The 72089-nt window shown below is 36.9% G+C and overlaps 3 protein-coding genes and 1 pseudogene across 3 annotated transcripts; 3 read left to right on the forward strand and 1 right to left on the reverse strand.

Annotated features, from left to right (window-relative positions):
- Window positions 1–11083: 11083 nt before the first annotated feature.
- LOC145158999 (putative aquaporin TIP-type) lies at window positions 11084–12533 on the forward strand. The gene is made up of 2 exons (XM_079077889.1): window positions 11084–11543; window positions 11960–12533. The coding sequence occupies exons 1-2, from the start codon at window positions 11160–11162 to the stop codon at window positions 12332–12334; spliced, it is 759 nt and encodes a 252-aa protein (XP_078934015.1). The 5' UTR covers window positions 11084–11159; the 3' UTR covers window positions 12335–12533.
- A 9732-nt stretch (window positions 12534–22265) lies between these two features.
- LOC145121446 (uncharacterized) lies at window positions 22266–24584 on the forward strand. Its single transcript, XM_079057196.1, has 5 exons — window positions 22266–22521; window positions 22648–22896; window positions 23014–23078; window positions 23267–23740; window positions 23826–24584. The coding sequence occupies exons 1-5, from the start codon at window positions 22266–22268 to the stop codon at window positions 24582–24584; spliced, it is 1803 nt and encodes a 600-aa protein (XP_078913322.1).
- Window positions 24585–26799: 2215 nt separating this feature from the next.
- On the forward strand, window positions 26800–28212 carry LOC145159007 (putative aquaporin TIP-type). Its single transcript, XM_079077898.1, has 2 exons — window positions 26800–27247; window positions 27643–28212. The coding sequence occupies exons 1-2, from the start codon at window positions 26864–26866 to the stop codon at window positions 28015–28017; spliced, it is 759 nt and encodes a 252-aa protein (XP_078934024.1). The 5' UTR covers window positions 26800–26863; the 3' UTR covers window positions 28018–28212.
- A 23430-nt stretch (window positions 28213–51642) lies between these two features.
- Window positions 51643–53462, reverse strand: LOC145121455 (vacuolar sorting protein 3-like; annotated as a pseudogene).
- Between the last annotated feature and the right edge of the window lie 18627 nt (window positions 53463–72089).

A 72089-nucleotide genomic window follows, 5' to 3' on the forward strand; every position in this document is an offset into this window, starting at 1 on the left:
TGATAACATATATTATATTAATTACATAAGGTTCCTAGATAAAGTCCAATTTCATCCTAAACCCTTTTCTCTTGTGTATAGCATTTGGTTAGGTTTTATTTCATTTATAATCAATGATAATATAAGTTAGATTAATTTAAGAAGGTTCCTATATGAAGTCAAATTTCATCATAAACTCCACAAAACCAAATGTAACAATGGCAGTTAAAAGAAAATCACTTCAATTTCGCCTGAACTCAAAATTAAATTTAGCAAAACCAAAGAAAAAAAACCGCTCTTAAAAAATCACATGACAAATCGTATAACAAAAAACATGCAATTCTTTCTTTTATACATAGAAGATATCTAATTGCTTTTACATTGTTTGTATATGACATTTTTTTTTAAATTAGGGGTTTATGTATTGTTACAAAGATATTGCCAAGATAACAAATTAGATATACATAATGACAATTCCATACCTGATAGGGGTTTCAGCAGTGTAGTTGTAGAGGATGATGAAGCTGAGGCTGCATCCTTTATAGATTTAAAGACATTCCAGAGAAAATGGTAAACGTATGGTTTTTGGTAGTGTATGCAAATTTGGGTTTATTGAAGGAATGAGAAGGTTTGTAGAACTTTCCTAAAGTAGTTGGCGAATCCAATATTAACACAAAAACTAGTTACAACATAAAGAAAGGAGGGGGCGGGGGAGGGGGTCAGGGTTTTAGAGATTTGATACTAGTTGCATCGTATCTTCCTAGAAAGATTCCATTTTATTTACATACATTTATTCTCAAACACACAGTGGCATAACATTAACAAACTCATAGCTTTTAGGCTTAAAATCAACATGTGAACCTTATTCTTTACTATAGAGACTAGATAATGGTGATAATCAATAGATAATCTATACAACAAGAACAAAATAATACTATATAATTATATAATATTTAACATACCCACAGTTGGATTAGGAGGCTCATAAATGCTCAAATTGTCCCTAAAATATAGAAATAACTATATAGGTAATCATTTGTAAGCATATATACAAACTGATGAGCCGATGGAGCGTGTAACATATGAACTTGACCAATAACATTTTGTTCCTTGAAAATGTGTAACATCCTATTTTCAAGACGTTTTCATTTCGGAATCATGATCAAGGATTTGGTATCAGCAGGGTTAGAATCCTTGAAGAAGTTAGTCTTGGGCTCATTCAGAGTTGGATTCTATATTGCATGATTCGGGTATTCAGTTGTGATTTGGAGCAAAAAGGGGTATTTCGGTAATTTGTCAGTTTGGGATTTTATGGGAAATTGATTTTAGTTCGGGATGTCTTATGGCGAGTATGAATTGATGATAGTGTTGAGCGTCTCGATGCCTTTCTATGGATATATATATGGTCAAAATCGGAGTTGTATCGAGTGAGTTATGACCTTCGGAAGATTTAGGGTTTGGGAGAAAACCCTAGTACGCAGGGCGTACCAGGCAGGTACGCGGGGCGTACTGATGCGAAGCCGGTTACGTGATGCGAAGCGTAGTGTTAATGATGAGTCAGGGTGCGAGACCTCGTACGCGGGGCATACAAGAAGGTATGTTGGGTGTACGAGGGACAGGTTAAAAACCCTAATTTTTAGGGTTGTACCCTATATAAGCATAATGTTGGTCCTTTTTCTTCATTTCCAATCGAGCCTCCATGCCCTAGAAACCCTAAATCGACCTTGTTGCCTCTTGAGGGTGCTCTTGAGCTCTTGGAAGGAATTGGTGCTCTTTTATGCTTTTGGGAAGGAAAGAAGAGGAGTTTGAAGTTTCTTGGCTTGGTGGAGTGACCTTAGATCCAGAGACATCATATTGTGGAGAAGCCATTTGAGGTATCAAGTTTCAATCTTGTCTTGTATATGATTAGATCTCCTTATGGCTAGATTATTGTGATTTTGGCCTTCTCTTTGAGATAATAGATAAGTTAAGTTGTTTAAAGGTTCATTCTTTCAGATCTGAGGTTGTCTTAGTACCTTTGAGCATAAAGGTGCAAGCTTTATGTGTATTGTGAGGTCATGCATGTATTAAGTCATTCATTAAGTCCCTTTCTAGCCTAAGAGTTTCATTTAGCCATTTGTGGACGTAAAGTTGGCAACTTTACGTGGTATTCCAGCTCAAGGAGGTTAGATCTATGGTTTGGGAAGTTTTGTCTTAATGGATTAAGTGGTAATAAGGTTTGGGCTGGATAAGGTAAGTACGCTGGGCGTACAAGCAGGTACGCACATCGTACAAGCCTCCAAGCGAGTATGTCGCACGTACATGCTTGTACGCCCTGCGTACTATGTCTGAGTGGGTTTGCGTAATTGGGCTTCAATTTGGGCTATCTTCTTGGGCTTAGTTGCTTAGTGCTTTTTGGGCTATCTTCTTTGGCTTAGTTGCTTAGTGCTTTGTTAGGCCATCTGAGAAAATGTGTTTTGGATTAGGGTTAAGTTGTGGGTTTTAGGGTAAGGCCCAAGTAAGGGTTTGGGCCCAATTTGGAAAATTGGGCCATTGGTGGACCTTTGTGGACCTTTTTGGTCTTGGGCCTTGGTGGGGCTAATAAGTTGGGTCAGTGGTGGGCCTGTTTAGTTGGGCCTAGTGTTGGGGTTTAGACTTGATTGGTTATTGATTATGGTGTTGGGTTGTTTGGCTCAGTTCGGGAACGAGTTCGCGGCAGCAGCGATAGTGTAGGATTACTCGCGTAGCGGTTGAGGTGAGTCTTATCACTATACTTACCTGTGTGATAATGCATGCGTGACCGGAGGGTATTATTTGTGTTATTGACCGGAGGGTCTTATGTATGTTGTTGACCGGAGGGTCTTATTCATATTATTAACCGAAGGGTCTTATTTGTATTACTGATCGGAGGGTCTTATCAGCTCTATGTGTTATTATGCATTCTGTCTGTGTGACTTATGCTGTTATATTATTCTGTATATATGTTGAGCTATGACCGGAGGGTCTGTACCGAGACGTAGGGCCGAAGGGTCTTCACCGAGACACATGACCAGAGGGTCCTTATCGAGATATAGCCATGAGAGGCTTATTATTTATGTATGTGGTATTTTGGGGAAGTCACTAAGCTTCGTGCTTACTGTGTCAATTTAAATGTGTTCCAGGTACTTCTGTGGATTCCGGGAAGGCAAAGGCATGATTGTACACATCCGTCGGCTTATGAAGATTTAAGGAATTTGGGATACTCTGATATTGTTTTGAATAATAACTTACAATTTATGTGATGACTTGAATTTATAAGTAATATTTTGAGAATTAAAAATGAAAATTTTGTCTTGAAATTTTAGGTGTTACAATTTGGTATCAGAGCCTTGGTTTGAGGAATTCGGGCACACCCTCGGGTATCTCTAGACTCAAACTAAGGAGTTGATAACTTTTTAAAAATGAATGATTTTTCATCACACAATTTTCCAAGGAGATTAAAGAGTTTTGAAAGCAGATCCGAAGCGGTGTGTACAATCAGCCAGAGCCCTAGCGGTGATTTCCCAAAATACCCTTATTTGATTATGTGTTGTTATTATGAGTTGATAGAACGGAATGCTAGTTTAGGGCTAGGAATCTGCTCAGAATTGCATGCTAGTGTGCCTTCTTAGGAGAGATGTTTTTCTGCCTGTTATGTGAGCTGGTAGTGTTGCATATGTATTATTAGAGATATCCGAGGAGTTGAGAGGTAGGATTGTCTGAGTTCGGTGATTCCTTTTGTGCTGTGGATAGAGCTATTGGAGTTGTATGCTAGAGTGGTTTTATGTGTTGATGGAGGTTGCTTGATACCCGAATGCTGCTTGCTTTGTGCTTTGTGGAACTCATGAGTGATGCGAGTTAGCTATTAAGTGAATATGTAAAGTCACATGTGAAAAAGGTTGGATAATCTCAGAGTTACAGATTTGACCCTGCTGCGCAGATCTCGTTGAGTCCAACCGTTGTAGGGATGAGTGTGTTTCTCGAAGGATTATATGAGCTTTGTTGCGTGTGATTATACTCATGAAATAGCTAATTGACATCGTGAGGAGTTCTTCAGCAGCTGATGGTAGAGAAGTGTGGGAACCTAGGAGAGCCTAGGGAGTAATTTCAGTCCGATGAGTGCGCTGTTTAGCGGTGAGTATTCACTGGGGAGTGAGCATGTGGAATGGGGTTGGTCGATAGGGAAAGTTGAGCATCTACTTAGGAAATCCGGGACGATCCTTGAGGAAAGTATGGGTAGATGTGGAAGGTAGTATTGGGCCTGTACTACTGAAAGCAGAGGATCCATACTCAAAACGAGGAGAATTCCACAGGTTCTAAGTAGCGGGTTGAGGGGAGATAACATGGTTTGGGTACCATGATTCGTAGCAGAGTGTGTTTCTGTCTTTACCGGTTATCTGGCTGTGGTTGTTCAGACTGAGAGTGGATATGGTAAATTGTGGGGACAGAGGGCCATGTCGGTCGAGCTAAAATGGAGTATACCTTGCGAGGAAAATTGAGTTTAGGTCTCGAGGGATTTGACTGGTGAGGTGCCAGTAGGAGTCGCAGGACTCAAAAAGGAAGTGGAGATGATGCGTTGTGGAGGATTGTAGTATGAGTTGAGTGATCGACCGATTGATTGTGATGGCAATTTATATGGCGAGGATTATATTATTTCCGATTTCCATTTTGGAAGGAAGGGTGAGTGAACTTCTAATTTCTAAATTTGGAGGTAGACCCTGTGGGGTACCAGATAGTTGTGGTATTAGCACCAAAGGGATTTTTTTGGTATGAGTGCCTTGAGTTATTTCTTATGACGGAAATGAGTCATCGGTGGGGACTATGATAGACTAGAACAAGGATGCGCCTCAATTAAGTATGGTAAGGTGTATTCTAGCAACAGTTCTAGGTAACCAGGGGGATTATCTCGGGACAACGACCTTCGTTGTCTATGTTGTGAATTGACTGTGAAGGTGACGTCTCCTATTTATATGTTGATTTTTTTTGCGATGGGGGTGATGGTTGTGTATCCCAAGATGAAGTGTGTGATAGTCCATTATTCCCAGATAAAGAGTTGGTACTATTTCAGGACACTCAAAATATCTGGTTGTGCAGCTGTATGAGATTCTTGGTGATTGGAGGCAGTCACATTGGGAAGTTTTCCAAGGTCTCCATCTGAGATTCGGAATACTTGGAGTTGATTGATATTTACCTGGAAGATCATCGAGTGTTGCGTAGTGCGTCCCAAGAGGCGGGTATAATATATCTGGTGACCCAGTTCATAGTGTGGTCTGTTTGGTATGCTAATTGGCGATGGTTCGAACCCTAAGTGGGGGACTACTGGGTATTCTGTTGGGAGGATCATCAAACTGTTTAAGTTGCGGTTCAGAAGATTGGGTTATGGGGATCTGCGGTCCGGGTATATGAGACTTGGGTCTAGTGGTAGTCAAGGCAAGGTTCAGAGCGAGATGATGCATGTTGTATGTGCTCAGGAATGAATGAGTGTATTCACGGCAGGTAGCCATTAGTCAAAGATCTTATCGTGGTCAGTGTTTCTTTCGAGTTTGCCAATGTTCGAGTTTCGAGGCGGTTGGGTCGTTGAGGTAGTTTAAATTGTTGAGAAATTCGCTAGCTCGGTGTATAGATTGCTTTCTGTACTCCGAGAAGGGCAGCAGTTGAACGGATGTGGAATTGTTTTGCCGAATGTGCTAGGTTAGCCTTTGGCGGTTCAACTTGTGGTCGGGAGTCGATATTGTTTTCGGATTTGGTGTTAAGCATTGGAATATAACTGGGGCTTAAGTTTTTGGATATCTGTGTATAGTGTCAGTCAGGCATGGTCATTCAGTTTAGGGTTGGAGCTGAATCGTCCTAGGTTTGGTAAAGGAATTTTTAAGAAGAGTTTGAGCTTCCATGCAGAATGGCAGGCTATTCTTTTAATGTCTGAGGGCAGAGTATTAAGGTCTATTCTTCAAATGGTTTTAATAGCAGTATCGGTGGTTGGTCTTCGGTGCGAGGAGGCCCCTCCGTTTCTTTTGGGTTTCGGTCAGGATCGACGGGTATGTCAGGCATAAGTGTCCTACAGCCGATTATGGTCACCAACTTGTTTCCAACAGTCGCATCAAGATAATTAGGGTTGGAAGTGTTTTGTTTGGTCTATTAGTCAATGAGGGATTGGCATGGTGATGTTTCTGCATGGGCGGTCTGTCGGGGAGTCAGACCAATATAGATTTCAGGTTTTGGTGAGGCGGAAGTGGTTTTGCAGTAGCGAAAGGTTCATTCATCTTCGGGTTGGAGGTTTTTGTTGGGTTCAGTTGTCTTGGGAAGATCGTGTTACGTTCTGATTTTTCTGTTGCACTTCTCGGGTTGTTTGGGATGATCTGAGTGTTAGCAAGGGTCGATTTCGAGGGCGAAATCTAATTTAAGTGGGGGAGAGTTGCAACATCCTGTTTTCAGGACGTTTTCATTTCGGAATGGTGATCTAGGATTTGGTATCAACATGGTTAGAATCCTTGAAGAAGTTAGTCGTGGACTCATTCGGAGGTGGATGCTATATTGGATGATTCGAGTATTCGGTTGTGATTTGGAGCAAAAAAGGGTATTTCGGTAATTTTTCAGTTTGGGCTTTTATGGGAAATGGATTTTAGTTCGGGATATCTTATGGCGATTATGAATTGATGATAGTGTTGGGCGTCTCGATGCCTTTCTATGGATATAAGTATGGTCAAAATCGGAGTTGTATCGAGTGACTTATGGCCTTCAGAAGATTTAGGGTTTGGGAGAAAACCCTAGTATGCGGTGCATACCAGGGAGGTACATGGGGCGTACGTACCAGGGAGGTACGCGGGGCGTAGCTAAGAGAACGCGTAGCGTAGTGTTAATGATGAGTCAGGGTGCGAGACCTCGTACGCGGGGCATACAAGAAGGTATGTTGGGTGTACGAGGGACAGGTTAAAAACCCTAATTTTTAGGGTTGTACCCTATATAAGCATAATGTTGGTCCTTTTTCTTCATTTCCAATCGAGCCTCCATGCCCTAGAAACCCTAAATCGACCTTGTTGCCTCTTGAGGGTGCTCTTGAGCTCTTGGAAGGAATTGGTGCTCTTTTATGCTTTTGGGAAGGAAAGAAGAGGAGTTTGAAGTTTCTTGGCTTGGTGGAGTGACCTTAGATCCAGAGACATCATATTGTGGAGAAGCCATTTGAGGTATCAAGTTTCAATCTTGTCTTGTATATGATTAAATCTCTTTATGGCTAGATTATTTTGATTTTGGCCTTCTCTTTGAGATAATAGATAAGTTAAGTTGTTTAAAGGTTCATCCTTTCAAATCTGAGGTTGTCTTAGTACCTTTGAGCATAAAGGTGCAAGCTTTATGTGTATTGTGAGGTCATGCATGTATTAAGTCATTCATTAAGTCCCTTTCTAGCCTAAGAGTTTCATTTAGCCATTTGTGGACGTAAAGTTGGCAACTTTACATGGTATTCCAGCTCAAGGAGGTCAGATCTGTGGTTTGGGAAGTTTTGTCTTAATGGATTAAGTGGTAATGAGGTTTGGGTTGGATAAGGTGAGTATGTTGGGCGTACAAGCAGGTATGCGCAGTGTACAAGCCTCCTAGCGAGTACACCGTGCGTACGTGCTTGTACGACCCGCATACTATGTCTGAGTAGGTTTGCGTAATTGGGCTTCAGTTTGGGCTATCTTCTTGTGCTTAGTTGCTTGGTGCTTTGTTGGGCCATCTGAGAAAATATGTTTTGGATTAGGATTAAGTTGTGGGCTTTAGGGTAAGGCCCAAGTAAGGGTTTGGACCCAATTTGGAAAATTGGGCAATTTGTGGACCTTTGTGGACCTCTTTAGTCGTGGGCCTTGGTGGGCCCAATGAGTTGTGTCAGTGGTGGGCCATCTTTGGGCTTAGTGATGGGGTTTAGCCTTGATTAGTTATTGATTATGGTGTTGGGTTGTTTGGCTCAGTTCGGGAACCAGTTCACGACAACAGCGACATTATAGGATTACTCGTGTAGCGGTTAAGGTGAGTCTTTTCACTATACTTACCTGTGTGGTAATGCATGTGTGACCGGAGGGTCTATTTGTGTTATTGACCGGAGGGTCTTATGTATGTTGTTGACTGGAGGGTCTTATTTATATTATTAACCGGAGGGTCTCATTTGTATTACTGACAGGAGAGTCTTATCTGCTCTATGTGTTATTATGCATTATGTCTTTGTGACTTATGCTGTTATATTATTCTCTATATATGTTGAGCTATGACCAAAGGGTGTATACCGAGACGTGGGGGCGGAGGGTCTTCACTGAGACACATGACCAGAGGGTCCTTATCGAGATATAGCCATAAGAGGCTTATTATTTGCGTATGTGGTATTTTTGCGAACTCACTAAGCTTCGTGCTTACCGTGTCGATTTAAATGTGTTTCAGGTACTTCTGTGGATTCCGAGAAGGCGGAGACATGATTGTACACATCCATTGGCTTATGAATATTTAAGGATTTTGGGATACTCTGATATTGTTTTGAATAATAACTTAGAATTTATGTGATGACTTGAATTTATGAGTAATATTTTGAGAATTAAAAATGAAAAATTTGTCTTGAAATCTGAAGTGTTAGAAAATGTAAATAAATTTTCACATGTTTGGTAATTTAGTGTTGTAATGGTTAAATGTTATATACATCGCACTCACATTGTCACAAAGAAACAAGGGATATGGAGAAACATAACTCGAGAAAAAGGTTTTTGAAGCCAGACAACTCCAATCACAACAATAGTCAGCATTGGTACTGAACTTCGATGTTAGACATGGAGAGGAAATGTTGGAGTTTAAAGGAGCACGAGATAAGATTGTCACCAAAAAAGACAAAAAACCTAGAACTGGAGCGGTATGTCTAAGGACAACCAACCTAATCAACATCATAGTAAGAGATCAAATGATAAATATGAGATGAACGAATCTTAAGGCAGAGTGTCGTGAAGGTAGCATATGATATGTTTTTGGGAAAGGAAGTGTGGTTTCTTTGAGTCATGCATGTAGAGGCATACTTATTAAACTGTGTGCACATTATCAAGGCGGGTAAACGTGAGATATTGCAAGGATCCAACAAGAATGCGATAACGTTTTGAGTCTAAAATATGTTTGCCTTCGAAGGAGACCTTAGGCCTAAAGTCTATAGGGTGTTGTAAGGGTTGAATGTAACCATGTTGGCATGAAATGGATATCATGATCAAAATAAGATAGAGAAAAAAAACTAGAGGAGTTCCTTGTGACAACAACCCTAGTAAAGAAAGAGAGATATTCCAAGTCAGACGTGAGAAACTCATATTTGAGTCGACCAATGACACGAGTGAGTAAGTCAGTAGAGGCAACAATGAAAATGATATCATCGCAATAGAGAAGTAAGTAGATGGTACGAGACTAATGATCATATGTGTCAGGCTTGTTAAGGTCGTATAAGGACTTGCTAGAAAACATACATGGTTAGGCTTTTGGAGACTTCATATAAACTAACTCACTGAGATTACATTGGAGGAAGGACTTTATTATATTATTCTATATATTTAGTTAAGGATGTTATAATAGGTTTATATAATGAACATGTTTACGCATGTTGTTAGAAAGTGAGACAAATTTTGAAAATAGTACCAAACATGCATTATGATATCTATTATAGTATAAATTTAATTGAGATGTGTTATAATATCTATGAGAAATGAAATTATGCAGAAATAATAATAATAATAATAATAATAATAATAATAATAATAATAATAATAATAATTGGATACAAATCGAAAAACACAAATCAATTATTTTACCATTTTGTTTTGAAACAATAATATTTTTTTAAATTAAAAGCTCGTTAGAATAAGGAAAAGAATAATTGCTTACATAGCTTATTGGGAGTAAGCCACCATTATCAATTACCAACGAAGATAGATTACGATTTACAAGCTGTAAGGTGAAGTATGTTACCTTGGTTGAAGGTCACGTGAGAACTTGCTCTTGGTGGAGACCATAGCTATGAGGTATTTGTTGAAACTATCCATAGTGAGGATTGACATTGTTGTGTTGAGCCGTGTCATGATTACATACAACAAGGTCAGTAGGAGTAGAAACACTATAATTAACCTCTTCCTCTTTGGGAGCACTTCTACAATTATTTCGCATTTTATTTGACCTATTTTTCGACCTCCTAGTTGGGCAGAGTTGGAGTACAACGCATTAAATGAGGTTAGGGGAGTATCGAGAGATGTATGAGTTGTTTCTTCATGAGATTCATGTAGAAGTAGCATGTTCTTAGCCTCGAAGAAAGGATGAGAATGGCTTAGTGTTTGCTGTGACGTCTACGATGTTGTGGGAATACAATGGAAGTTGTAGAATTTGCATTAGAAGCTCAATTCTTGTTGAAAACCGGTTAGGGTTGGTATGATTAATACCGATTATATAGATGTAAAAGTTATAAAAATGACCCTACACTATGCAAGAAGAACAAATATAAAATACTATATAAATATACAAAATTTAACAGCGAGAACTCTCTTGGAAGAGCATTTTAGGGCTGCGTTGCGCCAACAGTTCACGAAGGAAAAGCAAACCAGGCATACATCTATTTTACTCAACTTGCCCCTCCTTTTTTTTCAACTTGTCTCCTCCTTATGTCATATATATGTATATCTTATTCCTCCCATATTATATTCTAAGACACATGGTCTAAAACTTTCTGTACTTACATCACAAAAAGTTGAGTTAAACCTATCTTGCCTTCAATCGAGTTCTTCAACAGAAGTAAATTGTTCCATGTTTATTTTCTTTTTAATTTTTATTTTCTTTTGTGGTTTATATTGGGCTTTGCCGTAATTAAATATTGGCAAAAACAAATCTAGCTAGTTTTGTCTAACATTAATACAATTATTACCACTAAGCATTTAAGTTTTTGTTTTAATGATTAAACATGAAAGTAGTCAAAACAAAACCAACGCCAAAAGTTGTCTATTTAATAAACTTTAACAAATCTGATCCAAATTTTAATATCAAAAGAATCGGGAAACCTTTGTGACCGATGGTTAACCGGCAGTAGCAGGTAAAACACTAAAACAAACTAGTATATAAACAGCCCATTCGCTTGCGATATATGCATACCAGCTTAAACCTCCCTCTACTCCTCCTATCTCCGCCGTCTTATCAATCAAAATTTAACTATGCCAATCCGTGCAATCGCTTTTGGCCGATATGATGAGTTTAAGCACCCGGGTACCATAAAGGCCGGTGTGGCGGAGTTCATCTCCACCTTCATCTTCGTCTTTGCAGGCACAGGTTCCGACTTGGCTTTCAGCAAGCTAACCAACGATGGTCCTGTCACCCCTACTGGTCTTGTGGTAGCTGCTATTGCTCATGCTTTTGCCCTGTTCGTGGCTGTCTCCATCAGTGCCAATATCTCCGGTGGACATGTGAACCCCGCCGTCACCCTCGGTGCCTTTGTTGGTGGTAATATCACTTTCCTCCGTGGTCTTGTTTACATAATTGGTCAGGTGCTGGGATCCATTGTCGCTTGCTTGCTACTCGAGTTTGTCACCAATGGCATGGTGAGAACCTAATTGATTTTTTTTTTTCTTTTCAATATATTCTAATCTAACTAATATGTTTGCATGATAATGAATGTATCATGGTTATACAATCTCTTAAATTTTTTTTTTATCATAACCTTTTACTTTATTTACATAATTAGACCACTAGTCCACTATAACAATAATACTTCCTTATAATATATATTAAATATAACAACTATTTTTAAAACTAACTAGTAGATAAAAACAATGATAATAAGCCATCTAGCTAGCATATCACCGTCGCTACTGTTTGAAATTTATATTTTTCAACTTTAAGATAACCTCCTACTCAAAATATTAAAATAAATACTTTAAAATGTCATTTAAAGGTATATATCAAGTTGCAAGTTTTTTTAATTGGACTTGAAACGGTAAATATCATTCTTTTGCAGTCTGTAAAAGAGTTTACGTTTGCAGAAGATGTCGGGTTTTGGAACGCTTTCGTATTTGAGATCGTGATGACATTCGGACTCGTTTACACAGTTTATGCAACTGCAATAGATCCCAAGAGGGGTAATTTGGGAACAACTGCACCAATTGCCATTGGGTTTATTGTTGGAGCAAATATACTGGCGGGCGGGGCATTCACCGGAGCATCCATGAACCCGGCTTTGTCAATTGGCCGGGTTTTGGTGAGCTGGAACATTACCTTGCCCAACCACTTGGTGTTTTGGACTGCGCCTTTGATTGGTGGTGCTATTGCTGGGTTTGTTTATGACTTCCTTTTCATGAACCAAACCCATGACCATTTGCCCGGAAGTGCCTAAACGTTTTACAAACCAACTTGTGTGAAAATTAAGATTTGTTTTTTTTTGTTTTTTTTTTTTTTTTTAAATGGTTTTCTTTCTTTCCTGTGAATTTCGGTCGTTTGTAATTTGTGGATATTGGATGGTGAATTATCCAATTTGTCCATGTTGTTTTGTAAAGATCCACGGATTGTGTTTAATATTATATGTTACTTTCAAATTCTTTTATGTAAACTTTGGGTAGTTTATCCATAATTTGAATGAATGAATGTTTCAATGTTATTCAAGTATTTGAAACTTGTTTACTATAGTTCAAAATTTACCAGTTTAGATTTTACACATATCAATTATGTAAAGATTAATCATTGTATTGGAATTTACGAATGCAAAATTGAACAAACGAAAGGTCTCCGATTGAATATTTATTATAAATATTTCTAAGGGTGTGTTTGGAAAAAAAATTAGCCGATAGATAGTAGCTGAAAGACATTGATGTAATCAGTGTATAAATGTCTGACAAATGTCACTAATAACTTTTAAAAGTGTAGAATTAGATAAAAAAAAATCAAAGGTTAAAAGATAAAAAAAATGAATTGAAACTATTTGAAATCTTTTGAATTATGATTTTTTGGTTATAATAAAGTCACCAGCTCCAACCAATTTTTTTTCTTAAAAGTTAAAAAACTAAAATCTTTCAAAAGTTCAACGCTAGATATCGAAATTCATTCTTAGTGCATGTTTATCACATGTTTGTCATTATTGTCACAAGAGTTGGGGTAAAAAGACATCATATTTACCATATAAACACCCTATTTAGTTTTTGAAGTACTTTTATTGGTTGAAATTATATTATTTTCCGAAAAAACTAGTTATAAGTAGCTAATTATATGTTAACTTTTGATAAATATATCAATAAGGTGTTTGTAACTTCCCAATAACAGCGATAAAATTTACATTTTTATTTTAATCGAAAACCATAAAGTATTCATAACAAACCAACCAAAGTATGTCAAATAAGAGTAATCATCAGAGTACAAATCCAAATCATAAAGAAAATGCATAACACGGGTAGATGTGCTGCGATCAAGAGGGTCATTCCATTTCGTACCAAAAATACTTGAAACCACAAACAAACTGTAAGCACAAAGCTTAGTGGGCTTCCCCAAAATACCGCATACATCATACACATAATATGACAACACCTGGCTATGTCAGGACCGTATCAACCTCTGAGTCCGTATCAACCCCAAATAACCGCGAAAAGCTGTGTCGGGTATGTATCAACCCCTGGGTCCATATCAACCCCGAGTCCATAATGACTCTTATCCCATATTAGCTCCATACATAAATCATGCAATCACATCACTCAAAATCATACACTAGCATACATTATACCACATCCGACTTTGAACATTGGCAAGCAAGACAATAGCACATGGCCCACTTTTTTGTGGGGCCCAAAATTTTTAATTTTTTATATATATTATATACAAGTTGGCCCAATTAGAAACTGGAAGGCTCAACAATCGTCGTTCGTCAATCACGCACCACCAAAAGAAAACAGAAGTGAAGTCGATATCCAGATTGATATCCAAAATCGCACAACCAGTCGACCACCTCTGTGATTTACAGCGATTCAGCAGCGTGCAACACAACAACAACGTGCAACGCTTTTCAGCAACGTGAAACCTCTATAACTTTTCAATTTCTTTCTAATAATTATTATAAATTGGTTAATAATGTTAAATTAATGTAAAAACTAAATTTTAATCATAAATTAACTAAACTACAATATTAAAATATCATATTTTACTTCTATTTATAAAATTATAAATTTAATTTTTTTAACATATTATACTTAACTTATTAGTTTAAATATGTTGTCGTATGTCAGCAATTTTAATTTTGAAGACACAGCTTGTCACACCCCCAAACCAGGATGGCGGAAACGTCCGGGGGTGGATGACTTTCATGTATTGTATCATAACATTTGAGTAATAGTAAAGAAAGCAAACATAACCATCATATATATAATTGAAAAAGTTACATCATTGTAAGTGTTACATGTTTCAAAAGTCAATTACAATATGATGACAAAAGATTTGTTTGACGCCTTAGCGCCCCATCCTCAAAAGCTGTTGGTTACCTGTTTTACTGATTCCCTGAGAATACAAGTTGTTTGAAAAAGTGTCAACAATTAAGTTGGTGAGTTCATAAGAATTTGTATGAAAAATAGTAAGCCTTTCCGTGAAAAGATATCGTGTTGTTTCCAGAAAATCTGATATTTCCTAATAATTGAGATGTAAGTCGTTCACTTGTAAAATGATAGTGTTTATTCCAGAAAATCCAATATTTTCCGTAGAAATTAGTTGTAGTCTTAAAGGTTCCAAGATCGAAACGTACTAGTGTTTTCCATACTTAAAGTAGTAATATGTAGTTTTATTCATGTATAAAAATGTTTGAAGAAATGTATTTTCGTGTAAAATGTACATATAGTCGTTTTCCCATGTGAGTCTTCATAACCGTGCTAACAATGAACTGTCTGCCTCTACGTTCTTCAGACGTCGAGGTAATTATGACATTTGTCACCCATAACCTGTCGGTCTGACTGTAGCTAATAGTCAGGGTGTGGGATCATCAGTCTCGTATAGATCTATACACAAGTATCACGCTCTCGTATCGGAGATTCCGGTTATAATACAGGACTTTCGTGTATACCTCAGTTAGGTACGATGAAGACAATGTCTCACAAATTTATTCAATGAGTGTACGTGTTTTTGAAATGAAAACGTTTGTATATGAAATTATCCCCTTTTTCCAGGATAATATCGAAAATGCCGTAAAACAATTATATATGCACTTTATATAATTTTACCCTTTTCTCAACGGGTTACAAAGGGAATAAAGTTTCGTACACTATATTTATAAAGTTTTAATGAAATGAACGTTTTGTATTCAAAATATATATATATATATATATATATATATATATATATATATATATATATATTTAAGAATAATGTAATGTATAATGTAACCGTTTTTCATATCTTTACGTTTTTATCAAAACATTGTATGTAAAAATATACTAGGTTGGTAGTAAAACCATTTCGCTTATTTAACACTTTTCGTAAAAATAGTAAAATAACGTAAACGTAAATTTTCTTGTGTGTTACTTGTATTCCCCCCCCCCCCCACCTAAAACATAGAAAAAGTCTTGAAAAATGTAGGGGTATGAACTCACCTCGACTGTGATCGTGGTTAGATAACGAGATAAAAATGGTGATCTTCGAGTTTAGAATACAGGGAGCTAGTCGTATCCTAATAGTTTAAACATATAATAATGTGTGAATATGTGAACTAATAGTTAAAGTGCTGAATCAACACTAGATAAAATGAAAAGAACTTACAATAATTCTTATAACTATCTTGGAAGTGCTTTCTAGGATTGTTGATCTTGGGTTATTTGAGAGAATATGGAGTTTGAGTTTGAGAGGATTTGTGAAGTGAATATGTTTACTGGAAATGAGTTTGGGAATGACTCCAAAATCGTGTATATATATGAGGAAATAAGATAAGATGAGGTGATGAGAAGTGACAGTGAGTTGATGTTTACATTGGTATATATGTGCATTTATCACCTTGGGAAGACATTTTCAACCAATCAAGTGGCACCACTTGGTCACTTTATGGTGATTTCGGCCATGCCATAATCGAAATCACCTTGATTTCGGTTTGGTGTGGTCCCAAGGCTTGAGTTTTCGGCCCTAGTGGTCCTTAGGTGTGAGTTTTCGGCCCTAGCGGTCCATAGTATTGAGATTTCGGCCAAAATTATGAGGTCTTGGTCCCCACAAAACCGAAAACTCCTTTGATCTAGATTCCTAAAACCGAAATCTCCATAGTGGGGTATAATTCATGCTTTTTGATTTATTTTTTTGACTTGTGTTGACTTAGGAAGTTTATTACGTCATGGATTTTAACACATATAAGCATATTAACTTATATAAACATGTCCTCTTGGTTTACAAAGTTCTATTGCATCAAGTTACATTTGTGAATTCACTTGTTCATGATTAAAGTTTAGGCCTTGTTTGATCTAGAAATTTCCCAGTTGTAACACAGCTTTTGTACAAATTATGATTTTATGCAAAATAGTTAATTTATTAATTTCAATATAATGTTAAATGGTTAACTAAAATCAAAATTTCAGTTAAACTTGAAAAACATCGAGAGACTCTATTATAAATACTTAAAATTTATAAATTATAGTGTTAGATAAAATTGTAATCCTAAATTAACAAAAAAAAAAAACCATGAAACTATTTTTTTAATCATTAAGAATTTTCAAATAAATAGCTTAAAAATAACTTATAATAAGAATAGTTAAAATAATATTATATAAAAATTATAATGTTATCTTTAAAAATAAAAACAATGTTTGTTGTTTTAAATAATTACAATAAAAGAAACAAACAATATTTATCAAATAAAATTTAAAAAGGTTAAATTTCTGAAATCAAATTAAAATAATTAAGAGTTTCCAAGTATGCTACTCTAAATAACTTACAATAATAATAGTTAAAAGTAACATTATATACATTAATTATATTGTTACCTTCAAAATGAAAAACAGTGTTTGATGTTTTAAATAATAATTACAATGATAGAAATTAAAATCTTAAGCAAATAAACTTTTTAAAATTATTTAATCATCACAACAACTATAAATATCATTAAACTATGCAGGTAGAGGCCATTGAGATAATTGTGATTATAAAATTCTAAAAGATGTTTACGTTATCATATAATTCAAAACAAACAATGTTTATACCAACTTATTATAAGATTTACTATATAAGAGCTAACAACAACGTTCATTGTGATATTTAAAAAAACATATATTTGCAAAGATTTCAAATATATTGTTGTATTCTACGCAACGCGCGAATATTCGTCTAGTATACTTGTAAAAGAAACATTTTTACTTGCACCACATGCATTTGAACCTCCATTACTTTTCAATTTCTTTCTAATAATTATTATAAATTGGTTAATAATGTTAAATTAATGCAAAAACTAAATTCTAATTATAAATTAACTAAACTACAATATTATAATATCATATTTTACTTCTATTTATAAAAATATAACTTTAACTTTTTAACATATTATACTTAACTTATTAGTTCAGATATGTTGTCGTATGTAGACAATTGTCGTTTTAAAGTCACAACTTTTATCTAATTTATGATTTTATGCAAAATAGTTAAATTATTAATTTCAATATAATGTTAAACAGTTAACTTAAATCAAAATTTTAGTTAAACTTGAAAAAAATTGAAAGACTATTTTATAAATAGTTAAAAGTTAAAAATTATAGTGTTAACCTAAATTGTAATCCTAAATTAACTAAAAAAAACCACGAAACTATTTTTTATAATCATTAAGAATTTTCAAATAAGTAGCTTAAAACTAACTTACAATAAGAAGAGTTAAAAGAAATATTATATAAAAAATTATAATGTTATTTTTAAAAAATAAAATAATGTTTGTTGTTTTAAATAATTACAATCAAAGACACTAACAATATTCATCAAATAAATTTTAAAAATTTTAAATTTCTGAAACCAATTTAAAATAAATAAGACTTTCCAAATACATTATTTTAAATAACTTACAACAGCAATAGTTGAAAGTAACATTATATATAAAAATTATATTGTTATTTTTAAAAACAAAAACAATGTTTGATGTTTTAAATAATTACAGTGATAGAAATTAAAATCTTAAGCAAATAAACTTTTTAAAATTAATTAATCATAACAACAACTATAAATATCATTAAACCATATATTATATTCAATTTTATTCATGAGTAACCCGCAAGTAAAGACCATTGAACAATTTGGATTATAGAATTTTAAAAGATGTCTACATTATCATACAATTCAAAACAAATAATGTTTATACCAACTTATTATAAGATTTGTTATATAAGAGCTAACAACAATGTCATTGATATATTTAAAAAACATATATTTGTAAAGACTCAAGTATGTGTTACAAGATGGGTTAAGTAACGAGTATAAAGAGAGTAGAGAAAGAGAGTAGGTATAGAAAAAAGATATGATGAGTTAAGTAATGAGTAAATGTAAACTTTAAGAGGTAAACGAGTTTCAAGAAACTATACATTGATGAATGGTTTATTTTTATATCATAAATAGGTTATAGCCCGTGGGAACCACAATTACAAAAATAATTAAATTTTTATACGAAAACCCATAATTATTAATCAATTACTTTCAATAAATTATTAATTAAACATGATTTTGTAGGATTTTCAATATAGAAATACAATTAATTATCGACAATCATAACCGAAACTTATTCAAGACGAATTTAAATTTATTCTAAAAATCAATAATTAAATAAATAATTGTCTAGCTTATTATTAATATCAATACTTTCAAAAATAAAAAATGATGAGAAAATGTCAAATGTCAATTTTATAGAGCATTTGAAAAGAAAATGTAAATTATGAGAAAATGACAAGTGACACTGATAACTATTTTTTTATTAGTATAGGAAGATTATTATGTGTATCATTGTTAAAGATTACTTAATAAGCTCTTTGTAACTTATCCTTTTTGTTGATATGTGTTTTGCAAGTAACTTTATTTAAGAAGTAATGATCGAAGAAGAGAGAGTGTGTGATACCCGACGTGGATCATTGTGTTATATTTTCTTTGAACCGATCGTGTTGATAACTACTTTTACTAGATTATTAATGTAAGCGTATACAAATGTGTTTTATTAAATAAACGTGGAATTATATGTGTATATATATATATATATATATATATATATATATATATATATATATATATATATATATATATATATATATATATATATATATATATATATAGAGGTTGGTTCAAAGGTTTCTCACATCTATTGTGTGCTAGAATGCACCAATAGGAATTTAGTATTAATTATATATATATATTAAATGTTATCCATACTTATAACTCATTTTTATGGAAACTAATTAAATTCGTTATTAATGTCAACAATAATATTCTTTCAGCATGAATTCATATCTAGAAGAATGGGAGTGTATTCCAGCAGAATGAGAGTATATTCTAGTAGAATACACTCTCGTTCTTCATATTCCATGCAACTTTATTGTATTTTAAGTGAGTGGGTTCTGAAACAAAATACTAACTCATATATAAAAACCTAGATGAGATTCATTCTGATAGAATGTTATTGCTGATTTTAATGACAGATTTAATTAGATTTCATAAAAAGAGAATTATAATTATGGATATCATTTAATATATATATATATATATATATATATATATATATATATATATATATATATAATTATGGAAATCATTTAATATCTATATTTATTTACTTAAATAATTATTTAATTTACTAAATTCCTGTTGGTGCATTCTAGCACACAATAAATGTAAGAAACAAAATAACTTAGCCCTATATATATATATATATATATATATATATATATATATATATATATATATATATATATATATATATATATATATATATATATATATAGAGAGAGAGAGAGAGAGAGAGAGAGAGAGTATAAATTACATGAATGGTCCCTATGGTTTGGGGTAATCTGTACGTTCGGTCCATAAATCTTTTTTGAACTCGGATAGCACTTTAGATGTATTTTCGTTGCGCGTTTGGTCTCTATCAACGCTAAAAAGACTAAATTGACCTTTTTATTTTATTTTTTATTTTTATTTATTTTTTATTTATTAATTAAAAGATACTTAAAGAAAGAAGATGGGTCCCACCCCCAAACACCCATGTCCAGGATTAACGTCACATCCCCAGTTGCCTTCTCCGGTGAAACCTCCGACAACCTACCACCCTTGTTCTTCAAAAAAAATGCAAACCACACCAATACATGATTCATGGATTCCAAACCATAATATGGCATAAGGCATAACTTAATACAATAAGATCAAGCCACAACTTGGATAAACCAAAAAAGAAACATGATGATATCAAGTTCAAAAGATCACAAAGTGAAACCTGATGAAACCTTTTTCTTACCTTCAATGAAGCCACAACTTGGATAAAGAAAAAAAGATATGGACAAATTTGATAAAACCTCCACATTCTACAACTTAGATAAAAAAAACTATGTTTACCTACCAGAAATCCCAAAACTCATAGCTTGGATAAACTATAAAATTTGTGATGGCTAACAACAATCTCCACGAGACTTACGACAACCTTCATTGTTGCAACCTCCTCTCTCTCTCTCTCTATCTCTCTCTCTCTCTCTCTCTTTTTTTCTCTCTCTCTCTCTATCTATCTATCTCTCTCTCTCTCTCTCTCTCTCTCTCAATTTTGATTTAAATTTCTCTTACTAAAATCGAAATTTGTGAAGACGTACTACAATCTCCATATGACATGGGTCGAAGTCGAAAATTGGGGATCTGTTTTCAGATTCAAAAACTAATTTCATTTTCTGCTGCTAATCACTTGGTCGGAGTAGAAGTCACGAAAAATAGTGTTGGTAGCAGGAGCGATGGTTGATCGTGGAGGCAGACATTAGTGGCACAGTGGATGCTAGTGGCGAAGACTTTGCATTCATTGAAGATGTTGGAGAGAGAAGGCACCGTCGGGTTGAAGGGGTGGCAGATACGACAAGGAGGATAGCCGGACGAGGGCAAGAAAAAATGGGAGATGAAGCATCAGTTACAGATGTCGTATGGTGGATATGTGTGTTTGGGCCTGGGGTGGGACCATCTAATTTATTAAGAATTTTTTAATTAATAAATAAAAAATAAACAATAAAAAATAAAAAGGGTAATATAGTCTTTATATGACTAATAGGGACCAAACACGCAACAAAAATACACTTGAGTGATCATCCGAGTTAAAAAAAAATTGCGACCAAACACACAGATTACTCCAAACTATAGGGACCATTAGTGTAATTATACAAAAATAAAACAAATGGCCCTAAACTATGCAAGGAGATCAAAAGAATAGTATAAATATAGGGAAAATGACGTATAGGCCCTATAATGTTTTTTGGGTTTACCTATTTAGCCACTTAACTTATTTTTGTGGCTTAATAAGGTAACGAATTACTATTTGTCGGGTCGATTAAGTCCTTATTTCAATTGTGAAGGGTTTAGCCAGTCATTTTAAGTCCACCTCCTTCAACTAACACCACATCGGATGCTGAATGTGACTTTCGTCTAATGCCATGTCATTAATTAGTCGCTTCCTTCTTACTGTCGGTATATGCTTTATAAAAGAACCCTTTTACCTCCACTGTTCAACACTTCATCGATAAACCCTTTTTTGTGAGCTGCTTCTGCATCCTCAAGCATGGAACCTGTATTCTTACAAGTAGATGTCCACTTCCAAGGAATGTTCGCCAGAAACCCCATACGCTACACCGATGGAATTACTCAGAGGTTTTCGGACATCGATTTCGCAGGAATGGACAAGGATGGGTGTGTTGCGTTCATCGAAAGGTTCACTGGGGAAAAGTGTGAGAAGCTCTATTACTGCCAACCTGATATTGATTTTCCAAAAGGTTTGACTCTAATTTGCAATAACCCCGATTATTACGACTTCGTAGCAATTGCATATGAATGTGGTGTTATACTCGCTATGTATGTAAACCATTTTGGGAATAGTAACATACATGAATGGTTGGATGAACACAAAGACGAGTTTGTTGGTAACGTACAGGAAGAAGTACTTGATGGTGCAGGACTGGTTAAGGAAGTTGCAACAGGGCATCTGGATGTGGGTGACACAAACGATGAGGAAGCGAATGGCGACGATGATGACGATGAAGATGAGGATGTCGATGAAGATGAGGATGACCATCAGAAGCCTCATTTTTTTTGTAAAGGGTAATGAGATTCAGGTAGACATGGGTGAGAAAGTAGGTGTAAGTGGGGCAGTAGAAGAAGACATGGGTGACAATGAAGATGTTTATCCCGAATTGCCAAACATTTTCAATGATAAGCTCAATTGGAAGGAGCAGGAACCTGTTTTAGGTATGAGGTTTGAGAGTCCTAAGAAATTGAAACACATGCTTTGTAACTATGCCGTCGCGAATGGTTATCAATTATGCTTTGTGAAGAATGATACTAGACGATTACTTGTCAAATGCTGTGATGGAAAATGTACTTTTAGGCTTTGGGGTTCTTGAATGAGTGATGATAAGTCTTTCCAGATAAAGTCTCTTATCGGTGAGCATAATTGTGCAAAAAATTTCAAATTCGGATCAATTGTGACTTACAAATGGATAGGGACCCACTTTAAGCACCAATTTTATAACAATCAAAAGATGAGCGTCCGATTACTTAGAGAGGAGGTAAAAACCGCTTTTGGGATTAATGTGAGTATGAGTCAGTGTAGGCGAGCCAAGAGTTATGCATTGAGTCTAGCTGAAGGCACAATAGCTGAAAATTATGCAAGAATATGGTCATATGGTGAGGAGATTAGAAGATCAAATCCTGGATCCACAGTTAAAATTTGTGTTGATTCAATGCCTGATGGTAAGAATTATTTCAGCAAAATATACATATGTTTTGCATCAGTAAAAGAGGGATGGAGGGGAGGATGTAGGAGGATCATTAACCTGGATAGTTGTTTTCTGAAAAGTTTTTGTCAAGGGGAGTTGCTTTGTGTTGTGGGTAGAGATGCTAACAATGGAATATTCCCGATTGCTTGGGCAGTTGTTAGTGTGGAAAACAAAGAGAATTGGAAATGGTTCATAGAAACTCTTTAAGAAGATTTGCAATGTTGGAATGATGGACATGGTATGGTTCTAATTTCGGATCAACACAAGGTATGGTTCAAAACTAGTGTATGTTCTAAAATTACTAATTGCTATTCTAATTTCAAACATTAATGTGACTTATGTAGGGTTTGATTGAGGCAGTAAAGGAAGTATTTCCAGCAGCCGAACATAGGCAGTGTGCTAGACATATCTATGCGAATTTTAGAAAGAGATTTAGTGGATCCAAGTTTGAAAATCTGTTTTGGAAAGCGAGCAAGGCAACAACTGAAGCACAATTTAATGTAGTTATGAAAGAGATTGGAAAATTAAATCTGGAAGCAGTTGTGCATCTTATGGATAGAGTTCGAAAGACTTGGTCTTTGGCTTTTTTCAGAGTTCATAATTCTTGTGAGTCAGTAGAGAATGGTTTTTCAGAGAGTTTTAATAGTGTGATTTTGGATGCCCGGAAGAAACCAATAATAAGCATGTTAGAGGACATTCGTATATATGTGATGCAAAGGATGGTGACTATGAAACTAACCGGACAAGGATGGAATCGTTATTCTATTTGTCCAAATATCAGAATACGGTTGAATATGCTCCAGACTGAGCAAATGTTTGTACATTTATCCAATTACATTACTACGTTACTCTTCACATCTCATGATATTTGCGGTTTTCATCTATATATGTAGGCATTGGTAGGTCATATCTTGTGGGGGGATGAAGTTTGAGGCAAGGAAAATGGACGAGGCGTTTACTGTTCATGTTGAACAAACTAAATGCAGCTGCAGGCTATGGCAACTTAATGGATATGGCTGTGTACACTCAGTTGCTACCTTAGCCTACTTAAATATCACACCTGATGGTCCATATGTAGATCCAATGTACTTGGCTGCATTATACCATAATACTTACAAACAGCCAATCCATGGTATGAATGGAAAAAATCTGTGGCCTTCCACTGACTTGATACCCCCTTTGCCTCCATTGAAAAGACATATGCCAGGCAGGCCAACAATAAAGAGAAGAAGAGATGCTTCTGAACGGATGGGAAAACACACTGTCTCCAAGGCAGGGAAGAAAGTTTCTTGTAGTATATGTAAGGAGAAAGGACACAACAAGGCAACTTGTAGTAAAGGTGTAGGGACATCCAAACAAAATGGAACAAAGAAACAAAAAACTATACCTACGCAGGAGTGTGTAAACGTTGCCACAGGGGTTGGGGATGATGAGGTAATGGTAGATGCTAGTGATGCTTTGGAGAGGACTGGTAAGGAAGAGCGGATGTTGGGAGTCAATGGACGGGAGGAAGGGGTGAAGGTCAATGCTCGTGTTCATCAAGTCAAGCATGTTAAACCGCCTAACAAACGAAAGAAGTCAGAAAGAATCATTAAAATGAAGCTTGCAAAAGATGTGGGAGGTGAAGGTAGCAATCTTGCAACGACCATGGAGTTGGATTAGATAATTGTTTGTTATTTGTAGTGAATGTGTGTTGCAATAAACAAACGATCTACGTATGTTCTTTTATGGTCAACTATGTTGTTTTGTTGTGTGGTAAGTTGTTATATGGAATTTTATTGTTGTCCCGTGCCACAAATATGTAGGGGTTTTATGGGCATTTTAGTCCTTACAAATTAAATTCACCAATTTGGATGTGGGGGTAATTAAGTCATTGTAAATTGACCATTTTGGATGTAGGGGTAATTAAGTCATTGTAAATTGACCATTTTGGGTGTGGGGGTAATTAAGTCATTGTCAAAAACAGGATATTTGTGACTTAATCCATTCAACATGAAAAAAAAGTCCATCTTTAGAAAACTTCCCTACATTTTTTTTCCAAAAAAGGTTTGCAGACAAGCAGACACAATGCATCGTGTGCAAAGATATTGTTTACTTTTGTCCATTTTCCCAAACTGCACCATTTGTGGTCCCTGTCTATGTGCATTAAAAAGGTATATTCATTTTGCTTTGGCTTGTGGTCCCGTCCCAGTCGATGGACATCCACATGATTGGCTTGGGAACAAGTTCTTGAATCATATATAATCCCTAAATGTTTCTTTCTTTCATGCACACATACACATGCACACATACAGATACAGGTGTAAGACAAATTTTTTTAATAATAACATATTAAAACACATTTCAGTCATGGGTTTGTTTACATCACTTTCTGCTATTGAATAACCTATTACAGATCATCGACAAAAAACTTCATCAAAAAACGATGACCATCAGCAGCCCAGGCAACACCACCACCAAATCTACACACCAACATCACAAACTAATACCAGCAACACACTAAACAACATAAATAACACACCAAAATACAAACCCAGGACTGAAATGCTTCAACCTACACAACTTTTTTTTACTTAAAGAACATATACGTCACCACAGACACAATAACAACACCAACAATCCCAATACAATACTTCAGCTTCTTACGTTTGTTGTGCTGGAAGACCATCTTCACATATGCTCCTTGCAGAGAAACGAAATGATTTTTAAGATCAGCAACCATATTTGAGATATCCAACTGACCAGCGCGAACGTCATCGACCTCAAGGTTCATGGCATCCAAGTGTGTTCGTTGATGGCCATGTCTTCGTTGGTTACACCATTCGAATGATTCTCATCCATGTGACGGCGGTAGTTTGGAGACCAGCTGTGTTCTGCATGTGCGATCGAAGGCATTTTGGAGTAAATTTAGAGACGAGATTGGGGTAATGAAGTTTGCAGATGTGTCATTTTAGGTCAAGGAAGTCTTGATTTTATATGGAGGCGCTTGAACAGTCGATCCTTGCTCCTTACGATTCGCCTTCAATACGACGTCGTTGCGGTAGTTCGACGCTTTAAATTCTTGCAATGTCATCGCTTACGTGTTAGGCTACGTTGATAGGTAACAAATACTTCGTTCCCTTATTAAATCATAAAATAAATTAAGTGGCTAAATTGATAAACCCTAAAAACATTATAGGGCCTATACGTGATTTTCCCTGTAAATATACAATATTTAACGGCGAGAACTCTCTTGGAAGAACAGCCGCGTTGCGCCAACTGTTCACGAAGGAAAAGCATACCAGGAATCTATCTATTTTACTCAACTTGCCCCTCTTTTTTTTTTTCCAACTTGTCCCCTCTCTATGTCATACTCCTTATGTCATATATGCATATCTTATTCCTCCCATAGCATATTCGAAGACACATGCACTGTTAAAATTTTGTGTACTTACATCACATAAAGTTGAGTTATATAACCTCTCCTGCCTTCAATCGAGTTCTTCAACAGAAGTAAGTTGTTCCATGAGTTATTTTTTATTTATCTTTTTTTTATTTGGGCATTGTGGTGATTAAATATTGGCAAAAACAAATGTAATTAGGTCTAACATTAATAACATTATTACGACTAAGCATTTAATTTTTGTTTTAATGATTAAATATAAAAGTAGTCAAAACAAAACCAACGCCCAAAAGTTGTCTGTTTAATAAACTTTAGCAAATCTCACAGAATTTTTAATAACAAAAGAACTAGGCAACTAGCAAACATTTGAGACCGGTGGTTAACCTTTGTGACCGGTGATTACCCTTTATGACCGGTGGTTAACCGGTAGTAGCAGGTAAAACACTAAAACAAACCAGTATATAAGCAGCTCATTTGCTTGCGATATATGCATATCAACTTACACCTCCCTCTCCCCTACTCCGCCTACCTCCGCCATCTTATCAATCAAAACTTAACCATGCCAATCCGTTCAATCGCTTTTGGCCGATATGATGAGTTTAAGCACCCGGATACCATAAAGGCCGGTGTGGCGGAGTTCATCTCCACCTTCATCTTCGTCTTTGCAGGCACAGGTTCCGGCTTAGCTTTCAGCAAGCTAACCAACGACGGTCCTGCCACCCCTACTGGTCTTGTGGTAGCTGCTATCGCCCATGCTTTTGCCCTGTTCGTGGCTGTGTCCATCAGTGCCAATATCTCCGGTGGACATGTGAACCCCGCCGTCACCCTCGGTGCCTTTGTTGGTGGTAATATCACTTTCCTCCGTGGTCTTGTTTACATACTTGGTCAGGTGCTGGGGTCCATTGTCGCTTGCTTGCTACTCGAGTTTGTCACCAATGGCATGGTGAGAATCTAATTGATTTTTTTTTCTTTTCAATATTATATTCTAATCTAACTAATATGTTTGCATGATAATGAATTCATCATGGTTATACAATCTCTTTAACTTTTTTTATCATAACCTTGTACTTTATTTACACAATTAGACCACTATATCAATAATATTTCCTTATAATATTTAATATAACAACTATTTTTAAAATTAACAAGTAGATAAAAACAATGACAATAAGCCATCTAGCTAGCATACCACCATCGCTAATGTTTGAAATGTATATTTTTCAACTTTAAGATAACCGATCCTACTCAAAATATTAAAATTAATATTTACTTTAAAAGTATATTTCAAATTACAAGTTGTTTGTTGGAGTTGAAATGTTAAATATCATTCTTTTGCAGTCTGTAGAAGAGTTTACATTTACAGAAGGAGTCGGGTTCTGGAACGCTTTTGTATTTGAGATGGTGATGACATTCGGACTCGTTTACACAGTTTACGCAACCGCAATAGATCCCAAGAGGGGTAATTTGGGAACAACCGCACCAATTGCCATTGGGTTTATTGTTGGAGCGAATATATTGGCGGGCGGGGGGTTCACCGGAGCATCCATGAACCCGGCTTTGTCAATTGGCCGGGTTTTGGTGAGCTGGAACATTACCTTGCCCAACCACTTGGTGTTTTGGACTGCACCTTTGATTGGTGGTGCTATTGCTGGGTTTGTTTATGACTTCCTTTTCATGAACCAAACCCATGAACATTTGCCCACAAGTGCCTAAACGTTTTACAACCATACTTGTTAAAATTAAGTTTTGAGTTTTTCAAAAAATTGTTTTTTTATCTGTTCATCTCCTTCCGGTTTGTAATTTGTGTGGATATTGGATTGTGAATGACACATTAATGTGTCCTTGTTGTTTTGTAAAGATCCATGGATTGTGTTTAAACTTTATGTTACTTTCATATTGTGATATTTACACTTTGGGTAATTTTATCCATTATTTGAATGAAAGAATGTTAATTTCAATGTTATTCAAGTATGTGAAACTTGTTTACAGTAGTTCAAACACATAACTATGTTGAAGTACCGGACCGAATCTATTCTCACTGCACTTTTATCAAATGTATGTCATTATTTTCGCAACTTACTATTTTCATGGGATTTAGGGTTTTACTTTAATTAACCTTCATATATGACAAATATTTATTAACCAATCATTATATTATATACCTAAGAAATAAGTAGTTACCAATCAACTGGATGTCTCTTTGATGATTTGGCGACAATGATCTACATTTTTTTGTGCGTGCTGCAGTATATGATTCACTACATATTTTGTGCTTGCTGCAGTATGATTCACCGCTAAGTAAATTACTTTACTTGTTAACATACATAAAAAGCACCAATATCAGTATAGTATATACTCTTTTTACAGGAAAGTTTAAAATGTTTTTTACCTAGGAAATAAAAGGGTTTGATAATGATTTTACAATTCTTTAAACTGCAATATGGTGTTCGGCAGTTGGGTCTGTGGTCTTATGAACCTTGTGTAGTTAAAAACAGGAAAGTCAAATTTTCATTGAATTGTTCCATAATCACAAAAGTCAACGACATTGATTTTGACCACTAAGAAATTTTATTAAACTAATTAAACATCAATAAAAAGAGAGTCTTTGAATTTTGACCTTCTACCGTTGATAGTGTGCTCCGAAGGTGAGTGCCGGTGGTCTTGAAACAGTGTCTAAACTGTGCCATTTATTTCGATCCAACTTGCATTTCCATCCCATGTTCCCAATGAACGTAATTTCATATAAATCAAATGAAGCTTATTAAAAAAAAAAGTGTTCAATTATATGATGTTTTTTATTTGCATTCACAATGAAACAATGTCTCCACAGAGTATTCAGTTCAACAACGTGTTAGGGTTATTTTAGCACAATAGAAGTCAACTAATTTCACTAAACATCAACATACATTGTATTTGCGATGCCCCCTATGTGCCAACCGTCATCAGTCGTTCCAACCGGATTTTGCATGCATCACGATGGGAAAGGATGAGAAACTAAAAGATTGGCAATGGAGAATAGGAAGGAATTAATCGTGTATCGCTAGAATGTAACACCCGTTCCTTAGGTATATTTCTTTATGATGTTAAAGTGTATAATTTTTGAGAAATAAAAGTCTACGCAGGACGTAATTCATTAAACTCATGTGGGGATCTTATGCCCTACGCAGGGCGTAACCTCGGTTACGCAGGGCGTAGTGGCGCAGAGTGCAAACCCTAATTTTTTGGGTTTTGAGTCCTGTTTAAGGACCTTAACCCCTTCAGACCTTTCTGACCAACCTCCATCCCCTTTAGCCCCCATCACGAAACCCTAGTCCCTTGGAGAGAGTTTTGGAGCTCGAGAGTGATTTTTGGTGCATTTTGATTTTGAAGGAAGGCCATTGTAAAGTTGTGGTGCACTCAAGCTTGTGGATCTAGATTTTGCATCCTTTTGTCCATCTTCAGAAACCTTGATGAGTGCTTTGTTAGAAGCTGCTAGTTTATGAGTTTATGTCATTTTTGTTCACATATTTTTGGTCTTCAAGGGTATTAGCTACTCCAGACCTTGTGAGTAGCATTTCTAGACGTTTTGGAGTGTATTAAGTCATAAAAATGCAATCGTGGCCCCTTCCTTCCATCCATGCATGAGACGTGGATCATGAGAATGGGTAAATGGTTAGGGTTTTGGATTTGAGCTCTCTTTAGCCATGCAGAGGCATAAAGTTGGAGACTTTATGATTTAAAATGTTCATTAGGGTCACATCTGAGCTTTAAGCGAAAGGTCTTAATGTATTAAATGCTTAAAATGAGGATTGGGTAAAAGTGTTGTACGTAGGGCGTAATTTGGGCTACGCTCAACGTAACCTTATTTCTACCCGATTCCGGTTAAGGCTCTACGCCATGCGTAGAGAGTTGGAGTACGTCATGCGTAAGTCAACAGAAGGTTGACTGTTGACTTTTTGACCCGTTTGACTTTTGGTCAACTGTGAGGGGTTGAGGACTTGGAGGGGCAAAATGATCTTTCGCCCAAATGAGGATTAGTCTTGGTATTTGGACTTGTTGAGTTGGAATAATTACCTTAATTGTTAATTAGGGCTATTTTTTGATATGATTAGTAGGATGAGTCTAGTACCGACAATTTGGGTGTGAGGTTTATCAGTCTTCTGTGAGAGGTGGGTCTTCTTACTATATTGCCTATGTCATAGTATGTGTGCATGCTAACCAACTGGGTCTTACTTGATATTTATTGTTATGTGTTCTCGGGAGTTGCTGATAACTCTCGGGCGTGTTGTTAGCCCACTGAGACTGTTGATAGTCTCATGGGTTGTTAATAATCCATCGGGCGTGCTGTTAGCCCACTAAGACCGCTGATAGTCTCCAGGGTTGCTAATAACCCACCGGACGTGCTGTTAGCCCATTGGGATTGCTGATAATCCCAGGGTTGCTGATAACCCAAATCTATTTATTTTATGATGTGATGTATGTGATACTTTGGGGAACTCACTAAGATTCATGCTTACAAGTGTTGATTAAATGTTTTTCTGGTACTTCAGATGATCGCGGGAAGGCGAATGCTTGATTGTAGACATTCGCATACAGTTTTGTGTTTCCGCATATTTTGATACTCTGATATTTTGGGATGAATTCATTTTATACTTATCTTTTCTTGACGTAGGTTTCATGAAAATTGTTTTATCTAAATTAAAAATGAAAAAATTGTTTCAAAAATGGGATGTTACAATTTGGTATCATAGCCCTGGTTTGAGGGATTTAGATTAACACTCGTGCGATTCCAGAATCAAACTAAGGATATGAGAGTTTTCATAATAATTTTTCAAAAGAAACAAAGAATTTTAAAGGATAGAACAGGGTGAAGCAATGTGTACAATAGGCCGGAACTCGAGCGATGATTTTCCAAAATATCTCAACTTGTTTTATATGTTGTGTTGAGCTGTTATATTATGAGCTGATGAAACTTCATGCTAGATGATAGGCTAAGGATCCCTCAGGAAGTACGTGGTAGGGTTGCCTGATTTGTGATGCCTTTAGCCTAGGAAGTTGGTTTTAGGGATTGAACCTATCCTTGTGAATTTCTTTGCGTATGCTGCATAGTTATACATAGTTAGGATATTATAGCCTTAGAGTGTCTAATTTAGCCTTACTTCTTGTTCCTTGTTTGGTTGTGGACATGAGGTAGAATCATTTATTCGACTGTCTATTGGGTTTTGAATTATGAACAATTGGTGTATGTGAAGGAATTAGAGAGAGTAGCGGAGATCCCAGCGAGGCAGAGTTGTGATCGAGATGTAGCCTAGGATGAGTTCCTAGGTGCTTAGTTGTGGTTCTGAGGAACCTATATGTCACAACTAGCATTTTAGCTAGGAAAATTATATTCTTATGAAATCATTCAACCATTGTAAAGCATGTACTCTAAGTGAATATCAATCAATGTCCATCTAAATACATCTTCTATGTTCATTTAAGGGTTGAAAACCCTAGAGATCCAAGTTCAAGTTCTTTATGGACTAGGATTTCCTTATTGGGCCTAATAGACCAATAAGCATTTAATTCAACTATATTGGGCTTGGAAACCCTATTTGGATTCTAAATGGACCCAATTCATAAACCTATAACATTTTGGACCATTTGGACTTAGAATGATTCATTCTAACCCTAATGGGCCTTATTGGGTCATAACTAATCCAATTAACCCTAATAGGCCATAAATCCATTCTTTTATGTCAAATTGGGCCGTGAATACACTTAATGGCCCAATGGGCCGAAACATATTTATTGGGCTTCACAAAATCGATCAAAACCAAGAGTGGGCCAAACTAATTCAATTTCATCCATCTTAAGCCCAATTCTCAGCCCAATGAGGAAAAGAAAAGAAAAATAAAGGGAAATTAGAGGAATTATGAGAGCTTGCCACCTCTTTATTGCATGGTGGATCTCCATGCACATCACCTCACTCCCTCTCTCTTCTCTTCTTCTTCTTCTCGGACGAACCTCACTCTCATCACCACATTCTCTTTCAAAAATCTTTCAAGAACACTCTCTCTAGAAAACCTCCTCTCTTCTCCAAATTTTCAAAGATCTAGGGTTGTTCAAGGAGATTTCCACCAAAAATCATCTTTCTTTGGTAAGTTCCTACATATCCAAGTTATACAACTTCATTCTTATGTTAAGAACATTTCTCCTAAACATTTTTGGTGATCATACTCTTAGAAAACCCCCATAAGCTCGAGATCTACTTCAAGGTGTTGCTAGGACCAAAAATCTCTCCCTTTCTTCTTCAAAACCGAAACATCAAAGCAAAGGTGAGTTCATACCCCATTGTTTTTGGTTTTTACATGATTTTTGGGGGAGAATACTAGTAAAATGTGTAGATCTATGTGTTTTATGCATGTCATGTGTGATTTCTTAGTTTATTTTGCAAAAATGTGTTAGATCTTAACACATCTCGACATCTTAAGCAACATTGAGTAAAGATCCACGAACTAAGACACCTTATACATCATATTATCAAGTTAAAAGTATTTACATGTTTAAGATATGAAAATTTAAAGCAAAAATCATGTTAAGGGTCATATTTGTCAAGAAAACAAAAGGATAAGGGCAAAAAGTGACATCTACGGTTTCATAAGGATCAAACAGGTCATACATATAAAAAATTGGGTTTTTATGATATCCCTACTTTTTCAAAGGGCCAAAAGTGTAAATTTTAGCCTAATGGGCTTAATATTTGGGCCTCACGATTTTGGGCCCAAATTTGCGAAAAAATGAGAGTTTTGAAGTTAAAAATGTCATTTGATCAAAGTTTGAGCCATAAATGTAAATAAACCAAATTTAGGGGTGAAAATAACATTTATTTCTAAATTGGGCTAAAAATGCAAAGTTTTTGGAATTTGGGCCAAAAATGTAAAATTCACGAAAAATGGGTCGAAAATGTAATTTTCTGCAAAAATGGGCTGAAAACGCCAATACATGTATTTTTGGGTCAAATCTGTCAATTATTAAACATTTGGGCCGAAAATATAGAACTTTTATAAATTAATGGGCTAAAATGTTATTTTTAATTAAAATAGTCCAAAAATGACATTTTTGTAAAATAAGCCTTTAAATGTCTCAAATTAGTTCTTAAGAGGTTTAAAGCGCAAGTTTTATTAAAAATAAGTTCAAATTATAAAATTACGACATAACAAACTATACTATAACGAACAAACGAAATATAACAATGGTGCGATTATTGGGCCTAGTATTTGTTATACATGTTTTTGGGCCTTCGTGGTCCAATTAGACGTTTATTTGGCCCAATGTATTCATCACATGTCTATTGGGCCTAAGTGACCCAATTACATGCTAAATGGGCCTAATTTACCATTTACATGTTATTGGGCCTTGGTGGCACATTTACATGCGAATTTAGCCTGGAAGTAACTTACACGACTAATGGGCCATAGTTGTCTTTTCTTCATGCTTGTTGGGCCTTGTCTTATCATTTCAAACATTATCTAATGATCGAACTTCTAAATACATTTAACATTATACAAATTCATGTGAATACAAATGGGATCTAGTGAGACGTGTCGGTTGACACCACTGAGTGTATGGTCGTAGCTTGTAGTTATAATCAGAGTCTCCTAGAGGGAGAGCGAGAGTTTGTGTATAGATCTATATGGGGGTGATTCCCCCACACCTGAGCTGTTCACTACAGTTAGACTAGGTCAGTCTAGGGTGACAAAACCTTGAACGAAAATCCGACATTTGGAAAAATACCAAGACAGGCAAATCAGTCACTATCATGTATGGTTATAACGACTCATATAGAGATCCATTTCCATTAAGACATTACGGAAAAATTAAAAACTCGTAAGTCATAATTATACAAAACATTTCTACAGTGCAAGGACCGTGACATTTTTATAAATCAGAAAATATCGGATTTTCTGGGGAAATACTATTATTCAAATACTACTTACATACAACAGAAAGAATAAAAAGAAATTTGAACTGCATTTCTATATGTTACTACTATGAAATTCACAAATGCATTTATACTTGATTTTCATATCATTTTTCAGACGTTTTACAGAAAATATCGGATTTTCTGGGTTTACAAAAGATACAAAGACTTTTATTCAAACATGCTTATGAACTCACCAACATTATATATGTTGACCGTTTTCAAAATAACTTGTATTCTCAGGTAATCGTTAAGCTAAAGAATCGTCGAGAGTATTTTGGGATTTCTTTTATGCATATGTCAATTATCGTACAATTTATGTCTTCGGATTATGTAATGTAAAACAATGTACTTGATGTGAACAATGCCAGTTGTTATATGTAATGTTGATGACGATTGTGTTATGTTTCATGTATATTCATTGTGATGATATTTCAATTTATAGTCACACGAGCCCCCGGACATTTCCGCCGTCTGGTTCGGGGGTGTGACACTATAGGTGTGTAAATAGACCAGAGGAATAGGGTTCTTGTAACTTAGGGTCTTGGGAGGACAACCTGAGTCAAATACGGATAGATGTGGAAGGAAGTATTGGACCCGTACTATTGAAAGCACATGATCCGTATGTGGTTCAAGAAGAAATCATGGGGCACTAATGAACTTGAAGGAGTGTGTATAGTGTTTGTGTGCGCTTTAGCCTGGTTTTGATTGTTTTCTTGTATATTTTAGTATGGCGATTACCCGAGGTTCAAGCTCCAGCAACACGGGGAGGCCAAGTACTAGTGATGAGGAGATTTGTAGGATCGTTGTCGTCAAGGTGGCCGCGACAATCAGGGAGACTATTCCAGAGATGTTGGGTCTATAAAGACCACTATGATTGAGCTGTTTGATGAGCGATACGTTGCCGTTACTGAGGCTGCTGTTTCCGCAGTTGATGCTGCTAGACCGCACGAGGGTGATTTGGTGTTGTATCGGGAGTTCAACAACACGAAGCCTCCTGAGTTCGACGGGTTCAAGGACCCGATTTCTTCTATGAGATGAGTCTCTGATGTGGAGGGATGCATCTACATTTGTTAATGGCTGGAGAACTTGAATGTCCGTTTCACACTAAACCTCCTATGTCTGGGAGTGAATGATTGATGGAAGTTCGTGACAACATATTATTCACATGAGGAATGGTCCGCTGTGACTTGGGATCAGTTTACTAAGATGTTCCGTGATGAGTTTTTGCCTGCGTTGGAGAGGGAGGATTGGCCCAGGAGTTCCTGTCTCTCAGACAGACGACCGAGACGGTGAGTGAGATCACCAAGATGTTCCATGAGAGGGCCTTGTTTTGCCGTGAGTATGCGTCCTCGGAGCAGGCACGTGTGATCAGGTATTTGAGCATGTTGAAGAAGGATATTCATGATTTCATGGAAAACACCCAGTATCAGACATTGGATGAGCTGCAGACCAATGCCATGAGGAGGGAGATTGAGTTGGAGACCCAGATTAGAGAGGCTGAGGTAGAGAAGCAGAAGAGAGATAGATGGCCAGTATAGTTGTAGCCGAAAACTAAGCGGTTCAAACCCGTGGATACTAGGGCTGGAGGTCAGAGGGGCCATACTTACAGCAAGTACGGAAAGGGTCATGAGGGTCCCTGTCAGTCAGGGATGGCTTGCTACATGTGTGGCAAGGAGCGACACGTAGTGAGGGATTGTCCGAAGGGATTTCGAGTTTCCTTTTACAGCAACTAGACAGGCCACATGAAGGTCGAGTGTCCACAGCTTGCATCGAGGACGGTTCAGTCTCCTAAACCTGCGACCATGCGCATTACCGATGGTCGCTATGGAAGGTTGAGGCACAAAAGGCTCGTGGGAGAGCTTTCCAGCTGACAGTAGAGGAGGCCAGGGTGGCTTCGGACGTCGTTGCTGGTATGTGTTTCTTTACATTTCTGTCAATTTCGTTTTTTATATGCTTATGATGTTGCTCCTATTAGGTACTTTTCCTGTGAACTCTAAACCTGCTTTAGTGCTATTTGACTCGGGTACGAGTCGGTCCTTTGTGCCATCTTCCTTCTGTCCTAGTTTTAACATTCCACATGAGGCCTTAGATCGACTGTTGAGGATCTCTATAGCGGATGAGAATGCGGTCTTAGCTACTGATGTCTTCTGGGGTTGTATATAGGAAATTTTTGGTGTTCGATATCCGCACAATCGTATTCCTATGGTGATGGGGGATGCTTGTGTTATTGTGGGTATGGATTGGTTGAGTCGGTTTGAGGCTCTGATTGATTGTGAGCGACAGTTGGTGATGGTTCGAGACCCAAGTGATGGAGTTCTTACCATCTACGATGAGGGTACTAGGGTTGAATCAACGCTCTGTTCTACCGCAGGGCGAGACAGTGTCTGCAGAATGGGCGCATGGGTTATCTTGCATATGTGGTTGATGCGCGAGATGATGGGAAGAAATCGGTTCCAATCACTGATGTTCCAGTAGTACGTGACTTCCTCGGCATTTTTCCTAAGGATTTACCTAGTGTGCCTCCTGAGAGGCTGATGGAGTTTCAGATCGACCTGATCCCTGGTGCGGCTCTAATTGCCAAGGCGCCTTATTGCCTTCCGCCACCCGAGATGCAGGAGTTGTCCTCTCATCTTCAGGAGCTATTAGGCAATGGATTTATATGGCCGATCAATTCGTTGTGGGGAGCACCGATCTTTTTTGTCAAAAAGAAGGATGGTTCACACCAGATATGTATTGATTACCAAGAGTTGAACAAGCTGACGGTGAAGAACCGTTATCCGTTGTTGAGGATTGATGATCTCTTTGATCAGCTACGGGGATCTTCTTGGTTTTCCAAGATCGATTTGAGGTCTGGGTACCATCAGGTGAGGATTCGGAAGGAGGACTTACCGAAGACGACCTTTCGGGCTCGTTATGGACATTATGAGTTCGTGGTGATGCTTTTTGCGCTCACCAATGCACCGAAAATGTTCATGGACCTGATGAACCAGGTGTGTAGGCCTATGTTGGACCGGTGAGTGATTTTTTTCATCAATGATATATTTGTCTATTTTAAGACTAGGGAGCAGCATGAAGAACGTGTTCGTGAGATTCTTGGAGTTCTGTGGGAAGATGGGTTATATGCAAAGTTCTCTAGATGTGAGTTCTGGTTGCACGAGGTTAACTTTTTCGGACACCTCGTCAACCAGAATGGTATCTTGGTTGACCCGGCCATTATTGAGGTGGTCATACGATGGGAGGTTCTAAAGTCTCCCTCTGAGATGTAGAGTTTCCTTGGTTTGGCAGGTTACTATCGGAGGTTCATTCGAGACTTCTCCATGATTGCAGTTCTTCTCACTAAGTTGACGAGGAAGGATGTTGTGTTTAGTTGGGGGCCTGAGCAGCAGGAATCATTCGACACTCTTTTCCAGAGGCTTTGTGAGGCGCCAATACTTACCCTTCCAGAGGGAGTTGAGGATTTTGTGGTTTATTTTGGTGCATCCATCATGGGTTTGGGTGCTGCTTTGATACAGAGAGGGCATGTGATTGCGTACACTTCGAGGCAGCTGAAGCCTCATAAAGCGAAGTATCTTACTCATGATCTTGAGTTGGGGCCGGTGGTCTTTGCTCTCAAGACTTGGTGCCATTATCTTTATGGGGTTTGGGGTACCATCTACACGGACCACAAGAGTCTGCGATATCTGATGGATCAGCCTAACCTGAATATGAGGCAACGGAGGTGGCTCGATGTAGTGAAGGGCTACGATTGTGAGATTTTGTACCACCCTGATAAAGCCAAAGTGGTGGCCGATGCTCTGAGCCGCAGGGCGGTTAGTGATCCGATTCGTGAGGTATGTTTGACGATAATAGTTGTGACTCTAGTTTTAGAAATGATTAGAGATACGCAGTCAGAGGCCATCAAAGAGGAGTACTAGAAGAGCGAGAGGGTTGTTGGATAGGTTTCAGCTTTTGACTTAGATAGCAGAGGATTGTTGACACTTCATGTTCGAGTTTAGGTGCCTTACACTGGTAGAGCTCGGTAGATTTTGATGGAGGAGGCCTACAAATCGATATTTTCCATCCACCTGGGAGCTACAAAGATGTATTTCGACCTGATACATAGCTATTGGTGGCCATGCATGAAGAGAGATATAGCTTGGTTCGTGGAGCTGTGCTTGACCTGCCAGAAGGTCAAGGTTTAACATCAGTGCCCGTACGACAAGTTATAGCCTTTGGAGGTCCCATTCTGGAAATAGGAGCAGATTACGATGGATTTTATTACAAAACTACCTAGGGCTTCCAAGGGTTTTGATGCCATCTGGATGATAGTGGACCGTTTGACGAAGAACGCTCACTTTCTGGCTATATGTGAGAGCTCTTCTGCCGAGAAATGGTTGAGGTTTATGTTCAGGAGGTGGTAGCTCCACATGGTGTACCTATTTCTATGATGTCTGATCGGGATGTCCGTTTCACTTCCAGATATTGGAAGAGGTATCATGAGGACTAGGTACCCTGTTGCACTTCAGTACCACCTACCATCTGCAGAAAAACGGACAGAGTGAGCGGACTATCCAGACGCTCGAGAACATTTTGAAGGCCTGCATTATTGATTTTGGTGGGAGTTGGAACTCTTACCTCACGTTGGCTGAGTTCTCCTAAAACAACAACCATCATGGCAGTATTGGTATGCCTCCCTTCGAGCTTCTCTATGGGAGGAGTATCGGACCCCTATTTGGTGGGGAGAGGTCAGACAGAGGGTCATGGTGAGTACTGAGATAGTGCTCGATACGACAAAGCTTATACATCAGGTCAGGAAGAGGTTATTGACGACTCAGAGCTGCCAGAAGAGTTATACAGGCCAACGACGTTCTGAGTTAGAGCTTCAGATTAGGGATATGGTACTCCTGAAGGTATCACCTTGGAAAGGTGTTATCCGATTCAGGAAACGGGGCAAGCTGATACCAGGTTTATTGGTCCTTTCAGAGTAGTAGCCAGGGTATGCACAGTGGCCTACCGGTTGGATTTTCCAGGTGAGCTCAGTCAGATTCATGACACCTTCCATGTTTCTCAATTGAGTAAGTGTGTAACCGACGAGAAAGTTGTGGTTCCTTTGGAGGATGTCCAGGTCGATGGTCGGCTGAATTACGTAGAGCGGTCAGATGCAATTTTGTACAGGAAGTCAAAAGCTTTGCAGAGCAAGGCAGTGATATTGGTCAAATTTTAGTAGCAGCATCGGAAAGACTCCGAGTAGACTTAGGAGCCCGAGGATGAGACATGTGAGCATTACCCCGATCTATTTACAGTTGAGGACTACGAAGATGAAGTCTGATTCAAGTGGTGCAGAATTATATCACTCGTTCCTCGGGTATATTTCTTTATGATTTTAACGTTTATAATTTTTGAGAAATAAGAGTCTACGTAGGGCATAGATTGGGAATTACGCAGGGGTAATTCATTAAACTCATGCGGGGATCTTATGCCCTACGCAGTGCGTAGTGGTTCAGAATGAAAACCCTATTTTTTGGGGTTTTGAGTCTTATTTAAGGACCTTAACCCCATGAGACCTTTCTTATGACCAACCTCTACCCCCTTTAGCCCCCATCTCGAAATCCTATTCCATTGGAGAGAGTTTTGGAGCTTAAGAGTGATTTTTGGTGCATTTTGATTTTGAAGGAAGCCCATTATAGAAGTTGTGGTTCATTCAATCTTGTGGATCAAAATTTTGCATCCTTTTGTCCATCTTCAGAATGTATCAAGTTCAAACCTTGATGAGTGTTTTGTTAGATCATGATAGCTTACGATTTTATGTCCTTTGTGTCCCATATTCCTCGTCATCTTGGGTATTAGACACTCCAGACCTTGCGAGTAGCATTTCTAGACGTTTTGGAGTGTATTAAGTCATAAAAATGCAATGTTGGCCCCTTCCTTCCATCTATACATGTGATGTGGATCATGAGCATGAGTAAATGTTTAGGGTTTTGGATATGAGCTCTCTTTAGCCATGAAAACGCATAAATTTTGAGATTTTTGATTTAGAATGTTCATTAGGGTCAGATCTAAGCTTTGATAGAAAGGTATTACCGTATTAAGTACTTAAAATGAGCATTGGCTAAAAGTGTTGTACATGGGGTGTAATCCGGGCTGCGCCTAACGTAGCCTGATTTCCACCTGATTCTGGTTAAGGCTCTACGCCCTACGTAGAGACTTGGAGTATGCCATGTGTAAGTCAATAGAAGGTTGACTGTTGACTTTTTGACCAGTTTGACTTTTGGTCAACTGTGAGGGGTTAATGATTTGGAGGGGCAAAATGATCATTTTCCCAAATGAGGATTAGTCTTGGTATTTGGACTTCTTGAGTTGGAATAATTACCTTAATTGTTAATTAGGGCTACTTTTGGATATGATTAGTAGGAGGAGTCTAGTACCGGCAATTCAGGTGTGAGGTTTATCATTCTTCTATGAGAGGTGAGTTTTCTCATTATATTGCCTATGTCATAGTATGTGTGCATGTTTTCCAACTGGGTCTTACTTGATATTTGTTGTTATGTATTCTCCAAAGTTGCTGATAACTCTCGGGCGTGCTGTTAGCCCACGGAGACTGTTGATAGTCTCTGGGGTTGCTGATAATCCACTGGGCATGCTGTTAGCCCACTGTGACTGGTGATAGTCTCCAGGGTTGCTAACAACCCACCGGGCGTGTTGGTAGCCTATTGGGATTGCTGATAATCCATAGGGTTGCTGATAACCCATATTTGTTTATTTTATGTTGTGTTGTATGTGATATTTTTGGGGAACTCACTAGTCTTCGTGCTTACAGTTGTTAATTAAATGTTTTTCAGGTACTTCAGATGATCGTGGGAAGGCGAAGCCTTGATTGTACATATTCGCCTACGGTTTTGTGTTTCCGCATATTTTGATACTCTGGTACTTTGGGATGACTGTATTTAATACTTATGTTTTCTTGACGTGGGTTTTATGAAAATTATTTTATCTAATTAAAAATGAAAAAAATTGATTTGAAAAACAGGATGTTACATGGAACTTTCCAACCACGAAAAGGAAACACGCTTAATCCCAAACTTCAAGAAACTTGTTGATGTCTTGATAACTATTTACGCCACGAACTTCGAAGCAATATGAAGATTAAAGGATTATGGAAACTATGTGATGCACATGGGTTGGTGGCAAATATCTATATCACACGTAAACTATCAAAGTTAGGGTGCCATTTTACTTTCGTAATGTTCTTGAAGATCAATGATCCTAAAATTCTACTAGAGGATCTCAATCAGGTTTTAATTAAGAGAATTATACTATGTGCTTATGTGAGTTCTCTAATATCGAATGCAATTACATGGATAGTGTTTAGGTTTGGCTTGAATTTTGATCACGTAATACGCGCAACAACTTCAAGCAACATAAAAAAACTAAGTGGTACTTCACCGAATTCCTTCCGGCACACAAACAACTATTTATTGATGAATGCATAGTTTGCGTAGAAATAGAAGGTCTCCCCATATGTGCTTAGTCCCTAAATTCTTTGAAACAAGTTCCTAGTGCATGGGGTGATGTTATTGATAGGAATTCTATGCATCATATATTAATAATAGGAAACAAAAACAATTAAAATAACCCTACGTGTACATGCAACCTAGGATCTAGGTTTTACTAGTTATAGCAACATACTTTTAGAACTACTAAAATAATAATACAAAGAGAGATAGTATTACTAACCTTTAAGAAAAATCATATTTGCTTCTTGAACTATTGTAGATCTCGAAAACATTGAAGCTTCTGGAAGGATCTAGCATACCAAAAGAGAATGCCTCTAAAGGATCACACCCAAAAGACTTAAACACCAAGAAAATAAGGAGAGAAGAGATAAAAATTGCGAAACTCAAAAATCTCAAAGTGCAAGCGGGAAGGGGCGAAATTAATAAAGGCCAGGAGGGTCTATTTATAGTTGAGTAAACTTGTAGAGAAAGAATATTTGAATTGATTAAATAATCAGATTTGATCTTAATTCAAATACATGTCTTACCAGTAGCTATGAATGAATTCTAGAAGGATTCCATCTTTCCCCCAAACCGTCCACCCTATAGGGATTCCAAAATATTCTAGTTCCTAAACTATTGAACAATTAATATTCAATCCTTATACCTATAAATAATTTCCTAACTAATTCTAAATAATTCCAAATTAACTCAAACTGGTTTCTAATTAATTTATCAAGACATGATAAATTAATAAACTATTTATCTCACTCTCTTAAATATTTTTCTAGCTATTTTATCTCTTTAGGGAAACCCTAAAAGGACTTTGTTATTATTCCCAAAGTTATACCAATTACTTATGACATTGACATCCATTTCCAATATTCTCCCATTTAGACAATATATCAACTACTATTGCTCAAATAATCTTCGAATAACCAACAAAATGTGGATTCCACAACAATTGTCGAACTCTAATCAAATCAAGACTCAGGCCTTTGATAAGTGATCAATTATTCATTTGTTTCTACAAGATATCTATATGAACTGAGTCATGGATTTATGAATCAACCTTACAGTTTAAATTTTGTTTCCAATTATCGATTTATGATGACTGAATAAGACTATTAATTAAGCACATCAAATTAGTCATGCCTAGGCGTAACACTTGAATGTCAACATCAAATCACCGAGGGGCCCATGGTATCGCTTTTTTCTATTAAGGCAAGAGAAACAAATAAACTCTGACTACATAGTTTTTGTCTACTCGTCAAATCATGCATAGACATACTCGTTATAACCACCAGTTATGGATAGCATTAGAATAACACTAATACGCAACCAACTTGTATGCAAATAACTCAATGTTTATCCATTTTAAGAATAAATTATATTATCATCTCATAATTATTCACGATAGAATACATGAAATAATCTCTTTGACTGCGAATTTCTCCAATACTTAAATCTTTATTAAATACTCATGAACGTTAGTCACAATCTCCATGTTATGTCTATACACTATACACTATCTACTAACACTTCACGACAATCTTATCTCAATACTTACATAAAAGAGTATGATCGATTGTGGAGGTTTGAGTAAATTAATACTCGATAAGTGTGGATCTAAACATGCGAAACCGAAACACATAATAAATTAATTGTAAATTATAACACTCCTGAAAATAAATAATTCTCTATTATTTAATGACCTAAACAATTACAAAGTTCATTCATTGTTTTAAATGGATCTAAACTATTAAAGTTAACATCATTTCTCATGCCTATGCTCCTAGCATGCACATTGTGTCCTTCCTTGCTCATTCCCTTTATGAACGGATCGGACAGATTCTCATATAAAAGATATCTGCTTCACAATAATATCACCACCCTCAACTTTGTCTCGAACGTAATGTAATTTCCACTTTATATGCCTCCACATTACGTAATCCCTAGGTTGTTTAGTTAGAGCGACTGCACCTTTATTATCAAAGTAAATTTCAATGGGATCTTTGTTGCTCGGAACAACTCCAAGATCACTAATGAAATTCTTCATCCACGTAGCTTCCTTGGATTCCAGCAACAATATATTCAGACTCGCAGGTAGAGTCTGCCACAGTTTCATATTTGGAACTTTTCCATGTCACTGCATTCCCATTCAACACAAATACCCATCTGAATTGTCACTTGGAGTCATGTTTATCTGTTTGTAACCCCGCATCGCTATATCCTTTCGTAACTAGCCCTTATTCACCACCATATACAAGTAACTTGTCTTTCGAATCTGTCAAATACTTAAGGATGTTCTTGACAGCTGTCCAATGACTTAGTCTAGGATTGTCTTGATATCGACTCACCATGCTCAAAGCGTATGAGACATCGGTAAAAGTACATGTCATAGTTTACATGATCGATCTAATGACCGAAGCATATGGGACTCAACTGTAACACATATAAAACGTTGCTTATAAAATTCAAAGAAGATATATATTACCATTTAGCGAAATTAATCATCATGAACATGTAGGAAACATCAATACGATTTCTGTAGATATATAGAATGCTTGAATCTGACTTCGTATGAAAAAGTTATGATTCTTCGAAGTTTTGCGTTCAACCGTATACGGCAAAGCACGTTGTAAAATAAGAATTGGAGATATATTTCTTATTAGCCTAAGTAATCTAAAATAAAGTTGTAGTAGTCGTAAAATCAAGAGCGTGCATATAGAGAACGTCCAAATCTGACTTCGTATGAGGAAGTTATGATTTTTAGTAGTTTTAGCGCACCATTGTGCCACTCATAAATCGAAATAGAACTCAGTTGATTGTTATCCGAAACAATTTAAACGAGAGTTGCAGATGTCATCGATATGATTCCGTCGATATAAAGACAGTAAAGAACGGAGTCCGTACAAAAGAGTTATGAATTTTACATGGTCGTCATCACTGTAATCTTCATGGACTATTAAATTTAAGATCATATGAGAATTAGCTAACAGAGTCTAAATGAATGTTGTAGTACTCGTCGATAACTATGCGTGGATATAAAGAACGTCAAAAACGGAGCTCGTATGCAAAAGACGTGATTTTACTCGGCATGGGCGGCACAAGAGGCGACACATGGCAGGCCAGGCTCCACCCAACCCACCTAACAAAATGTGTGGTGTGCCCTGCCCGAAATTGCCCTATAAATACCTCATTAAGCCTCTTCAGTTCTCACATCCATTTCCATACATCTCTCTCTACTTCTGGTTTTCTGGATGTTTTTCATGAGTCTGTGAAGTGTTCACTTTAGTATTATAGGTTAACACTTGTTTGGTGTGTTACCCGCCGGTTGGAACGCCACTAGGATCACCTAGATAACTGCCAATCTTCTGAATAACTTTCGAGGTGAGTTATCTGAATATACCATGTATTACAATATATATATATATATATATATATATATATATATATATATATATATATATATATATAGGTATGTTAGGATAGGGAGCTAGTATAGAAGAGCTGGTAGTATAATCTCTATATGCTTCAGTGAACATATGCTTGTATTAGTAGAGTCTAAAATTGTAGTCTCTATATGAGAAATATGGTTATGTATGTCGGACGGGGGCCGTCATGTATATTTGGGTGGTGCCCGTTATGTATATTGGGCGGGGCCTATTATGTAATTTGGGCGGGGCCCGTTTATATGCTTATTGGGCGCGCCAGATATATGTATTGTGGTATATTGTATTTTGGGGAACTCACTAGGATTCGTGCTTACCCATTTGACTATAAATGTTTTTCAGGTGCTTCATTGATTCATAAGAAAGACAATGTTCGATTGTATACAAGCGCATTCGCAACATGTTTCCGCATAATGTAACTACACTCTGTTATATTTGAATAAATAAAAAAGAAAATTTGGGTTAAAAATCGGGACGTTACAAATTGGTATCAGAGCCCTGTTATGAGAGAACTGGATAAACACTCGTATGATTCCACACTCAAACTAAGGATCTGAGTAATTAATAAATCCTTTCATAAAAAAATAATACTAAAAAAAGAATGTGATGCGGACAATCAGCCAAAGCTTAGAAAGGAAAATGATTCCCAAACTATCCATATTGTTATGATTACTGATATGTGAAATGTTATAAATGCATGCTAATATGTAGGCTATGAATCTTTTCAGGAATTGCAGGATAGAATTTTCGGATACTTAAAGATGTCTTATAGCCTAGGGATTTGCTTGTAATTTGCTGCCTAGAACCTATATTAATACTAATTAGTTTTTCGGAAAATACGTTAGGTTGCATACTCTCAAAATGAAGTAGTTTTAGATTGCTTGATTTGGTGCTATTACGCAACTCTCGTCTGAGTCTAACCTTCGTAGTGTCAGATTTTTCAGTCGACGAGCTGCTTGGTTTTAGTAGCATGCAATTGTTTTCGTCTGATAATTAGTTAATATTAGTAGAAGTTCTTCCTCAGCCAATAGTAGAGAGGAGTGGAAGGAATCCCAGAAAGAGAGCCCATGAAGTTTAATATATGTTTGATAGAGAATATATTTATAAGGTAGAGCGTCAGTAATGACGCAATATCCTAGTAAAGTCTAGGAAATAAATAATTAGGTCCTTGTAACACTCTGTGTGTGTGTGTGTGTGAAAAGACCTATCAATAGCGGAGTGTAGTGACTTAGAACATTGGGTCAGTTCTTGTAGCTAATATGGATAGGTATGGAAGGTAGTATGGGCCCATAGTATCAGAAGCACATGATCCATACCGGAATCAAGAAAAGTCGCAAAGTTACTAAGGAACTAGAAATGACTGAATGTTATTCCGAGATAACTCAAGAAATTTGTATTGAACTATTCTCATTTATATCTCCAGAATGGTGATGATTATTAGAGCAAGCAGTTCTGGATCTGGATCGGAAGGGTCAGGACCAAGTGAGACTAATATACGCGATTGGATAGAGGCGGCAGTATTTGCAACCATGAGAGAAATGATTCCAGAGATGTTCGGATCTATCAAAAACGAACTAATCGCCTTGTTTGATGAGCGATATGTTGTTGTTTCCAGCCGTTGCCGCCATAGCCACTACTGTTTTCGCTGCTACAACTTCACCTGGAGAGAAGGAGATGCCTTATCGAGATTTCAATAACACCAAGCCCCCAAAGTTTGATGGTTTTAGAGATCTGATTGTTGCAATGAGATGGATCTCAGATGTAGAAGGATGCTTTTACACTTCTGCTTTCCCAGAGAACATGAAGTTCAGATATGCGCAAAATCTTCTACGTTTAGGAGAAAATTACTAGTGGAACTTCGTCACTAAGAACTATTCACCGGGTGAGAAGAGCGTAGAGACTTGGGAGAAGTTTGTTGAGAAGTTCAAGGTAGAGTATGGTCCACCAGTAGAGAGGGAGTGACTCGCTCAAGAATATATGTCACTCAAACAAACCATTGAATAAGTAACGGAGATTAACAAAATGTTCACCGAAAGGGCCCTGTTTTGCCCAGAGTATGCCTTGTCGGAACAAGTACAGAAGTCTAGATACTTGAGTATGCTGAAGAGTGAGATCAGGAAGTTTGTATCGAACAATCAATATAAGACCCTCGAAGAGATGCATGAACATGCCAGAAGAAGAGAAATTAAGTTGAAAACTTAGTGGAAGGAAAAGAGGCAGACCCCAACTCTGTCTTAGCCAACAACCAAGAAATTCAAGCACATTGAATCAAGGTTTCGGGGACAGAGGGGTCCTTAGTGTAACAAGTGTGGGAAACCTCATGAATGATCATGTTGTGCTTTGATATGTTTGAAGTGCGGCAAGGAGGGACATTGCAACCGAGACTGTAAGCAGGGAGCACATGGAATGCGTATCTGTTTCCACTGCAACCAGATAGGTCACATCAAGGTCAATTGTCCTCTTTTGAATCCAACAGGTGCAATACAAGCTCCAACACATGAAACTTTAAGGATAATTGATGGACAACATGGTAGAGTTGAAGCTCGAAGGGCCAAAGGACGAGCCTGGAACTCACGGTAGGGGAAGCGAGGGAAACACCGGAGGTCGTAGCTGGTTGTTCTTTTGATCGAGGAAAAGCTCCAACATAAGTGTGATCTTGTCAAAAAAGTTAATAAGTGCTTTTAGACTCTAACTAAAAACCTATGTAATAAATGTACGACAATGATATTATAATAAGAATAGAATATCGACCTTATTTAATATCCTCATACCTCATTTCGAAATATCTCAGGTTTGTTTTTTTGTTTTTTTTAATTCTTATGTTATGGTTTAACATTCATTTGATGAATTCCATTGTGTTTTTGTTATGATCCCACATCGGCTGAAAGTACTATAAGTTGGTGGCTTATAAGTCTAGGTGTCCCCTCCTCCTACAAGCTGACTTTTGAGAGTGAGTTCTACACTTGGGCTTAGGGCATGATACGGGCTTAATATGGGATGGTTCGATATGAATTGGTATGAGATCCGTCCCCATCTTTCGAGGAGCCAACACTTGGAGTGGTGGCCTATGGAGTGGTGGCTTGGACCCGAAAAGAGGGGTGCCAATCGTGACCAACGTAGCCGTGACCAACAATGACTCGGAGTGGTGGCTTGGACCAAAAGGGGGTTCCAACCGTAACCAACGAGAAGGTTGGCTCTTCAAAGCGTGGGGTATTGTTATGATCTCACATCGGATGAAAGTACTATAAGTTGGTGGCTTATAAGTCTAGGTGTACCCTCCTCCTACAAGCTGGCTTTTGGGAGTGGGTTCTACACTTGGGCTTAGGGCATGATACGGGCCTAGTATGTGATGGGTCCGTATCAGTCTTCCCTTTTATAAACTCATATAATAACGATTATGGTTTTGATTGTGATTAATTTAAGCTAATTTAATTGGGTAGTTACTGCTTCTGTTGAATTGGGGATGGATGAGATAAATGTTTGATGAACTTGGATTTGTGTTTCGTTTTATGCCTGCTAAGTAGTTTTGTTACTATTACCAGAAGATTAATTAGAACCAAACTTTCTTTAGAAGGAACTGTTTACGTTAGAATGAGCAAGTGATGGTAGAATTAGTATTTAAATATTCGATTGGAGTTGATGCAAAATGAATCATAGACCATTAAATAATCTTTTATGTGTCTGGTTTGAACTTTGAACTATTAATGTAAACTCATTAGTTGAATATTTGTGTATTCATTTAGTGAGTTGTTACGGTTGTTAAATTTTTAATTATTAAATTAGTGGTTTTATTATTGTTTATGTTAAATTGCTAATTTTTTTGTTTTGTTGTTTGCTTCTTGTATCCTTTGGTGTGAACCTCAAAATTAAGATGAGATCAAATTCTTTAAATCAATTTGGCTTTTTCTATATATATATTATGTCACATTATTTACAATTTATGTCAATGTGTCATTTTCTATATAGTTAGTATGTCACATTATTCACAAATTATATAAAAAGAAATTGTATAAGAAACTTTCAACAAAATTCGAAGTTTCCTACACATTAAGCAGGAAAAAAAATGTCACTCAAAAAGGAAACCGATTTTAGAAAACTCCCATGGCCATATATATATATATATATATATATATATATATATATATATATATATATATATATATATATATATATATATATATATATATATATAGCTAAGGCTCTTTCCCTCCGTGGTTGTTACGAAGATACTAAGAACCCCAAACCTGCTTGTTTAGAGAATAAAACTGTTCCTGTCTGCTTTTTCTTTTTTGATTGATTTTATATATATATATATATATATATATATATATATATATATATATATATATATATATATATATATATATATATATATATATATATATATATATATATATATATATATATATATATATATATATGGTTGAAATCGGTTGAGAACTCATAGTTTCCCGAAAACCTGAGAACTAAAGGTGGAGCGTTAGATCAAAATTAACCCATTAAGGACATGATCGTCATCTTACCGATCACATTTAATGTTTAACTTTTTTTTTGTTATTGGAAATATTAATAAAAATATCTAAAAATTAACATAAAAAATAAAATTTCGGAATTTTTTTTTGAAAAGTAAAAATAATTTTCGATTTTTTTTTAAATGGAGATTTTTTAAATATTTTCAAAAAACATGATTTATAAAAAAATTGAAAAAAAAAATATTTTCTAAAAAAATCTGCAATTTTTTCAAAAATACTGCATTTTTTTCAAAAAAAACCTGCAATTTTTTCAAAAAAACTGCATATTTTTCAAAAAAAACTTCAATCTTTTTAAACAAAACTTCATTTTAAAAAAAAAACTGCAATTTTTAAGTGCATATATGCATATTTTTTGAAATTCATATATGCATATTTTTTGAAATGCATATATGCATATTTCTTATACTATAATATTTGTAAGTAAATCATAAAAAACCCCATTTTTATTAATTAGTATATAAGCATAATACTACAAGTATTTTATTCGATACAAAATAAAATATAAAAAATAAAAAAAAAACTACAAAGATACATAGTGTTATCATTTCTTCATATCAAGATTTTCATATTTTCTTCGATTTATCATTTTTCACATCTTCAATATTTTCCACAAATTCTTCAAAATCTACAAGAAAATTAAAAAAAAAATTGATTAATGCAAGAACACTCACAAAAATATGCATGTATATATTATGTAAGATTCACATGTGATTATATAATGTGATATCACATGTGATTGTATCTTTTAAGATTCAAATGTGAAATTCACAAGAAAATTTTAAAAAATAATTAACGAAGAACACTCACACAAAATTCATGTGTGCATATAGACGTAATTCATATGTGATTCACTTGTGATTTACATGTGAATCACATGTAATTCATATGTTATTCACTTGTGATTTACATGTGATTAATATGTTAATTACATGTAATTTACATGTGAATCACATTTAATTCATATGTGATTCACTTGTGAATCACATGTAATTCCTATTTGATTCACTTGTAATTTACATGTGAATCACAAATGAATCATATGTGAATTACATGTGATTTACATGTGAATCACATGTAATTTATATGTGAATGACATGTTATTTACATGTGAATCACATATAATTCATATGTGATGTACATGTGAATCACATATAATTCATATGTGATTTACATGTGAATCATATGTGAATTACATGTATTCATATGTGATTCACTTGTGATTTACATGTGAATCATATGTGAATTACATGTGCTTTACATGTGAATCACATGTAATTCATATGTGAATTACATGTTATTTACATGTAATTCATAAGTGATTTACATGTGAATCACATGTAATTCATATGTTATTTACTTGTGATTTACATGTGAATCACAAGTGAATCATATGTGAAGTACATGTGAATCATATCTAATTCATATGTAAATTACATGTTATTTACATGTGAATCACATGTAATTCTTATGTGATCTACATATGAATCACATGTAATTCATGTGTGATTCACTTGTGATTTACATGTGAATCACAAGTGAATCATATGTCAATTACGTGTGATTTACATGGAAATCACATGTAATTCATATGTGAATTACATGTTATTAACCCACCAGATAATGCATCTTTACCCACCAGCTACAACCAGCAAACTACCACCATCAAATATTCATATATAATTCTCATAAAATGAAACATATATAATATAATTAAAGCACCAACATACCTAGACAATCTCATTTATGTCATCTTCTCTCTGCAACACCTCACAAGCTTTTGTCCTAATGTTGATGAAATCCAAATCAAATTTCTCATAGAATGATTTTAATAATCAAAATACATATTAACAAAGTGTCAGGTTGTTAATAGAAATAAATATTAAGAAATTAGGACTCCTACCAGTGCTAATTAACAAAAAAAAACATAATAAGCACTAAAGCATCTTATCGTTTGTGATCAGATCAAATATTATCATGTCGACATTATTCTTTTCAATCTGCTAATTCAAAAAGAAAAGAGGGAGTGATTGTTTAAAAGCATACCCATCCAAGATGTTGCAGAATGAGATCTTTATCAGATAATTCGTCAAGAATCGTTGAAGCTTCAGTTGATGCAGTCTCTTTACTAGATATAATGTTTACACCTTCCCCACTTGTTTCATTTATCCGTGTTTGGTCCTTCCAAAACCCGGATGAATAGTTTCTTGCCAATATTTTCCAAATGGCAAGAGCCTTAGAACTCATCCCTTTGCTTTCACAAAGAAAAACAAGTGTCCTTAAATGCTCTGACTCATTCAGTAAAGTTTCCAACTCTTCCTGCATTACCCATTAAAACTACTTAGTTTAATTATGTTTTTATTAATTATCTTTTCTCAATTCTGAATAAAATAATTACAACCATACCACTATGCACCAGTTTTTAGAAGAAGCAAGACTCTGCATTTCATCAACTAATTTCAGAGCACTATAAAGATACATTAATAACGTGTCAATGCCCTCCTTCACAGATGATGTCAGCTCTTTCTCACGTGAAGCCTTTAAGTACCTATAAAGTTAAAGAAAATAGTAAAATAAGAACAGTTGAAATTGTTGGTCTGAATTTGTTGTAATAAAATCAAATCGAAGAAATAAAGTTCTTAAAACAAATAAGTTAATAACAGTCGAGAATATATAAAATTGATTAAGTTTTTTTTATAGCAGAGTCAATTAAATCGTCTCTATTTGGAGGATTTAAAAGGAAATCATCATCTACAGCTGTATCCAAACCTGCTTTTTTAAGAAAAATAGCTCTTTGAATAGCTATCAATCCATTGTCAATAACAGTTTCCAAGGGGGCAGGTGGAGGATGTAAACCCCAATAACGATTCCTAGGTACCTGAAAAACAACTTTAATTTCAGTAATATTATTTTTTATCAATGAAAATATATCAATTATTAATTAAATATGTAAGCATACCAGCAATGACCAACGATTTGGATCTGGCATGATGAATGGAAAGATCTCACAAGGCTGCATGGTTTCTGATAATAGAAAGTGGCCAACTGCTTCTTCAAAATGCAAGTCAAACATTAACAAGAATCCTACTTGAGCATGAACAAATGACATTGCTTCCTTTGTTATTTCACCATCATCATGAAGCTCCTCAACCAAAGAAATTGCCTCGTTGAAATCCTTCTTTATAAAAAAAACCTTAATTTGTTCTTCAGAGGGTACTTTCAAGTAGCAAATTACCTTGGATGATGTTGCTACAACCACCACCTTGCTAGTTTCATCTTCATCATCTGCTATGACACGTTGACCAGTTCCTTCTACTGAAAACACAATCTTATGAACACATTTCCCAGATTTTTTAAGATACAAGTCCATTTTTCCATTGTGAAGAGAAATGACACTTGTGCCTATCTCCCATATACCATCTGGAGATCCATGAAAGACCAAACTTCCACCCACCGGTTTCCCTTAAGAGTCAACAGTAATCCCAACATTATCAACAAGCATAAGGACTTTATACTCTTTTTTTAAAACCTTAAGACATGGTGTACTCATGTCTGGCAATGAAAAGATCAAACCACCTTCACCTGTAACACATGAACACAAATAATAACCACTTGAACTACCCACAACAATGGAATCATCAATCCAGACCATCTTTTTAACTAAATCAACACATTGAATCTCTTTCATGGTCACAAGAGTACCTGTAACACTATCATAACTCTCTTTACTCCTAGTAACAAGCCCCACTAAAATCATAGCAGCATAAATGTCCAAGCATAAATGTCCAATTTGCTAATTACCTAGACTTGGATAAACACAGCCTAAAATACTGATAAAAAACACCTTTGAATATAATATGCACATATAAACCACTAGCAGTACATAAAGAAAGACAGCTACTACATTCCTAAGCTTCAAAAACCAAAATGGAAGAAAAAGAGACAGAGAGAGAGAAACTTAAAGAGGATCAGAGGATAGAAGTAAACTATTGTTTATTAATTTAGTTCATCACCACTCACAAAATTTCATCACTTACCTGATTCTGATTCTGATTGTGAAACTCATGTCATGTGCCTCAATTCCTTAAAATCTTGTAGTAATTAGGACCCTTGTATGCCTCTTTCTGGCTCCCATATGGCATCGATTCACAATAATATCGATGCTAAATCAAATCACGCAGATTTTGATAAAATTGTATTATTAAAGGTGTGCAAGTGAAGAAATTAATGTAGAGTAGAGTGATTAGGGCTTTTACTTCGGGGAAGACGACCATGGCACCGAAACGAGGGGCGAGTTCCCAAACAAAGCCGATGTTGACAGCGAACCATTCGATGTCGCTTTCGTTGTTGCAATAAAGGAAGATTGGGACCATACGATTAAGACCGATGTTTATCCTGATCAAATGAATCGTCGTCTCGAAGGCGTAAAGACGTGTGTGCGTGTTTGTGTCTGTAAGGGAGAAAGAGAGGGGGAGACGATGAGGAAGCCGGTCAATTGATGGGCATGACGATTATCGGAGACGGCCATGGATTTCAAACTGTGATTTCATCTAACAATCAACGATGAAGTTGACATGATGAAGTTGTAGAGAGAGAGAGGGAGAGAGGGAGGGAGGGAGGCAGAATGAAGAGAGCGACAGGGCAGTTGACGTGATTAAATATGACAAGGGGAATCAATTACACTATCCCTAAAATACCCCTGATTCTTTTCAATAAGATGCCCCCGTCCATTTTTATTTTCACGTATTTACAAAAATACCACAAAACATCCTAACCCTCTATTATTTTAATCTAACGGTCATTTTTTAGTTCTCAGGTTCTCATGAAACTTTGAGTTCTCAAATGATCCTTCCTCTCTCTCTCTCTCTCTCTCTCTATATATATATATATATATATATATATATATATATATATATATATATATATATATATATATATATATATATATATATATAACTTTTAGATATTAGTAATTTTGGTCCCTCATTTCTAAACTTCAAACTTTGGCCACATAGCTTTTAGACGTTGGCAATTTTGGTCGCACCCACCTGCCTCTTACAGATGAGGTTTTAATCGATTTGATGAACCACTTTGCAGATCGAATAACGACAGGATTTCATCAGGGTTTACAGGATTCCATACTCACATCAATGGTTTTCACCTAACTCGAAAGGATTCTCTGTAGATGGAGCTTGGACTAATTTTGGATTTGAGAGACTGAGGAAGAACTAAAGTGCGAACTCTCGCGAGCTCCCCTTTCTCGGCACGCCCAACGAAGTTGCGTCGATCGGTAAAAATCGAAGAGGGAGATGTTGAGAGGAGAAGGCGACATAGAGGATGAAGGCAGCAACTATGTCGATAATGCTGGTGGTCATTGACGGCGTTGCCTGAGAGCAAGAATGGTGACCGAAGGTAAATTCTTTTTCTTTCTGAATTTCTATTTGTAACACCGTAAATTTTCAAACAAAATTTTTTTTCAATTTAGAATCACATAATTCTCATAACACATTTCACAAAATTCCATTTATTTAATTTACAAAACTCAACTCCATATTTGTTTGATTAATAATCCAGGATCCTCCAAACATAACTCTTTCTCTCGTGTGTACAATCGAGCCGGCGCCTTCCCGATATCATGAAAAGTACCTGAAACACATATCACATAACAAGGTAAGCACGAAGCTAAGTGAGTTCCCCAAAATACCATATTCAACACATTAGCCACTCGAGGCTATAACTCTGTAAGACCCTCCGGTCAATGTGTCTCAGTGGGACCCTCCAGTCCTACAACCCTGATGGACCCTCCGGTCCTAACTCTGTGGACCCTCCGGTCCTAAGCTCTAAGTAATACACAACATAAATCACAAAGAAATAATGCAGGATATCACAATACACAGATAAGCACATAAGACATCTCAGTCACACACAAATACCACTCATGGTAAAGTATAGTGAGAAGACTCACCTCGAGGCACGCAAGCAATTATCCCTGTACTCGAATCTCGAACTAGCCACCGCCTAACACATAGGGTAAATATTCTCTAATTAATACTCGATTCTCAACTCTAAGTAAACCAAAGGTTACTCTTTCTCTCTCTAACTCTGGAAGTGGGTAAAAGACCATTTTACCCTTCAATGGTCTCCATTACTCAAGTTTGACCTACTAGAAGTCAAACTCGAGTCAACAGTCCTTGTTTGACCCGACTCGTCGAGTGCACTCATGCAACTCGTCGAGTCCCCTCTTTTCCTCAGAAGTCTCAAGAAAGTCCAGCTCAGCTCGTCGAGTTGACCCCCAACTCGCCGAGTTATCGCATGATCAAACTCATCGGGACAAACCCTATCCGACTCGTCGAGTCAGTTCATGGACTCGGCGAGTCCATTCAGTCTGGTTTCTCATTCATACCTTTTAAGGCAGATCTACTACCCTAAACTCTAGATCTGGCCTCCCAAGGCTCGACTGTCACGTAAAGCTTTGATCTTTACGTTCATGCATGGCATACTTGCTCCATAATGCCAATACAAGTTCTAACAAAGGTTTCATGCTCAAGGTCTTGTCTCTAACTCAATAAAGTTAGGGTCTTTGGGCTCACAAAGCCTCCTACAACTTAGATCTAAGGTTTCAACCTCAATCATGCTCAAAGATCACAATGACACCAAAAAGAATGGGAGAAACCCTAGAAAATCCCTAAACCAAAATCTTCATAAGGAAATGACCAAGTTAGCATCTTTTTACCTCCAGCTGAAACAAAACTCTGAAAAACCTCTAGATCCAAAGCCTCCTTTTGAACCAAGATTTGATGCTCTCCACTTCTCCTTCAACAATGCACTAAAATCCACAAGATTAGCCTCTTTCTCACTCTCTAGCTCAAATGGACGATTAGGGTTTCTCTCAAGGAAGTAGGGTGACTGGTAAGGTGCAAATGGGGCTATTAGTTCCCTTATATAGGCCCCAACCCCAGGAAATTAGGGTTTCTCTGCCCAGCACCTACTCGACGAGTCGGCTCTCTGACTCGTCGAGTCCATTCATTAATCCCACTTGGACACTCGACTCTACTCGACTAATTGGACTCACAACTCGCCGAGTCACTCCGTAAGTCTCAAGATTAATCACACAATAATATACCTGAAAGTCCGGATGTTACAATGCTCCCCCACTTGAATTAGATTTCTCCCTCGAAATCGCTCCTCAACAACACATAGATCGAACCCATTAACCGGAAAGCACCACCGAAAGGATCTCATACCACATAACTATCTCCCTCCATGGAAATTTAAATCCAAACAGGAACTCCCACCCAGAAAAAGGACAGACCCTTCTGCCGCTACGATAACCCTTCTGACTCTCCAGAATCTGGAAACTCTAGTGGCCTGTCTCACTGCCAGACCGCCTTCTCAAGATATCACCATGTTATTCGTTCCTCAAATAACAGACCCTGACAACTCACTGTCCCTCTGATTCTCTCATTGCGACTGATAAAACAAGTCAATGCCCAAAATTTGACTACCGATCACTCATACCAGACATGTTAAACAATTCAGATCATACTCCAAAGAATGAAAGGATCACATCACACCAGGGACCCATCCACTGTCCTGCAATCAAAACTCATCTGAACAATGAACTCTCAACACCCTGTCCTCAGACACAAGACAATGATCATGTTTGTTCAGAATTATCCTCTGACATCTAACAATCATAAACCCCAACTCCCTTCTCCAATATCCCTTTCAACACTGAGCACCAGGTTATTTCCCGACCTAGCAGTTGAACCTCCAAAGGTTACCCATTGCATAACTCAACATGTCTCACTGACTTCCTTCCCGCACTAACTATCTCGGCCCAGTGTAACACACAAGCCACGAAGTCCGCTTTACCCCGAGATATTACTACAATCCCAACTGAAGATCATTTCACCCCGACCTCTGTCGTCTACTACTCATTGGTTCCATGCGTCTCGCGATACCTCCCGTACCAACGAATTGACCCACTCAAGCCTAAGTCATCAGATAACAAACAATGCCCCTCAAAATGGAACCCCTTCTCTGGATCCAGAATCTCATTTCGCCTATTCAATACATCATTAGAGCCAAACTCTAACTCGAGAGTCTGGCCCGACTCAGAATTGGAACCACTCGTCCCAATGAAGCACTCAACTCACGACCCATGACCCACGACTCACGCGTACATCACTTCTCCAATTCCTTCTGATTGCGATAACCACACATTAACTCAGAATATAACGATTCTTGATCATTAAGGAGACCCCAGTCTCGCCCCTGGTCCAACCTCCAGGTTCCCTAGAACTCAAAGAATAAGGCTACCCAAGCCTAAAAACTCTTATGCGTCATGCTCTGACTAGCGAATAATACGGCTCCCCGCAGTATCATAACATTCCCTCTCACTATCCCGTGAAGGCTACGGCTCCCCGCAGGCCTATGACACTTTCTCACTGACTCGTGAATACTACGACTCCCCGCAGTATCACAACACTCTCCCTTGAACCAGTGAATACTATGGCCCCCCGTAGTATCACGCCACTCTCTCGCTGACTAAGGAATACCACGGGTCCCCGCAGTATCACGATACTCTCTCGCTGGCTAGTGAATACCACGACTCCCCGCAGTATCACGATACCCTTTCTCTGACTCACGTATGCTGCGGCTCTCCGCAGTCACACGATACTCTTTCTATCACTGACTTATGGATGCTACGGCTCCCCGTAGTCTTACAACACTCTCTTACTCACTTAATCGCCATGGGCTCACTCCATGGTTTTTCCACGATAATCCTAAGGGACTACCCCCACTCGGATCCACTCGCTCTCTTATCACCTCAAAATCTCATCATCAAGTCATCACTTCACTAATTTCACTAACTCATACCCCACCACCCAACATAGATAAGTGCACACACCCACTCAGTTTATGCACCACCACTCCTGATGTAAGTTCTCATAGGCAAGGCACTTTTCTCAGCACATATACACCCTTAGACAGTCCCACTCCGACGACAATTAACTGTTGGGTTCCCACTGGAACAATAAATCACTCGGGTACCTCGGTACACCATCACAGCATCTCACGATGTCTTGCCTGAACCACTGATCCGCCACCAATGGCATCATACTCGAATACCACAATGTATCCATCCAGAATCTCACAATATCTCGACTCCACCACCGATCTTCCTCTCGCACAACTCGTAACTTCGAATTATTCCAACTCTCAATTGAAACACGTAGGCATCATCAATGACTCAGAACACGTTGACAAAAATCCGAAACTCCCTCCTCTATTGCTCAAAACCCATGCAAGAATACACATACTGACCCTGAAGTTGGGCTGCCCAATCACAACCCATACATTAAACCAGAAATTCTCAACTGCCGAAACTATCCTTACGAGCCAACCACCTCGAATTTACCATAACAACCTTGAAGAATCCCTAACCACCACAAGGTTTCTGACCAACTGTCACCTGCTGTGGAGACACTCATCCCTTCCTGAACACGTACAACATACATTATCTCGCTCTGCACCTCGCATCGACCACCATCCATATCGCAGGTTACTATATCCAGTCCTCTAACTGCTGTTGAACAAATCTCTGATACTCTCAATAAAGTATTCAGTTCTCCCCCACTCAGGGTTCGAACCATCACCAATTGGCATACCAACAGTCTATTCCACAGACTGTTTCACCGGGCACATCATACATAACTCTTGGAACGTACCACGTAGTCACATCAATGATCTTCCTGATGGAAACCAAGCAACTCCAAATATCCCGTAACTCAGACAAAAATCTTAGAATCCTCTCGACGTGACTGTCTCTAGTCATCTCGAAGCCTCAGACCGACACACCGCCGGATACCCCAACTGTTTCGAAATAATCATGACTCTCGGTCTGGAAATAATACACTATTACCCACCTCGTCTCTGACTCCTCGACCAGCCTCCCAATACGGGAATCATCATCAAAGCACGAGACCTCACTCTCGCAGCCGATACACAGCATAACGACGAGGGCCACTGCCCCAATATACTCCTCTTGATCACTTGGAACCGCTTCTAAAAACATACTTGGCTCGACTAAGGCATCTCTTTATCCTCATCTCAATCTCCACTAATAATTCTCTCGTGGCCTAAGGACTACCTTACAGCAAACATACCGCCCAAATACTCTGGTGAAAGGTTGCAACCCTATGCTACCCCACGGGGTTTACCTTCAACTCTGAAACCGGAAACTCTTATCTCCTTTGCTTCTCCCAGAAATGGGGACAACACAACTCTTGTCTCAGAAGGTGACGTCTCATCTATCGGTCGATTGCTCGACTCAGACCGCGATCCTCCAATAAGCATCACCTCTACTCATCCCTGAGTTTTGCGACTTCAACTGGCATCTCCCCAAATAAATCTCCCAGAAACTAACTCGATTTCCCTCTCAAGGTAGGCTCTATTAAAACTCGCTCGACATGGCCCTCGGGCCCCACACGTTATCACATATGATCTTGGTCTAATCAATCACAACGGGATAACTGGTAAAACCAGAAGCACTAACCGCCACAAATCATGGTACTCGAACCATGTGATCAACTCTCAATCTGATACGAATCATGGTAACCTAACCATGTTATCTCCTCTCAATCTGCTACGAATCATGGTACTCGAACCATGTTATCTCTCTTCTCAATCTGCTAATTAGAACCTCTAGAATTCTCCCTGTTTCGAGTATGGGTCTTCTGCTTTTAGTAGTACGGGCCCATACTACCTGCCACATCTACCCATACTTTCCACACGGATCGTCCCAGATTTTCCTATGTAGCTGCTCAACCTTCCCGATCACCAATCCCGTTATACCTGGTCGCTCTCCAGCGAAAACTCCCCTCTTATCAGCGTACCCATCTGACTAAAGTTACTCCCTAGGCTCTTCCTAGGTTCTCACACTCCTCTGCCATCACCTGCTGAGGAACTCCTCATGATGCCAACCATCTACCTCCTGAATATTGTCATATCCACTTAGTAGTTGACTCCCATCATCCAGAGTTCCACAAAGCACGAAGCAAGCAGCATTCGGGCATCGAATAACCTCCACTAAAACATAAGGCCACTCTGGCATATAATTCCTCTTGCTCTATTCACAACTCAAAAGACATCACCGACTCAGGCAATCCTACCTCTCGAGGTATCTAACTACTCTTCTCAGTAGACTCCTTAAATGCTCATCTAGGTGTCTCTCCTAGATTATCTCTCGACTCAGAACTCTCTCTCTAGGTGATTCCTGTTAGATACTCTTACTCAGCACATACTCAAAAGCACATCACAGATAGCAGCATCTCCTAGGCTAAGGCATCACAAATCAGGCAACTCTAGTCCTAAAATATGAAATACTTGGCCTATCTCTAGCATGCATAATATCTCATAAAATATCTCATAGCACAAAAGTAAGGGTATTTTGGGAAATCACCGTTCGGGCTCTGGCTGATTGTACACACTGCTCCAACTCGTTTTCTCTTAAACTCTTTCTCATTTTAGAAAAATTTATCTCTTTTGAAAATCTTTCTCAAATCCTCAGTTTGAGTCCAGACATACCCGAACGTGTATCCGAATCCCTCAAACCAAGGCTCTGATACCAACTTGTAACACCGTAAATTTTCAAACAATTTTTTTTTCAATTTATAATCACATAATTCTCATAACACATTTCACAAAATCCCATTTATTTAATTTACAAAACTCAACTCCATAATTGTTTGATTAATAATCCAGGATCCTGCGAACATAACTCTTCCTCTCGTGTGTACAATCGAGCCGGCGCCTTCCCGATATCATGAAAAGTACCTGAAACACATATCACATAACACGGTAAGCACGAATCTTAGTGAGTTCCCCAAAATACCATATTCAACACATTAGCCACTCGAGGCTATAACTCTGTAAGACCCTCTGGTCAATGTGTCTCAGTGGGACCCTCCAATCCCACAACTCTGATGGACCCTCCGGTCCTCACTCTGTGGACCCTCCGGTCCTAAGCTCTGAGTAATACATAACATAAACCACAAAGAAACGATGTAGGATATCACAATACATAGATAAGCACATAAGACATCTCAGTCACACACAAATATCACTCATGGTAAAGTATAGTGAGAAGACTCACCTCGAGGCACGCAAGCAATTATCCCTGTACTCGAATCTCGAACTAGCCACCGCCTAACACATAGGGTAAATATTCTCTAAATAATACTCGATTCTAACCTCTAAGTAAACCACAGGTTACTCTTTCTCTGTCTATCTCTGAAAGTGGGTAAAAGACCATTTTACCCTTCAATGGTCTCCATTACTCAGGTTTGACCAACTAGAAGTCAAACTCGAGTCAACAGTCCTTGTTTGACCCGACTCGTCGAGTGCACTCATGCAACTCGTCGAGTCCCCTCTTTTCCTCAGAAGTCTCAAGAAAGTCCAGCTCAGCTCGTCGAGTTGACCCCCAACTCGCCGAGTTATCGCATGATCAAACTCATCGGGACAAACCCTAACCGACTCGTCGAGTTACTTCATGGACTCGGCGAGTCCATTCAGTCTGTTTTCTCATTTAGACCTTTTAAGGCAGATCTACTACCCTAAACTCTAGATCTTGCCTCCCAAGGCTTGACTGTCACGTAAAGCTTCGATCTTTACGTTCATGCATGGCATACTTGCTCCACAATGCCAATACAAGTTCTAACAAAGGTTACATGCTCAAGGTCTTGTCTCTAACTCAATAAAGTCCGGGTCTGTGGGCTCACAAAGCCTCCTACAACTCAGATCTAAGGTTTCAACCTCAATCATGCTCAAAGATCACAATGACACCAAAAAGAATTGGAGAAACCCTAAAAACTCCCTAAACCAAAATCTTCATAAGGAAATCACCAAGTTAGCATCTTTTTACCTCCAACTGAAACAAAACTCTGAAAAACCTCTAGATCCAAAGCCTCCTCTTGAACCAAGCTTTGATGCTCTCCACTTCTCCTTCAACAATGCAATAAAATCCACAAGATTAGCCTCTTTCTCACTCTCTAGCTTAAATGGACGATTAGGGTTTCTCTTAAGGAAGTAGGGTGACTGGTGAGGCGCAAATGGGGCTATAAGTTCCCTTATATAGGCCCCAACCCTGGGAAATTAGGGTTTCTCTGCCCAGCACCTACTCGGCGAGTCGGCTCTCTGACTCGTCGAGTCCATTCATTAATCCCACGTGGACACTCGACTCTACTCGACGAGTTGGACTCACAACTCGCCGAGTCACTCCGTAAGTCTCAAGATTAATCACACAATAATATACCTGAAAGTCCGGATGTTACACTATTTAGGCATCTCTCTAATCAACTTTGGATAGCAAGTCTTGATGTTCTGTTAAACCCATTTGTTAGCAAACGATTGTCCCAACCTTGATGTTCCGTTAAACCCATTTGTTAGCAAACGATTGTCCCAACCTTTTAGAGACTTCGTATGGAGATCGAATTGAGCAAGCAAATTGTTACATCTTTTTACCATTTCCATATCTCTCAGATTATTCTCAGTATATACTATCTTTCGTGTGATTGAAAGAAAACAACCACAGATTTGATATAACTGACATTTTTGGTTACTCTATTTCAAGTACCTGATTGACTAAACGGCTTTGGTAAGCCGTTCAGTGGTAAGTGTGTTCTTAATATAGTTTCAGGATTCTATCCAACTACCGCTTCATCTCTTCCTAGCCATATCGATGTTGATAAAGTAAGTAATTAGCATTTAAATTACTAAATCCTTTTATATATGTTTATAGGTATTGTTGTCTATGATTAGTTTGTTTTGTTGGAGAAGGGGCTCATGTGAAGGTTTATGAAGGAATGTAAGCAATAATCCTTCTACTTATAAAGCATATAACATAATTTTCCCATCATTTTATATCAATGATCAATATAATATAACTAATGTAAATTTAATATGTTTGACGTTGAATCTCAAATTGGTTTCATCTAAATTTGATTAACTAATGTTTCGTTGGTTTAATTCGACTTTGTTGAATAGGAGTTTACATCATCCATAATAGATCCAGAGCAGGCGAAAAGTGAAGAAAAATCTTCAGAAAATCTAGGGTATTATGTTTAAATTATAAATTTAAGATTTTTGATGTTGAATATGATTTGGGTTTCATTAAAATATGACTAATTCATGTTTTTGTTGGCTTAATTTGATTTTGGTGAATAGGGGTTTCCACCTGCGAGGACATCCTATAAAAGATATGTCTTACACTTTTTGTGAGTACTATAATTATATATTAATCTCACTTTTTGAGAATCTTAACTTTGTAATTGGGTTGTTCTTTTTAAAATATCACTCATCAATAGTAATGTATTGATTATTCAAGATGTTTAGTTCTTGGGTTCTTAATTATCAATTCAAGAAGGTGATGTAGGAAATAAAGGCTTAAACTTAAGATCATGTAAGAAGCATTTAAGTAGGTGGTTATTCTCATCCAAAACATCACATTGTTGCACATTTTTTGATGCAAATCAATTTTAGAACGATTACTCATCGATGACATGTGTATCCAAAGTTTTTTGATTAAGCACGATTCATTGTTGATTGCTAATGAAGTTATCGATTGGTGTATCCAAATCAATTTCAGAAACATTACTCCTTCACGCAAAATTACTAAATGTGAAGTTATTACTAGCAGCTAAGGATTATGCAGGGGTAATTTCGGAAGCAGGATATATACTTAAAGAGGACGAAGATAATCTAGAACATTACTCCTCCGTGGCCGTTCCTATTATTATTTAGTTGATCATGATGTTACTACAAGGTTCTTTTTTTAATTATTATTTAAGATCGAAAACAGATAAAATAAAGTTCCAAAAGTGACTAATAACTTAATTGTTTTTTTCATGATAACTTTTAACTTTTTTATGTAGGCAGAAGAGAATGAAAAGAAGGGTAAGCTGCATGTAGCTGTGGAAGATTACAAATCTGCTCTTGCATTAGACCATGACCACATGACAGAATGAAAAGAAGGGTAAGCTGCATGTAGCTGTGGAAGATTACAAATCCGCTCTTGCATTAGACCATGACCACATGACAGATAATCTGCATATTCATTTTGGGTTCTGTAAGCTTTTGGTAATGCTTGGTAGAGGAAAAAGATGTCTTAAATGCTTGTACAGAAGTTCTCACCATTAATCAAGAACATATTTAAGCTTTGGTTTAGGTTCTTAATTTATTTATCCTCTTTAATCTCTCACTTATTAACAATGTTATGTAATTTGACTAACGTTAAGTCTTAATTAGAGGGTTAAAGCTAAATTATTGATAGAAGATTCAAGGCTCCAATAAGCCACATTTTGATGTAAGTTGCATCCTTTCCCATAATATTGACCCCTTTTTGTATCAAAACACCCATCTTCCTAGTTAATTTCCATCAACAGGGTTGACTTGAATCTTTTTAATGCTTAAAGTTAATAGGAAATACCCCAATGGTCTATCTTAAAAGGATTGCATATGCTTGTGGTGCCCGTATTGCTGCCAAGTTAGAGACCATGGAACCATGTTCCAGTATAAAAGGCACAAGTAATTTTTTATTTAAACTCGCGTTAATGTCGCGGTGGGTTTTTACTAGTTTTTATAAAATTAGAAAAAAAAAGTTATCTCCAATTTTATGAAATTCTAAGTGATTTTCTCATAGTTATTTATGAGTTTGAAAAAAATTAAAAATAAGTTGTTCAAAGATTAACATTTTAATAGAAAAAATAATTTTTTTAAACTGTACCTATAAAGAAAATATGTCTTTCAAACTCAAATAGAGTATTCTTTTTACAGTGATTTTGTAAAAAAAAATTTAAAATTATTATTGTTAAGAGTTTTCACTTTTTTTCATGGTTGTTAAGAGCTCGATCTTGATCTTAAGATCTTAGGATTTTAGGATCCTACAAGCCAAAAATGATACCGATCTCACTAGGATCTATATTAAACAAGATCTATAGTGGGTTCTTAGGATCCCAACTAGGATCTTAAGATCTTAACGCGATCCGATCCCACCTCTCTAATTTTATTATATAGTCAAGACCTGAAAATTCATCTATCCAACTTGAAATCAAGCATCACAATTTGCAATAAGCGTCATAGAGCATCATCACTTCATCAGTTCATCATAAATTAAGCAGGTTACACTCGTGATATTCCATTTGTAATCTTAAGTCTTTAGTTGTAGATCATAATGATCTTATTTCTTTTTTGTAATTGATATGTTTCCTTCCTAATTTCTACGGTTTGCAGCAACAAAAATTATGATTCATATTTATAAAATTAAAGTTAGCTCCATATCGACATTTTAAATGACATGAAGTAATAATATATACTGCACACCCAAGACCTTATGAGTAAATTTGAATATCAGTTCATTTTGGTAGGATCTTTCGATCCCGATCACGATTGTGCAACACATAAAACGATCTTAGGTAAGATCCCGATCTTAAGAACCTTGCTTTTTTTTTGGAAAGTACAAGTTGTACAAAACTAAAATATGTCAACTTTTTTTTTCTAAATGAAAAAAACATTCTAAAACTTCTTATATATATATTATATTATAAACTTTATTAAAGAAATTTGTTATAAATTTTATTTTAATATATAAGATTGCATGTTTTTATGAAAATAATATTGAAAACAATATTGAAAAAATATAATTTAAGATATTCCAATTTAAAATTTCTTAGTTTAGAAAGAAGTGGTGCCACTTTTGTCATGTCATTTTTGCTGTCATGTAATCGTCACCTACGATTTTTCACACCTCTTCAAAAGTTTGTAAGTCGTCACCTAAGATTTTTCACACCTCTTCAAAAGTTTGTAATTTAAAGGGCGCAGTTTGCCACTTTTGTCATCGTTTTTTTTAGTAAAATTAAATTATATTAAAAATAATCAATTTAAACAAATTATTTTTTAAAAAACTAACACTTCAGTAACTTGAAAGGAAAATTATAAGACACTAAAAAATACGAAACATAGAAACTAAACTACCAAACATCAATAAACATACATATTATATTTTTTTTGCAATGTCGTCTTTGACCTTTAATGTTAATTCTTTTTTGTGTCCGGTAAACTTACTAGTATATTTCGTTAAGATCACCATGTAATTAGATTTTTCCTTCTTTTTTGTGACACTCAAGTATTGCTCCAAAGTAGTCTTCAAGTTGTCAAATTTTCTTGTCACCCGTGAATGGTTCCGAAGCTTGGACCTCTTGCCACTTATTCGATCTCTTCACAATATTCTAAACATGAACAAATTGAAAGGTGCCCCATTATCATTCTGGTAAAGTGCAAGATCTTTTTGCAAGATTGTTTTATCGTTTGCACCACTTTGCCACTACCGCGTTACGTTCGCAAATACTGCGTTAAACTCCACGTAAACATTTTTGGTGTTCCTCTACTTCGAGTAAATTGGATCTTTTTTTTTCTATATTCTCCAAGCTACATTTCTAAGAGAAAATGCCTACTAACATTCCGGTAAAAAGTTGGTGCATCTTGGTTGTTCTCGACCTTTAGGTGTTCCAAAACATCTACCCATGCACAGACCAATGCTATTTCTTCTTTCGGTGTGACATCTCCATTTTCACGGCTAGAAAAGACCAACTTATGCTTATTTTAAAATCAAAGTTTTAATTTACAAATACGGAATTTGTCCCATAAAATATTTCCGAAGGAATGTTTTTCATTAATTTATTAAAAACTCGGGATGTCATTGTCGATACAAGAATCATAGGCATAAAAAGACCTTACATTAATTTACACTAATGATCTACATCTCCTTTAATCTCTCGGTGTAATATATCTTTGCATCGATACCTGTCATGCAAATTAACTGAGTGAGTCAGGTTGAGAAACCTGGTGAGATACATAGGGTTTTCAACCCACAATATTATAACTTTTAATTATATAACCATCAGCATTCAAATAACCCAATTACCCCATTTCCCATCACTCTCACTTACTAATCCTATTATGATGATCTTGAGGGATCTTTCCTAAATGATCTTTATCAGCAGACAACTATAATTCCTAGGTGATTAGGCATGATGGTATGATAATACTCGCAACAACATGATAATACATTAGTACTTTTTGTAAAATCACGGCAGGCACGAAAGTACAAAGTGCTTGGGTTTATCACGGCAATACAAAAGTACTTGGGTTTAACACGGCAGTTCAAAAGTACTTGAGATAGACATGGAAGACAAAAGTACTTGGGTTTAGCATGACAGTACAAAAGTAATTGGGTTTAGCATGACACTACAAAGTACTTGAGATAGACACAACTAACAATAGTACTTGGGTTTGGCATGACATTACAAAAGTACTTGGGTTTAGCGTGACAGTACAAAAGTACTCGAGATAGACACGGCAGACAAAAGTACTTGGGCTTGGCATGACAGTACAAAAGTACTTGGGTTTTAGACGACAGTACAAAAGTACTTGGGTTTAGCATGACAGTACAAAAGTACTTGGGTTTAGCACGGCAGTACAAAAGTACTTGAGATAGACACGACAGACACGAGTTATTATCTCACACGACTCTTTCTCTAACCTATCGCAACCACTATTTCACACAACCCAATCACAACCTCTCATTTTATATTTTGCATAGCCCCTCACTACCCAGTCCTATTAATAAGTATGTTAAACATACCAATAAATAAAGTAGTAATCATATTTGTACAACTACATTAAACATAACCAAGATAGTGCACATAACAGTTACGCATTTAGAATACTTATATCTATGTGTAAGCTTCGCCTAACACCTTAGATATTTCTTGACATGAACTAAGTATAATTAATACAAAATTTTAGTCTAATGATCTTGGAGACTAAGAATAGTCTAGATCCTCCCTAGTCCATATGTCTAGATCAAGATCTATCAAGTAAGGATCGGTCAGGCAGGACAGTTGGGATACAAGATCCTTTTGGCATAATAGCTTTTCTGAAATCCAACAACTAAGCCAACATGACCATTCTAGACACCTCTCCCATAAGTAGATCAATCTGTATAATGACATGGAATTACTGATAAATCTTATTTATAGGTTCATAATAAAAACATATGACCATAAATATAAGTTACACTGAAAAATACTAGACTATAACTTAACTTACAGAGTATGTAACGAAAAGCTAGGAATTATGCGGGAAAAAATGTGATCCGAGAGCTTCTATTCACTGGCTATCTGACACCGTAGGGCTTCTACTTCATAGCTACTACTACTTCGGGATCGCAGGGCTTCTCCGAAGCCTAAAAGTAAGGGAAATTGGGGCCAAAATCGAACGGAATCTAGAGAGAGAAGTGTGGGTGGTGTGAAAGAGAATGAGGTCGAACACCTCTATTTATAGGCCATATGCGTGCCACGTACACATGAGACGTTGATCCTCCCATTCTCTACCACGTGTCGCAAATGTGGTGGTCCACACCCCACCTTCAAGAAGGTGTGCGTCGTGCAACCCACCTGGGCGTGGCGCTTCTCGGAAAAAATTTAGAAAATTGTATCTTCTTCATACGAGCTCTGTTTTTGACGTTATTTATATCCCTGGAAAGCTATCGACAAGATCTACAACTTTCATTTAGACTCCGTCGGCTAATTTTGAAATTATTTTTAAAGCTATATTTTTAACAGACTTAGACTGTTAAAGTCCGTTAAAAATTCATAACTTTCTCATATGATATATGTTCTCGAATGTCTTCATATCGATGAAACCATATGGACGAGATCTTAAACTCTCGTTTAGATTGCTTTTCCTATCAATCAACCAATTTCTACTTCGGTTACTGAGCCGTATACTGCTACGCTGAAGCTTCTAAAAATCATAACTTCATCTTATACAACTTTCGTTTAAATTATTTACCCTAAATAACCATTCTTTGATAATATCTAATTATTGTTGCGACTAATAATTATCCGAATTATTATTTTATCAACTATCCCTATTTTGCCGTCATTACAATTATCTCCCCCTTAGGATGATTACGTCTCGGAATCATCAATAAAACAGGGCTTGTATAATGACTCCACACGTTACCTTTCCATCTTATGTGGTAATCGTAACTCTTTATGTCTTTTCCTTCGGTCTTCTAACTAAAGTCGGATGCTACGTCGATCTTACTTCACAGATTAGTCGAACTCAATTTGCTTTGACCATTAGGGTCGGAATAGAAATCATTACTGAAATAAAGGTAATGGTGGAGATGAACAAGAACGAATCCAATTACTAGTGCCTTAGTAATCGTGTGACTCCTCCTGATCTATGTACAAGTCTTGTGCTTTCGGTAGCACGGGCCCATACTACCTTCTACACCTACACATACTCGTCCTAAAAGTCGTCTTGCAGTTTTCCCAAGTTACTATATCCTACGATCACAAAAGCAATTTAACACATATAGATGTGTCCAAATAAGAACATGTCCTAATAGACTATTCTAGGGTTTTTCCCTTGCGTATCTTCAACCACGATTCTTCTTCCACTTAGTTGGTGGAAACTCCAGGCGATGATTTCCGGAGTTACACCAAAAGTTCTATCATTGATATCTTTCGATAGATATCATTCACTATTGTAAGCCTTCTCATTAGCTTAGTACGCTACGAGTTCTTATCATGACGTTATCTACACCAAAGTAGGCATTCGGTATACCGATATGAGAATATAATTATAGAAGATTTAGACGCGTAATCCTCCTTATTACCCCGAAAAGTTATGTGTCAGTTCTAATACTGCAATTAAACGTTTAGAATCTGAACACATAAAATTTCCAGATCCAGTCGGCAATGGACCATAGATCCGAACATCCTAAAGCATCTAAAGGCATCATATAGCATCCTAAGGTAGATTATAGCTATAGCATGTGTAAATCATTTAGCACATAGAAGCAAATTAGGCATCTATCCTAAAGTAAGCTAGTGCTCATGTCTATTCAGGTGTACTACCTAAAATATACTAGACACTCATCTCACGATCGTCGCTTAGCGTTCTAAGTTTAACACTAGAAATAAAGCCTTACTCCTAGTTCGCTTAAACTAATGCTCTGATACCAATTGTGACATCCCTATTTTCACAGCTAGAAAAGACCAGTTTATGCTTATTTTAAAATTAGAGTTTTAATTTACAAATGCGGAATTTGTCCCATAAAATATTCCCAAAGGAATGTTTTTCATTGATTTATTAAAAACTCGGGATGTCATCGTCTATACAAGAAGCATAATCATAAACAGACCTTACATTAATTTACACTAATGATCTACACCTCCTTTAATCTCTCAGTGTAATGTGTCTTTGCATCGATACCTGTCATACAAATTAACTGAGTGGGTCAGATTGGGAAACCTGGTGAGATACATAGGGTTTTCAACCCGCAATATTATAATTTTTAATTATATAACCATCAACATTCAAATAACCCAATTACCCCATTTCCCATCACTCTCACTTACTAAACCTATTATGATGATCTTGAGGGATCTTTCCTAAAGGATCTTTATCAGTGGGAAATTATAATTCCTAGGTGATTAGGCACGACGGTAAGCTAATACTCGCGACAACACGGCAGTACATTAGTACATTTTGTATAATTATGACACGCACGACAGTACAAAATATTTGGGTTTAGCACGACAGTACAAAAGTACTTGGGTTTAGCATGGTAGTACAAAAGTACTTGGGTTTAGAACGGTAGTACAAAAGTATTTGGGTTTAGCGCGGAAGTACAAAAGTACTTGGGTTTAGCACAACAGTACAAAAGTACTTGAGTTAGACACGAAAGACAAAAGTACTTGAGATAGACACGGAAGACAAAAGTACTTGGGTTTAGCACGGCAGTACAAAAGTACTTGAGTTAGACACAGCAGACAAAAGTACTTGGGTTTGGCACAACAGTACAAAAGTACTTGGGTTTAGCATGGCAGTACAAAAGTGCTTGAGATAGACACGACAGACAAAAGTACTTGGGTTTGGCACGGTAGTACAAAAGTACTTGGGTTTAGCATGAAAATACAAAAGTACTTGCGTTTAGCATGGCAGTATAAAAGTACTTGGGTTTAGCACGATAATACAGTATAAAAGTACTTGGGTTTAGCACGACAATACAAAAGTACTTGAGATAGACACGACAGACACGAGTTATTATCTCACACGTCTCTTTCTCTAACCTATCACAACCACTATTTCACACAACCCTATCACAACCTCTCATTTATTATTTTGCACAGTCCCTCACTACCCGATCCTATTATTAAGTATGTTAAACATACCAATAATTAAAGTAGTAATTATACTTGTACAACTACATTAAACACAACCAAGATAGCGCACATAGCAGTTAAGC

Source organism: Lactuca virosa, chromosome 1 (assembly GCF_052849685.1).
Source record: "Lactuca virosa cultivar CGN04683 chromosome 1, Lactuca_virosa_CGN04683_v6, whole genome shotgun sequence".
Lineage (NCBI taxonomy): Eukaryota > Viridiplantae > Streptophyta > Magnoliopsida > Asterales > Asteraceae > Lactuca > Lactuca virosa.

Bases quoted from the DNA above. Each gene is read 5' to 3' on its own strand.
- LOC145121446 (XM_079057196.1), top strand. From the start codon at position 22,266: ATGGGTGAGAAAGTAGGTGTAAGTGGGGCAGTAGAAGAAGACATGGGT. The intron at 22,522-22,647 runs GTACTTTTAGGC...ACAAATGGATAG, and splicing joins CAAATGCTGTGATGGAAAAT to GGACCCACTTTAAGCACCAA. The intron at 23,079-23,266 runs GTTAGTGTGGAA...TGACTTATGTAG, and splicing joins TCCCGATTGCTTGGGCAGTT to GGTTTGATTGAGGCAGTAAA.
- LOC145159007 (XM_079077898.1), top strand. From the start codon at position 26,864: ATGCCAATCCGTTCAATCGCTTTTGGCCGATATGATGAGTTTAAGCAC. The intron at 27,248-27,642 runs GTGAGAATCTAA...ATTCTTTTGCAG, and splicing joins AGTTTGTCACCAATGGCATG to TCTGTAGAAGAGTTTACATT.
- LOC145158999 (XM_079077889.1), top strand. From the start codon at position 11,160: ATGCCAATCCGTGCAATCGCTTTTGGCCGATATGATGAGTTTAAGCAC. The intron at 11,544-11,959 runs GTGAGAACCTAA...ATTCTTTTGCAG, and splicing joins AGTTTGTCACCAATGGCATG to TCTGTAAAAGAGTTTACGTT.